This window comes from Adiantum capillus-veneris, chromosome 21, assembly GCF_014529385.1.
Source record: "Adiantum capillus-veneris isolate H3 chromosome 21, ASM1452938v2, whole genome shotgun sequence".
In the NCBI taxonomy this organism is placed as follows: Eukaryota; Viridiplantae; Streptophyta; class Polypodiopsida; order Polypodiales; family Pteridaceae; genus Adiantum; species Adiantum capillus-veneris.
In genome coordinates, this window is record NC_140951.1 from 122,723,602 (window position 1) to 122,795,690 (window position 72,089).

The 72,089-nt window shown below is 39.2% G+C and overlaps 1 protein-coding gene and 2 pseudogenes across 1 annotated transcript; 2 read left to right on the top strand and 1 right to left on the bottom strand.

Moving 5' to 3' along the window:
* Positions 1–3,376, bottom strand: part of LOC147431658 (codeine O-demethylase-like) — an 8,359-nt pseudogene extending 4,983 nt beyond the window's left edge.
* A 4,499-nt stretch (positions 3,377–7,875) lies between these two features.
* On the top strand, positions 7,876–57,249 carry LOC147431659 (fe(II)/2-oxoglutarate-dependent dioxygenase 4-like; annotated as a pseudogene).
* On the top strand, positions 19,959–20,960 carry LOC147431660 (uncharacterized). Its single transcript, XM_086494515.1, has one exon. It carries the CDS (start codon positions 19,959–19,961, stop codon positions 20,958–20,960), a length of 1,002 nt encoding a protein of 333 aa, XP_086350641.1.
* Positions 57,250–72,089: the final 14,840 nt, after the last annotated feature.

The window sequence follows — 72,089 nt, forward strand, 5'->3', positions numbered from 1 at the left end:
TCTGCGAATGATAAGTCAAAATTGGTGCAAAATTTTAAAAAACTTTCTTTTGCAAAGTTGTAGACCACATTGGTTTTGGTGCCATTAATTGGTAGTTTCTGCAAAATCGTTTTCAATTAAGAGAAAAAACAAAAACATAAAACGAAAGTTGCTTTTGAGGTATGTACGCAGTCCGCGAACGATAACTCAACATTGGTGCAAATTTTGAAAAAACTTTCTTTTGCAAAGTTGTAGACCACATCGATTTCAGTGCCTCCAATGAGTAGTTTCTGCAAAATCGTTTTTAATTAGCAGAAAAATAAAAAACAAAAAGTAAAAGTTGCTTTTCAGGTATGTACGCAGTCCACGAACGATAACTCAAAATCGGTGCAGAATTGAAAAAAAATTCTTCTGCAAAGTTGAAGACCACATCAATTCCGGTGCTTTTAGCGAGTAGTTTCAACAAAATCCTTTTCAATCAGGAGAAAAATCGAAAACAAAAACGTACTACTCTGATACCATGTTGAAAGAGGGAGAGAGAGAGAGAGCACAGAAATAGAACCCCAAAGTGTGTAGAATACACACATGAGATGATGTATATATAGAGAGGATTTGGGTGCCATATATAGAGAAGCCATATATTGAGTAGCTTCACATATAAGCTCAACATGGCATGCTCGAATGAGGTGCTACGGTAGTGTGGAGTTGTATAGGTGTGCCTCTGTTGGAGGGCGTTGCATGGAGATCTCAGGCCGAGAAGTCTCTGGGTGAGGTGTCCGGTAGGACTTCTTTCTCTATGTTTCTTTTTCTCGTCTGCCCCCATATTTTCTATCATAGGGGAGGTTTAGCCCCTCTTGCCTCCTTATTGAGAGGGTAAATGGGTGGCCTGGATATTGTTTCATCACGGATGCTCTCAGTTTGGCACTTCGGGTGTTCATTGCTAGGGCAAGGCTCCCTTCTAATAGCCCGTGGTCTCGGCTTCAAGGTGCATGTCGGCTCTGATCTTGGAGAAAGGTGGTGCTTCTGATTGGATGACTTGTGATTTTGGCCTTGGTTGTGGGTTAGGCTCGGTTATTCATGGTGGCCTTGACAGAGTACAAGCCCAAGGTGGTCCGCTTTACTTTGCGACGTTATAGGTGTTCTTGTTTGGATCTTTTTTAGCTGATGCCCCTAGAGGTGGCTTTCAATGGTCAAGCTATTATGTTGGCTCTATTCAGAAGTTTCCTTTGGGCAGACAGTTCGTACGTGGTAGAGGCATCATCTTGGTGGCAACTAGACATGCCTCTACTAGTGATGGGGATTGTGGGTCCCGCCCTCTCGGCATGCTATGTGGATCAATTTTTTGTTTGTTCTGGGTCAGCATCTCTTGTTTTGGCTAGTTGTTAAGGGTCGTCGATCTATGGTCATCTGGTGGTTATCAGAGTTGTTTGTGTATTTGTCGGTTAGGCCTCCGTGTAAAAGGTCATGATCTAGTTGTTTTTTTGTTGTGCTACTCTGATGCCATGGCTCATTTTGAGCATAGCTTTTTATGTAAATTTTTTTGCTACATAATATATATACTAGTCACTATTGTGAGTATTGAAAAAAAAAAATTGAATAGTCTTCATTTTACTCTCTCTCTCCCTCTCTCTCTCTCTCTCTCTCTCTCTCTCTCACACACACACACACACACACACACACACACAGATTGTATAGTAAAAAAAAACCCCTAATCAACGTTTTTTTTAATAACACAAGAGCTCTCTCATTGTATAGTAAAAAAAATCTCCCTACACGGACGGTTTTTTTTAATTAACACAAGGTCTTTAAAATAAGAAAAGCGTATTCACTTATACATTTACTACAAAGAGAGAGAGAGAGAGAGAGAGAGAGAGAGAAACAATCTCCCTAATCGAGGGTTTTTTTTTAATAACACAAGAGCTCTCTCATTGTATAGTTAAAAAAAACTCCCTACACCGATGGTTTTTTTTTTATAACACGAGCTTTAAAATAAGAAAAGCATATTCACTTATACATTTAGTACACACACACACACACAGAGTGGAAGCTAGACTGAACGATTTCATCTCTTGTCAATGAAAATTTGTGATGATTAGCAATTTTGATTCTCACCCTATCTTTCATCGATAGTGCCTCTCATTAACTCGCTCGGTTTTATCATCGCTCGAAAAAGTTCACTCAAAGTTTGGGATCCCTCATATTGCTTCACATAATTTGTGTGCAAGAACTTTCATCTTTTTATGGTTTAGCGTAGGTCCGCTGAAAGGAAAAAAAATATTTCATGTAAAAATCTTAGGGGTATACGTACAAAAAGGTGTTATAAAATCTCTTCAATTAATTATTAATTAAAAAAGTGTCCAAAAGGTATTATAGAAGCTCTTAAATTAATTATTAATCAAAGGAATTTTTCACAAAATTAGTAAAATTTTGATCAAATAGATCCCGTAATGCTGTTCTTTTTTAGATTTGTTTCAGATTTTGGATTAAATAGGAAAACCCAAACAAACCCCCCCCCCCCCCCCCCCCCCCCCCCCACCAAAAAAAAAAAAAAATCTAAAAAAAACTATTCTTGTGATCATTATTGACTATGGTTTTGCACAAATATACTAGAGTGAATATGGGAGTATCCCATAAGTTTGGGACTAGTGGCCAAACCATTGTAATGACAACATTGTAACTTTAATTTCTACGTGTGGTAGGCTAACTCAAAGCTCAATCAAGTGCATTTTCATAGTGTTTTTTGGCTCTCCTTTGGTTTTTGTCTACTCCGAATTCCTCTGGACATCATTGAAGGTTGTGGTAAAGCCTCTTCTAGTGGTGGCATCCAAGGTGTGTCGGCTTGTCAATTGTGTCTTTTTAGTTATGTTGATGTTTTGTGGTTTTGGGGGATTCATGTAGAACCCCTTGAACTCATATGCTCTTGTGTGATCATGGTGATTGTCCTTGGAATGGTTGATGCCTAAGCTCAATTGGAGCAGAGTTGTGATTGTAAATTTTTTGTGCTCTTATTTCAGTATAACACGCATTGTCTGTGAGTTTTGCAAAACAAACGAAGTTTAGAGCCATGCTCTCTTTCTCTCTCTCTCTCTCTCTCTCTCTCTCTCTCTCTCGCACTCGCACAGGTGCTTGTGAATGTAGACTAAGGTTGAAGCTACTCGGGCTCGTGACCTACAAGCAACAAAGCATGTACTCTCTCTCATATTGCACATGTGCTTGTGAATGTAGACTAAGATTGAAGTTACTTGAGCTCGTACCTGCAAGCAACAAAGCATGTACTGTAGATCATTGCAAGCGCTTTCTTGCTTGTCGAGCTCCACACAAAGAATTATAAAAAGACTTATTGACTATTTTTCTAACTCGCAGACATTGATCCACGTGCATGCAACACCTTCGACATGTGTCTTGCCACGTGTATCTCCCCACACCCCTGTTGTCGCGTGCCCTAGCCTAGCCTAGTCACCACCTTCTCTTTTCTTTGAACTACCTGGAAGCAACAAAGCATGTATTGTAGATCACTGCAAGCGTTTTCTTGCTTGTCGAGCTCCGCACAAAGAATTATAAAAATACTTACCTAACTATTTTTCTACCTCGCACACATTGCTCCACGCATGCAACCATATTGAAGAGTTTTGAAGGTCTAGAAGGTGTAAAGAATATGGAAGGTTGAAAGTAATTTGCAGTAGCATTCTTGTTGATCATGGGAGACTCGATCTAGAATGCTTGACAAGAAAAATTAATGCACCTAGTGGCGTTTTTCACCTTCTCTTGATGGAGAATATTTGCAATCTGCTGCACAAGCAAGACGCTTGCTTCACAGGGTCCACCGACGGCGGGTAGCTACACTAAAGTGAGCCATCGAACAAAAAATAAAATGTAAACAAAATTGGCTAGCTGATGCATCACACAAAAAGGAGGGTCCCCCATAGGATCTATCACTTGATATCACTTGAGGATACCATAGCGAGCTCCTTGGGGAGTTTCTAGAGAGCCACTTAAGAGGGCGACGTGAGAAACAAAAACACTTCTAGGTTAGTCGCATGAGGTAGTACTAGAGGATAGCCTATAGGTTGATTAATGGCTTCCAGAGCATTTTGTTGTTGTTGTTGCAAGAGACCCGCTGAACTACAACATTTGATTGGCTGAGTCACTTGCGAGAATGAGCCTGATGTGTTAGGAATGACAAGATGTTTTGGCATGAATATTGCACATAAATATAGTTCTTCGACGATGATGATGACGAGAGTGGCACAAACCATGCAAAGCTGCATAGCTGTGTAGAGTAGGCATTGCAAAATCTGGAAGGGGGTTGGGAATCTTTACCGCTTCTTAAAAACATTCAATGAATCTTTGAGTCTCTTGTGATTTTATTTCTTTTGAAGCCATTAGGAATACCATTTTAAATTATAAAAAGTGAATAGAGTCAACGCACCCTTGGGTTGTGCGGGAGCAAGGCCTCCTCCGTATAGCAGAGCTTGTGAGGCATCGAAGCTTGGGGTGTTGAGAGAGAGAGAGAGAGAGAGAGAGAGAGAGAGAGAGAGAGAGAGCACAGAAATAGAACCCCAAAGTGTGTAGAATAGGCATTGCAAAATCCGGAAGGGGGTTGGGAATCTATACCGCTTCTTAAAAACATTTAATGAATCTTTGAGTCTCTTGTGATTTTATTTCTTTTGAAGCCATTAGGAATACCATTTTAAATTATAAAAAGTGAATAGAGTCAATGGACCCTTGGGTTGTGCGGGAGCAAGGCCTCCTCCGTATAGCAGAGCTTGTGAGGCATCGAAGCTTGGGGTGTTGAGAGAGAGAGAGAGAGAGAGAGAGAGAGAGAGAGAGAGAGAGAGAGAGAGAGAGAGCACAGAAATAGAGCCCCAAAGTGTGTAGAATACACATATGAGATGATGTATATATAGAGGGGACCTGGGTGCCATATATAGAAAAGCCATATATTGAGTAGCTTCAAATATAAGCTCAACAGCCCCGCTCAAATAAGGGTCCCTAACTGTGGATGAAAAAACCCATGGGGGATCAAGGGAAAAATACACACCTCTATCTACACCCACCGTTATATTATAAAAATCATTGAATGTACAAATGTTCATGAGGAGCTACATCACTCCTTTTACAGTGAATATTTTATGAGAAGCTACATCACTCCTTTTACAATGAATGTTTTATGAGGAATTACATTACTCCTATCCTATCAAATACAATAATGAATACAAAGGTTCAATAAAGAGGTGGAAAGGCTATCGATTAGCTCATAATCAGAAGTGTCTCCGTGAATCTGTTGTGTAGCTTGTCATCAATATGGAATCACAAAACATGTCTTCATAAATCTTTTATTGTCAATAAGTTTGTCTTCATGAAATCAATTCTTTGATCAATCCTACATAGATCATAGACTCAAAAAACATAGTCATGAAAATTATTAGCATCGTTAGTGAAATAATTACATTCACAATGCCATAAGAGATGGTTCGCGACACCACTCTTTTGACGACATATATACGCACGACAATATATAAGGATGAACGTAAAATTACAAGATGCGTGATTACGTGATGCAAATGATATGTGTATATACTACATAAAACGACAATTATCAACGTAGTGATATCAATGAGTATCATCAAAGTATTAACAAAATATCATCATTGTATCAATAAAAATGAATAAATCATCATGTATCAACGAAAAGCATCATAGAATAATCATTGTATCAACGAAACAACGTCATGGTATCACCGAGAATAACCATGCTATCAACGAAACAACATCATGATATCACTGAGAATAATCATTGTACCAACGAAACAACATCATGGTATCACCGAGAATAACCATGGTATCAACGAAACAACATCATGGTATCATCGAGAATAATCATGGTGTCAACAAAACAACATCACGATATCACCGAGAATAATCATTGCATCAATGAAACAACATCATGGTATCACCGAGAATAACCATGGTATCAACGAAACAACATCATGGTATCACGGAGAATAACCATGGTATCAACGAAACAACATAATGGTATCACCGAGAATAACCATGGAATCCACGAAACATCATCATGGCATCACCAAGAATAACCATGGTATCAACGAAACAACATCATAGTATCACTGAGAATGACCATGGAATCAACAAAACATCATCATGGCATGACCGAGCATAACCATTGTATCAACGAAATATCATCATGGTATCAATGAAAATCACCATGACCAAAGTACTAACAAAACATCATCATGGTACCGTCAAAATCACTATGGTATCAAAACGAGAGATTATCAGTAAAACGATGTGAACTGTATCTCTAGAAGAATAATTATACAGGATTCAATGAACGAGTATATCATATAACAAAAGATCATGTACCAACAGTAGTTCGAGGGAATTTGGACAATCATCAAAGGGACAATATGTAACTGGCTTCTGCAGCAAAGTTACGTCAGTAACAAATATATGATTGATGAAGAGAAAATATAATTGAGAAGTTTTCAATTATGAGGAAAATCAAAAGCAGAAAGTAAAATTTGCTTTGCAAACATATTCGCAGTATGAGAACGATAACCCAAAATTGGTGCAAAATTTAGAGAAAGTTTCTTCTACAAAGTTGTAGACCACATCGATTCCGATGGCTCAAGCGAATAGTTTCTGCAAAATTGTTTTCAATTAGCAGAAAAATAAAAAAACCAAAAACGAAAGTTGCTTTTCAGGCATGTACGCAGTCCGTAAACGATAACCCAAAATCAGTGCAGAATTTAAAGAAAGTTCCTTGTAGACCACATCGATTCCGATGGCTCAAGCGAATAGTTTCTGCAAAATAGGAGAAAAATCAAAAAACAAAAAACGAAAGTTTCTTTTCAGGCATGTATGCAATTCACCAACGATAACTCAAAATCATGCAAAATTTGAAAAAAAAAACTTTCTTCTGCAAAGTTATAGACCACAACGATTTCAGTGCCTTCGCGGGCTGTTTCTACAAAATCGTTCACAATTAGGAAAAAAATCGAAAACAAAAAGCGAAAGTTGCTTTCCAGACATGTACGCAGTCCGCCAACGATAACTCAAAATCAGTGCAGAATTTGGGAAAATTTTCTTCTACAAAGTTGTATACCACATCGATTCCGATGCCTGTTAACGGATAGTTTCTGCAAAATTGTTTCCAATCAAAAGAAAAATAAAAAACAAAAAGCAAAATTGCTTTTCAGGCATGTACGCAGTCTGCGAACGATAAGTCAAAATTGGTGCAGAATTTTAAAAAACTTTCTTCTGCAAAGTTATAGACCACATCGATTTTGGTGCCATAGACCACATCGATTTAAGAAAAAAATCAAAAACATAAAATGAAAGGTGCTTTTGAGGTATGTACGCAGTCCACGAACGATAACTCAACATTGGTGCAGAATTTGAAAAAAATTTCTTCTGCAAAGTTGTAGACCACATTGATTTCGGTGCTTTGGGCGACCAGTTTCAACAAAATATTTTTCAATCAGGAGAAAACTCGAAAACGAAAACGTACTACTCTGATACCATGTTGAGAGAGGGAAAGAGAGAGCACAGAATTAGAACCCCAAAGTGTGTAGAATACACACATGAGATGATGTATATATATAGAGGACTTGGGTGCCATATATAGAGAAGCCATATATTGAGTAGCTTCACATATAAGCTCAACATGGGGTGCTTGAATGAGGTGCTACGGTAGTGTGGAGTTGTATAGGTGTGCCTCTGTTGGAGAGCGTTGCATGGAGATCTCAGGCCGGGAAGTCTCTAGGTGAGGTGTCCGGTAGGACTTCTTTCTCGCTATCTCTTTTCCTCGTCTGTCCCCATATTTTCTATCATAGGGGAGGTTTAGCCCCTCTTGCCTCCTTATTGAGAGAGTAAATGGGTGGCCTGGATACTGTTTCATCACGGATGCTCTCGGTTTGGCACTTCGGGTGTTCATTGCTAGGGCAAAGCTCCCTTCTAATAGCCTATGGTCTCGGCTTCAAGGTGCATGTCGGCTCTATCTTGAAGAAAGGTGGTGCTTCTGATTGGATGGCTTGTGATTTTGGCCTTGGTTGTGGGTTAGGCTCGATTATTCATGGTGGTCTTGACAGACTACAAGCCCAAGGTGGTCTGCTTTACTTTGCGACGTTATAGGTGTTCTTGTTTGGATCTTGTTTAGTTGATGCCCCTAGAGGTGGCTTTCAATGGTCAAGCTATTATGTTGGCTCTATTCAGAGGTTCCCTTTGGGCAGACAGTTCGTACGTGATAGAGGCATCATCTTGGTGGCAACTAGACATGCCTCTACTAGTGATGGGGATTGTGGGTCCCGCCCTCTCGGCATGCTATGTGGATCAATTTTTTGTTTGTTCTGGGTCAGCATCTCTTGTTTTGGCTAGTTTGTTAAGGGTCGTCTATGGTCACCTGGTGGTTATCAGAGTTGTTTGTGTATTTGTCGGTTAGGCCTCCTTGTAAAAGGTCATGATCTAGTTGTTTTTTTGTTGTGCTACTCTAATGCCATGGCTCATTTTGAGCATAGCTTTTTATGTAGATTTTTTTGCTACATAATATATATACTAGTCACTATTGTGAGTATTGAAAAAAAATGAATAGTCTTCATTTTACTCTCTCTCTCTCTCTCTCTCTCTCTCTCTCTCTCTCTCTCTCTCTCACACACACACACACACACACACACACACACACAAATTGTATAGTAAAAAAAAAACCTAATCGACATTTTTTTTAATAACACAAGAGCTCTCTCATTGTATAGTAAAAAAAATCTCCCTACACCGACGGTTTTTTTTAATTAACACAAGGTCTTTAAAATAAGAAAAGCGTATTCACTTATACATTCAGTACAGAGAGAGAGAGAGAGAGAGAGAGAGAGAGAGAGAGAGAGACTAGAGAGAAAGAAACAATCTCCCTAATCGAGGGTTTTTTTTTAATAACATTAGAGCTCTCTCATTGTATAGTAAAAAAAATCTCCCTACACCGACGGTTTTTTTTTAATAACACGAGCTTTAAAATAAGAAAAGCGTATTCACTTATACATTTAGTACACACACACACACACACACACACACACACACACACACACACACACACACACACACAGAGAGAGAGAGTGGAAGCTAGATTGAACGATTGCATCTCTTGTTAATGAAAATTTGTGATGATTAGCAATTTTGATTCTCACCCTATCTTTCATCAATAGTGCCTCTCATTACTCGCTCGGTTTTATCATCGCTTGAAAAAGTTTGCTCGAGGTTTGGGATCCCTCATATTGCCTCACACAATTTGTGTGCAAGAACTTTCATCTTTTTATGGTTTAGCGTAGGTCCGCTGCAAGGAGAAAAAATATTTCATGTAAAAATCTTAGGGGTATACATACAAAAAGGTGGCTAAAAGGTATTAAAAAGGTGTTATAAAATCTCTTCAATTAATTATTAATTAAAAAAGTGTCCAAAAGGTATTATAGAAGCTCTTAAATTAATTATTAATTAATAGAATTTTTCACAAAATTAGTAAAATTTTGATCAAATAGATCCTGTAATGCTGTTCTTTTTTAGATTTGTTTGAGATTTTGGATTAAAAAGGAAAAAAAACACACACACACACTCTCTCCTCCTCCTCCCCCCCCCCCCCCCCCCCCCCCCCCCCCCCCCCCCCCAAAAAAAAAAACTAAAAAAAACCTATTCTTGTGATCATTATTGACTATGGTTTTGCACATACTAGAGTGTTGGTGAATATGGGACTATCCCATAAGTTTGGGACTAGTGGCCAAACCATTGTAATGACAACATTGTAACTTTAATTTCGACGTGTGGTAGGCTAACTCAAAGCTCAATCAAGTGCATTTTCATAGTGTCTTTTTGGCTCTCCTTTGGTTTTTGTCTACTCCGAACTCCTTTGGCCATCATTGAAGGTTGTGGTAAAGCCTCTTCTAGTGGTGGCATCCAAGGTGCGTCGGCTTGTCAATTGTGTGTTTTTAGTTATCTTGATGTTTTGTGGTTTTGGGGGATTCATGTAGAACCCCTTGAACTCATATGCTCTTGTGTGATCATGGTGATTGTCCTTGGAATGGTTGATGCCTAAGCTCGATTGGAGTAGGGTTGTGATTGTAAATTTTTTGTGCTCTTATTTCGGTATAACACGCATTGTCTGTGAGTTTTGCAAAACAAACGAAGTTTAGAGCCATGTTTACCTAGTTTCACATGTTTTCTAGTTTTAATAATGAGAATTTGGAGACTACTCTTACTTAGTGGCCTCACAATGCCGAGACGTAGAGCCGTTTTGACATAAACTCTAGGAGAGCAACCTCTTATGGATTTTTGTATGGCAAGCCATCTTGAATTCTTTAGAATTTTTTGAGTTTTATGCACCTTTCTTTAGGTCTCTAACCACCGGTGCAGCGTAGTGATTTATTGAGGTGATTGCAATGCTCGCAAAGCTACTGCTGCTTCTTACTCCCAAAACTATCGCACAATTGCTCCTCCTCATGTGTGTGTGTGTGTGTGTGTGTGTGTGTGTGTGTGTGTGTGTGTGTGTGTGTGTGTGTGTGTGTGTGTGTGTGTGTGTGAGAGAGAGTAGATTTGCATTATTCTATCACGACCAATTTGCATTGCACCTTTTGTTTCTTAGGTCAGGTTTAGATAAGCCTAATGATAGTTTTCATGTTCTCCTTTTGCCCCACGAACTCCTCTCTTTAGACGAGACGGTGCGAGTGCATTTTCAACACCCTGTTTTTTGTAAATTTGTGCATATGGACATGACACACGATGTCCAAAGGGTGTGTGGGCTTTTTTTTTGTGGGAGCTTTGGCTTGCTTTAGCAAGCACATGTACATGCAGGGCAAGTCACTAGTATAGCGCTAGCTGTCGGGGTATTGCAAGTGCCAATGAGTAAGTTTTTTGAACTGAGACTTGTATATAACTAAAACTCATGTACAAACTCAAAAAAGTTCAGTCAAACTCCAAAAATTTGTAGTTTTTAGCTCGTTGTGCCTCCTTCATGGTTTCTGATGTAGTTTTTTGCCTCGCCTTGCCTGCTCTATGTGCAGTCGTGTCTAGAGAGCTCTCTATTCGCATCAATTTTTCATGTAGCAGCGTGCAGAATCAATTTTGATCATCTTGTAGAGGCTTATATTCATGGAGGTGCACATGTATGTGTTATTACTCAAGCTTGTGTATCAAAGTTGGGACTTAACATGGTGAAGAATTCAGGTTCTCAAGTCTTGCAATATATTTCTTTAGTTGACGGTTTGGTATTCCTAGGCCAGTGCCAAACTTTTCAATCAAATTCAGCCTCATATATTGGTGAAGGCACAAAGTTGAGCCCCTTGACAACTCTACTAATCAATAGTCGTTCAATCCCATGGAGATTGAATTGGAAGCTCAATTGCTCTATCTCTTTTCAACACACTTTGTCTTGTCCCAACATTGGGTTAGGTGGGTGAGACCTTTGTTATTGTCTTTCGTAGCAACTTCTCTCCAAAACGGAGTCTTCACTTCTCACTTTAAAGAGCCAAGGGACCAATGGGTTATAAAAGCTTTTTAAGTATCTGGCTGTCTCTCTCCATTCTACTGCCTATGAGGCTTTGGTGCATTTGCTATCAGCTCTCGCCTATGTTACCTCCTAGCTTAAGTTTTGCCCATTGTGGTGCCAACAATTTTTTGTGTACTCCGACCTCTTTCCACCTACCCCCCTGGTAGCTTCGCCCTGTTGATCATGTCCCATGCCATGATGGCATGTGCCTAGTCTTTTTTGGTACGTTTGACCATGAATTTGGCACATTGTGCTTTAGCGTGCACTACAGGATTGAGGATTCCAATAGCACCTTGCTCCTTGGGTCTAGCAACATATTCCCATTTATTCCATTGTTAGGGTGTTGTATCTTTGGTGTTGTTTTTCCATAGGTTTCATGAATTCTATCAAACTCTAGCTAGATTTTGAGCTTGCTCTGAAGAATTTCTACAAGTTATATAGTGTATATCAGCAAATGCTTCTACGTTTATCCTGAAGGTTTTAAGTGTGCCCTTTTCTTTGAAAAAAAAGTTTTTGGTAAGCCTTGACTATAACTAATTTTAAAAATGCGTATGAGATTTGTGGAACTTCCCACAATATCCTAAACTTCCACTCTTATTTGGCTAAAAGTTCCCAAAATGCCCTCAAATTTCCAATATAGTTAATTGCGCAAACATCTCTCAAGGCATTACGTTTTGCAACTCCTTATAAGAAGAGTGATCCTCTCGTGAAAGAACTAGGATTTTTTTTCCATATTGTGGACTCTCGGGGTCAAACAGTTTCTATATTTCTAGACACAAATCTCACTATGTTAATATTGTTTGAGACAATTCGGAAAATATTGTAATAAGGGCATTTTCGGAATTCCCAAAAAATACAAGAATATGTTGGTAATTTTCTCATAATAATAAACATAAACTCTCCTCTAGCTACATGTTTTAGCATGCCAAAAATACTTAAGTTTTCAAATCATATTGCTCAAAGCTAAACAAAAAAAATATTTGATAATTATAGGCTTAATTTTAAGTTTTATTTCACAAAACCAACTTTGGAGTGCAGGATACCATTTCTTCTCTTTGCCCACCAAGACAAAGCTAGAGCTCATATTGCAAGATCATTCTTGTCCTCTACTTTTCTTCACTGGTTTTCTCTTTCATGAAAAGGTGAAAGAGCGGAAAGATACACTTCGATTCAAGCCAAACGCTTCTATGAATCAAGAGCATCTGCCCTCTTTTTTTTTGAGGTATTTCTTCCTTTGGTGACATTGACCCCTTGGTATTGTGAAGTAGAGCTAGAATGCTTCTTGGAATACAATGGTAGCACTTTTACACATGTATATCATCAATTGCAAGCTCTTTTTGGCCTGCCCAAAGGGCAAAGGCTATAGAGATCACTTCTCTTTTTGCTGACTAAAATATTTTTTATTTTTTATGTTCATTTTGTGGTTTTTTATCAAGCACCGCTTTGTGGCATGATTAAAGTGGTGGAGAATGTGGCCAATATACGCACAAAATGGGTATCCTAAGTGGTTGGTAGAGGTAGGGATATGGATTGCCGATGTGTAGCATTTTTATTGGCTTATGATGATTTTTGGAGGGAGTGATAAGACACGCTGTTTAGGTTTTCAAGGAGATCATCATTTGGATGTTACGCGATGTTTCTTTCCCGTCTGCAGCCACAGCCGCAGAGGGATGGCGAGCTCGAGAGGGTTGCTTGGGTGCGCATGCTTGTGCAAACCCCTTCAAGGCAGTGAGGCCCATAGGGCCTGCCCTCACTCTATGTGTGGTCATCGTCTTGTGCATGTAGGGGTGCTGGCAGGTAAGGTGAGGCTGCCATCGCCGCCCATGCGTCCAATTGAGCTCTTACCTCTTTTCTGTGTACACCAGCGCATGCCTTCCCTGCTCATTGTCCCTGGAAGTCGAACAACCTCGGAATGCCTTTGCTGTGCAGGACTGATTTAGCCTTTGTGCAGCCGCCATACGCCCTCGCTCACACAGCAATCGAAGGTATCTTCCTCCCACTCTCTCTCTCTCTCTCTCTCTCTCTCTCTCTCTCTCTCTCTCTCTCTCTCTCTCTCTCTCTCTCTCTCTCTCTCTCTCTCTCTCTCTCTCTCTCTCTCTCTCTCTCTCTGCTTTGGCTTATCTGGTTTCTTCTTGTATCAGGTATGGGGCTTCAAGACGGATATGATGGGCCTGCACGGTGTCAGCCTTGGTGCCTTTCGCTTGACAGCTTCAGCGTGTGTAGAATCCGTTGTGCAGAAGCTGAGAACATCTCGGCATTGGAAGTCTTGGGCATCGAAATTCTCTGCTAGCCCTGAGATCATGTAGGATACTGATTTATCAGTTTTTCACATCCTTTGTATGGCTCTCTCGCTGTGCTTTGGCTTATCTTGTTTCCATTTTTATCAGGTATAGGGCTTCAAGACGGATATGATGGGCCTGCACGGTGTCAGCCCCGATGCCTTTCGCTTGACAGCTTCAACGTGTGTAGAATCCGCTGCAGAAGCTGAGAACATCTCGGCATTGGAAGTCTATCAAAATCCTTTGCTCGCCCATTGGGCCTTGCTTCCCGCCGCTTCTATAGGGCTGATGACTAATCCGTATTCATGAGCATGTGAAGAGCATCTCAAGAGCTTGTGTTTGAAGATGGGAATACTGTTATTGGCTGGGGCTGCTGCGCTTCTGCTGTAGTTGATGCGCATACTATTGCAGAGGTAGCTGCATTTATTTTTCCATTCATTTTCACTATGTCTATCTTGCCTTGCTTATGCATTTGTATTTTGTATCTGTAATTTTGCTTTAGAGTGCAGGGCAGTAGTAGCTATCCAGGTTTGTTTGCTGGGACGCGGCTGCTGAGAGGGGCTGGGACGCAGTGGAGCATTACCACTTGGATGTTAAGTTAACTAATTACTGCCTTCAGATAATGTTGAGGTTTCGGGTATTGACTGGGGCCGGATATCTTTGGCTTTGCTTCATGTCCTTTTCTATATTTATTTGGTGTGGATTGGAATGGATAACAGTTCTTCTTAGTGTTCAAACTGTTAAGAGTACATTCGGTTTTGTTTATTATTGTTATATATTATACCAACTGTCTGCTTTGACTCTACAGATCCGCTGCGGATGAAAGCTTTTCTGGAGTACCTACACACATACTGTCGATCTCAAGCCATTAGCTTGGCTATTTTTACAGCTCTAACACCATGTTCAATTCTGGTTTGTGGCTGCTGAAGAAGCTCAAGGCTTCTCCTTGTATGCACCAGTTTTGACATTCACTGATGAAGCTAATATCCAGGACTGTTTTCTCTTTAAGCTGAGTGACGAAAAGAAATTAAGTCTTCAAGAATTTTCTACTTTCATCTCCTCAGTTTCGCAAGGCAAATCTTGGAACAGTAAATGAATTTGCCTTTTAGACTTTCGTGATAGCATCTTTGATGCTTAAAATTGGTTATTTTTTTAATATTATTAAGTCTTTCATGGTGACGTGAGAATTAGCAGCCTTGTGAGCCTTTTATCTACGACTTGCTCTCAGTTTATCGGGGATTTGCTGTGATGTCTACTCATTTGCTATTCATCTCTAGATGAATAGAGATGAAATAAAAACAGACTGAGCATTAAAACGAATGGTACTCTTCTAGTAGATAAGCTGTGATGATGACTATATACCCAACTATGGATTCACATCCTTTATGTTGGGTATTCTGTTCTGAGCTTATGGGATAGGGAAAGACAAATGTCAAGGCGGAATTTAATTGCACTTGCGGATAATTTTGTCTAGTAATTTCTTATGAATTCTATTTTGTTGCTAATTTGTTTCCAAACTTGGAATCGAATCTGTGAGCAAAATAGTCTCTTTGGTATTATAACTTTTCGTTAAATATTTATCAAAACTAAGAAGATATTATTGTACACAAACTTAATTTTAATATTATAAAGCAGACAGGTTTATATTATTTTTGAGAAACATGTTCTATCCTTATTAAAAGGATTAGGGTTTTGAATAGAACTAGGTTTTTTTATTGCAGTCAAGACTTTTGAATATTTAATAAGTCTAAATTTAAATTTTTTAAAACTTTTGATAATATTAAAGGCTCCTGAAATAAACATGTCACCCATGATAAATGCACCATCCTAGTATATATTTGTTGACTATAATGTCATTTTATTCCGATTTATTGTGAAGTATTAACTTAGTCTTTTAAAAAGAATAAAATAATTACTGCTTACTTTCATTGCTACCAAGACAGGTTATAAAGTAGCCCTCAAAAAACGTGCTCTCTTACTTTAAAAACGGGAAATGATATCTTCTCATTTATGAAAAGATATTGCATCATCTTATTGCAATCTCTCTGCTTTGGTTTCTATGCTGAACGTGAGGCATTGGCTCTCATCATATAAACACATGCACTATTGCTCTCCACTGCTTCTCGTACAACTCCTATATAAACAACTATCTCTTGTACAATATACATATGCTATTCCTGAAGCCTAAGCTCTTCTTGCTCATAGTTGCTTGCAATTCTAGCTTTATATATCTAATACAATGGATACTCCCATGAATGGTGAGTACGTTAACAAGATTTTATTTGAGCTGTGATTACCTTGAGCATGTGATCTCGAGCATTGACATGAGCATATGTTTGTACATATTAGTTTTGATGATGCACTGTCTGAGCCCGAGCGTGTGGAAGCACCTTCGTTGCAAAGAGCGCTTCTTGAGAGTACGAAGTGTAACACTGTGTTGCTGATTTTTCACCTTTGTCTCGAAACCTCAATTAGTCCTCTGAATCTTCCCCGCATAGCAAAAAACTTAGCCCAAGAGGAAAGTTGAATAAAGCCTCTTCTTCAGCTATTAAAAAGGCATTGCTCGCAGTTAGAGGTAATGCTTGTTGTTTTCCCTATTGATTCGATAGAGTATATTGCTCACACCAATGGTTGTTTTTAGGTAAAGCGACTAGGTGCTTGGCAGATACCTCATTCTCGTCACCTCTGATAAAAAATATAGGTGAAGAGAAAGACGAGCCTAATGTTGAATCTTTCTCTTCACAGCTAGCCATAACCCCTGCCCTAAGAAACTTAGCTAACTTCTAGTTGTCAGAGACTGCAAATTTTAGATTTGCCTTGGAAGGCAAAGTGCTCAGTAAGTATGGTACTTATAAAATACCCAAGTCTAACTTTGGTAGATACATGCGTGCAGACCTCCTTGACAGAGAATCTCTCCATACTGTGACTTTTGTTGTGACTGAGATATACCTCTCAGACTTTATCGAGGCCTTTGCTGTCCATGATTACGTGTGCATTGAGGGGGCTTGTGTAAAAAGGGTTGTTGCAAAAGACAGTGGTACCTGCTTGTGGGCTTTGTATGCAGATGCAACTACTTTGGTTGTTAAGGCAGAGCCTTTCGAGTGTTGCCTCTACCTTTATCCAGAACAGAAGATCAAAGAGCTGTTGGCCCAAAGTTGTAATGCTAACGAGTTGGTGTCGACTGTTGTGTTCATTGTCGTCAAAATAGAGAATGCAACTAGAAGTGATGGCACTCCTACTTTTTGATTGACTATTGCTGATGGGCCGTCAACAAGCGATCGAGCTAGTGTAAGTGTTGGCCAACCTTTTGTTAGGCACACATTGCCATAACAAACAACCAATGCAGTTAACATACAGTACATATCAAACAAGAAGCATGAAACTATATACTTCAAACACCATACAATGCAGGAGAGAGCCAACTGCATCAACAGGCATAGACATAACTGCTTCTCGTCCTGAGAATTCACGAGACACACACTTACTTCCCCAAAATATAAAATACCCATGTTCACTTATCCCTAAGGTTCAAAGATAAAGGTTTTAGTTACAGTTCAAAAAGTAATAGCCTGAAAGCCCTGATAAATCAGGGGCTAACACCTGGCACACCTGGTGGGCAAGGTTTCTCAAACCTTGTGAGAACCCACAATATCCCTTGATCAAAAAATTCATCCACCAGATGATCCTTGAATTCAGTTTGTTGTTGGAAACAGTAACAGGTTGTTACAGTTATAGGTTGGAAACAGTAACAGGTTGTTGCAAACACCTTTAAAGATGAGTTTTATGATTACATTAGTGATGATGATTCCGAATGGTGTTTGCAACAACCTGTTACTGTTTCCAACCTAAAACAACCTCAAGTTGTTGGTTTTCAATTACCAACAGTTTTTCAGGCACCTACAATTTCAAAAACTGAAGTTTCAAAGCCTGAATTTGAATTTTCAGCACCTGAAGTATTTCAACCTGATTTTGATGTTCTTGAATTTGGGATCAAAGTTGTAGATACTCAGATTATTGAAGAGAAGAAGTTGATTCAGGAAGGAGAGTTTGTTCAATGCAAGGGAGATATAGTCCAAAAGATGATGAAGGAAGAAGGAGGAAGCCAGGAGCAACTCATGAGCCAAAGGAGCCAAGAGGATTGCCAGCTATCCCCAAACCTCACATCGAAGAGACTCACCTCTTTGCAGGAAGAGAAGGACAGTTGCCCAAAAGAAGAATTATTGGTTGAGAAGAAGGGAATACAAGTGGGAGTGAGCGAGAGACGCCACCAATATCCCATACAAACCCATATACCAACATTTGACATCAATCTTAAAGATGTTGAAATTCAGGGAGACATCAGATTTCAGCGTAATGCAATGGAAGAGCTGAAGATACATAAAGACATACTGTGTGCTACTGATGAGGATGATGTGATGAATCAGTTTTTGATGAATCTTGATGAGGAGTATTCAACAGCTGACAATTTGAAAGGTGTTTGCATTGATGGAGAAGAGTTTTTTGGAGTTTTGAATACTGAAAGCCAATTTTCGAGAGTGGATATGAATTATTCAGGTTGTGAAGACAAGGATCTTCAATTTCAGATCCCTAAATTACCAGTTTTGATACCAAAGGTTCTTGATTTGCAAAGTTTCAGAATTCAGGTCCCTGATCCGCAGATTCTTGATTTGCAAAGAAGTTATGTACCTGAACTTGCTGAATTTCAAAGTCTTTTTCTTTCTCAAGTGAAGATGATCAATAATCTCTCATTCGAGCTAGAGAATGAGAGGCATTCAAGTATGGTTGCGGCAAATGAAGCGCTTTCCAAAATCAATCAACTTCAAGAAGAGAAGACATCATTGATGGCGGAGATTTCTCAGGTTCAAACTGAAGTTGACTTGCATATTTCTTACTGTTATGAAGTTCATGATGCTCTTAAGCAAGTTGTTTTGGATAAGGATAATCAAATTGAGGACTTTCAGCTTCAACTTACTCAAATCAAGAATGTGGATTTTTCTTCAAATCTTGATGTTACAGAAGGTTTCTTGAATGATGATGTTGTTATCAATGATCTGTATGATGTTGGTTCTTTTACAAATTCAGTCAAGAATATTGGAAGTTCATCTGTTTTCAAGGAAGTTCACTTTCTTGATGATATTCTTGATGATTTATACCAAGTTTCTGATGTCAATGGTTTTGTTGATGCTGAGGAGATGGTTTTGACTTATGATTATGCAAGTATTTTGGAAGCACCTATCAAACACTCTAAGTGTCGTCGATGCTACAATCTTGTGTCCATTGCCTCCTTCATTGACTGATGTCTTTCAAGAATACTTGCATAAACAAGTCTCGAATTTAGGCTTTACACAGAAGGTAAATTTTTTGACTGCATATCAAATAAAAATCGCTATAATCCTCATTGTTAAATTTGAAATTGGTAGGTGTTTGGAACTTTGGAGATTGTGAGTGTGAACAGCTTGGATGTGGAGTTCTCTTGTGGCATGTGCAAAGGTTTGAATGTAAGCCGCCAAGCTAGCAACCCATTTTGCTACTCTTTTGGAAGACAATCTACAATCAATAAGCAACCAGTGTTACCTGCCAAATTATATCCTCAAGATGGAGAGGCTGTCGGTGTTATTTTACAAGGTGCTGTAGTCGACTCTGTGCTTGGATTCTCTCGTCCATTTTTGCATCTCTTTGAGCAAAACTTGGTGGAGTTAAAATCTTCGCTCTTGAACTTTAAGAAGGCTGGTTGGTTCACTATTGACAAGTCGGGTCAGGTCACTGCTTTCAAAGGTGCTTAGTTGTGTTTCTCTTTGTTTCATTATACTTTTTGTAAAATGGCAAGTGATCTCATTTTGTGGGCAGAAAGTAAAAGATTGTACCTTGATCCCATATTTATATGTAATTTTCCAAACAACAAAGATGTTTTGCTAAGCTTACTTCACCTTTTTAACTTGAGCCTCTCGTTGCAATCTCTTGAGTCCAAAGTTGTCGATGTTATTGTGGAGCAAATAGCATTAAGAAATGAAGACATTTTGAAAATTTGGGTGCAGCCTTGGAATATAAGTCTTTAATCGCCCTCTTTTGATCAAAGAGAATTTATAATATCTCTCTTGTCTAGTCGCCAATCCTCAATGATGTTGAGTGTACACTTGGTTGGTATAATGTGCATGATGTTTTTTGCTGTGTGTAAACTTTACTTTTGCCAAGGTGAGGCTATACGTGAAGCTCGCTCCTTTGCTGCGCATGACTGTCCATTTTCATCCACTTTGCCATCTTTGGTTGTGTTGAGTTTGCATGGTGAATTTTTATGGTTTCCTGGTGGTTTTGACCGTCCTAAATGTAGACGATGTGTATGGACTAAAGAGGCTAGTTTGTCTCTAGCTACTCTTGTCGACACCCATAATGTTGCTGCTCAGCAAGTTGCATCTATTTTCTTGAGTCTATACCCCAACACCTTTACCCTTAAGCAAGTCACAACCAAAATTTACAATATATCCAAGTCATCTCGAACACATCAAAGAATCTCTACAGTTTCATCTAGTAGAACTTCACAATATGCGAAGATCATCGAGGATACCCCTTCTTTTGATTGTGCTTCATGTGGTTCACTTATGTTTCATCAAAGTTTGCATGGCATGTCGAAGGTGGAGTTATTGCTTCTTAAAAAAATAAAATCAATCATGGTGGTTGACGATAAGGTGCTTCGAGTGTGTCACCCGTGCAAGGTCGCATTGAAGAAACAAGATGAACCACTATTTTGCATGAGAAGAGAGATGACTTTTAGTGTCAAAATATCTAGTGTAGAAAGGTTGAATTCAATAGAGAGTCGTCTTGTATCTTTGCGCATACCATTCGCACAAATTCGAGAACTCAACTTTGAAGGTCAATTTGGTTTACGCGAAAGCATTGTGAATGTAATAGCAGATTTGTCAAGAGTACAAAGAGTGTTGCCACGCTTCTCTAGGGATCAAGCTTCAATTCTAGTTGAGATTAAGCGCAAGCTTGATTATGATCATGCCTACTTGAGTGGCATTGTGCGGCCAAATTATGTACTTCAAGCTTTGGTTGACCTATTGAGAACCTCCTTGTACATTGAGCATGGTGTTTCTATCGATATGTCTTGGTCATCTAGTTTCACAATCCATGCAGATGTGTGTCTCAATCCACACTAAGAAGATCTTGAAGACGAGAATGATTCTACGGACACTTTGGTGCACGGTATCTACTCCGCTCAACAAGTTTTGGACCATAATTCACAAGTTGCAAGTATAGCACCTTGTGAGGGATTCAACCCTCTAAGCATTTTTTATGATCAATCTTGTGAGGAGTTGTCATTCCCAACATTTTTTTTTGGTCAAAGAAGAAAGTATGATGTGGTGGCGAAGAAAAAAAACCAAAAAGTAGCATAATGGGAGCTTAAAAATGTGGATAGATGATTTGCAAGCAACATTGAAAATTTGTTCTTCAAAACAATGAAAATTATTATTGCGAAAGTGCTTGGATCTATATGGGTGCGCTTACGCAAGGGAAAAATTTGTGGCAAGCAATTACAAGCAAAAGATAGTCAAGCTAGCACTAACATAGAGTAGCTGCTTTCATCCGAGCTAGGGTACCATGACTTCCAATCACTACGCACTTCAATCGATTACAAGGTGAGGCTTAAGCGAAACGTGTTTGCAATGATTCGTCAATTGGGCCAGCCGACTTTCTTTGTAACATTTTCATGTACTGAGCAAAGATGGGACCCTTTGAAAAAATGTTTGTGTGCATTGAATCCTCATATTAAAGGAACAGATTACCCAACCAAAGCCTCATTCATTCGTGCACTTGTACGTTCTGATCCTGTAACAACAGCGCGATACTACGTCCATAGATCTCAAGCAATGAAAACGGAATTGAAACGCAACAATGCCATCCTTGGTGAGTTGATGGATTACTTTTTTGTGATCGAGTTTCAAAATAGAGGAAGTCAGCATGATCATGGATTGCTATGGGTAAAACATGCACCTCTCTTTGGTGTACCGTCGAATAATGATACAATACATTTTATCGACACACATATTGCTACCGACAAGAATTTGTTAGAAGAGTCTCTCAGAAGCGTGCAAGCCCACTACCATCGTAAAACATGCAAAAAACGTAAAAGCTTTTGTCGGTTTGGTTTTTCGCGTCTACCCTCTTGAGAAACTATGATTCTATATCCAATCGCAGTGGCACAGACAGAGAAAGACGCATTGTTAGCTTGCAAAAACTGCATTGACGATCAATTGCTTGCTCTTGGGCATGATTCAGAAGTGTCGTATGATGAATGGTTGATCTCTTTGGGAATGACTGAAGAAGTGTACATTAAGTCCCTTTCGGTGAGCATCACAGAGCCAACACTACTCTTGAAAAGACATCCAAAGGACATTTACACAAACAATTTCAATAAAGAGTTGTGTAGTCTATGGGATGCAAACATTGAATGGTTGACCTCTTTGGGAATGACTGAAGAAGTGTACATTAAGTCCCTTTCGGTGAGCATCACAGAGCGAACACTACTCTTGAAAAGACATCCAAAGGACATTTACATAAACAATTTCAACAAAGAGTTGTGTAGTCTATGGGATGCAAACATTGACATTCAATTTATATTCAATGGCCATGGCATTGCTGCATATTGCACATCATACATGATTAAAAACGATTCGACCACAAGTAAAACAATCAAGCACATATTGCAAGATTGCAAGAAGACAAGTGTGTCAACGTTGGATCGGTTGAAAAAAATTGGCAGTGCTTTGATCAATACACAAGAAATGGCATCACAACAAGCCACATACATCTCTCTTTCATTGCCCTTACATAGTGCAAGCAGACCATTTGTGTTCGTCAATGCAGATTTCGAAAGCCAACGCACATTGTTGTTGAAAAGAAGAGCTGCATTGAATACTTTGAATCCTAATGATTCTAACATTTTCTTTGACGATATTGTCGCCAAGTACACCCATTGTCCAGAAAACCTTGCACACATATGTTTGGCTGATTATGCAAGCAACTACCGGTGCGTGCGTGACTCTACCTGCAAGTCTAAGAACCCTCGAGTCATACGATATGCTAACTTCATTCTGGAGAAAGATGCAGAGAGGCATTTTCATGAGCTTTGCTTATTGTTCCTTCCATTTACGGGCGATGAGAAAACCTTTGAGACAAGTGTTGATTGTTGGAAAGACAAATATACCACAAACTATGCAATTATAGATGACAATCGTCAAAAATATTGTAAACTAGAACTTTGTGCAGCAACCTCAAACACATTCTCATTGCCCTCATCCTCAAGATCTAAGCCTGGTGAGTCATACAAATATGAGTTGGCACTTGATATTCAACCAAGCAAACCTACTACAAGATCCTTACCAACATTTCAAAAATTGGCATTGTGCAATGAGGAGTATCACTCACTTGTGTCCAAGTTGAACATCGAGCAATGTTCCCTTTTTGACGACATTATGATTAGAAAGCGCTTGCAACCAACTCAACCAATCCATCTCTTTTTGACTGGTGGTGCAGGAACGGGGAAAAATTTCACTTTGCAAGCAATCGTGCAAGGCTTGATTCGTCACGACAATGCCTCCCTTGAATTAGATGTTCATCTTCCCTCAACACTACTAATGGCATATACAGGAAAAGCAGCTTTCAACCTTGGAGGAACAACAATTCACTCAGCATTGCGTTTGCCCCTTGTCTTCCAACCAAATGTTTCTCTTTCTTCTGAGAGCCTTCCGAGCTCTCGCAACTGTATAGAAACCTCAAGCTTGTTTTGTTTGATGAGGCATCTTTGATTGGGAATAGACTCTTGCGTATCATAGACACAAGGCTGCGATCAATTAAGCACAATCACGTAGAGCCATTCGGTGGTCTAGATGTCATCTTCTGCGGTGACCTGTGTCAAGCAAGCCCGATTCGAGATCGTTGGATATTTAGCAAGCCACAGGATTCTCTGCAACTGCTCTCCCCTTCATTCTGGCTCACCCATATAAAATGCCACGAGCTCACAAAAACAATGCGTCAATCAGATAATGACTTCATTGCCATTCTCAATAGAATACGCAAAGCAAAACACACAACCAAGGATTTGTTGCTCTTGAATACCGACCATACCAACAAGGTCTTTAACAAATTGACAACACCCCATTTATACTTCACCAATAACTTGAAGGACTCACATAATCGACTTGTTTTTTAGGAATTGCCTACTCACGCATACATAATCCATGTGAGAGACAACCACCATAAAACTTGCTCAAAAAACCTTGTTGTTATAAACAACCCACAAAACACAGCAGGCTTTTCCTCAACCTTGGAGCTTAAAGCAGGAATGATTGTCGAGCTTTGTGGTGGCAATATCGATATTTTCGACGGTCTTGTGAATGGCGCAAATGGAATTCTGAAGCTTGTGGAGAGTAGAGCTAACTGTCCTATTGCATAGATAGAGTTTTTTGATTCCTCAACAGGCTGCAAACAACGACATGTGAACCAGCACCTTAATACGATTCCCATTGGCCCTCAGTGGACACCAATTTTTTAAAAAACAAAAGAATTTTGAGTTGGTAAAAATGCATTAAACACTGTCTCTCGAACTCAGTTTCCAATACAAGCAGCGAATGCACGCACTATCCATAGGTCACAAGACTTGACAATGAGTATAGTAGCCTTTGATCCAATATCAATAAACTCACATGGATTGGTTTACATAGCTCTTTCCCGCATCAAAGATCCATCAAACCTCCACATTCTCAATCCGATTCATCTAGCTCAAATCAAAGTCGACAAAATTGTGCTTGATGAGCTTGACCGCCTCAACAATGATGCCAAATGGGAGTATTTGAAAAAATTTCCATTAGCATACAAACACACACATCATATCATTCAATCATTGAATATCGTTTCTAGTCACAAATATCTCAAACATATCAAAGACGATTTGAATTTTACAAGTTTTGACATTCTATGCCTCCAAGAAACAAAGCAAAAAAAATCCTTCCAATGATCTTGCACCAAAGTTTCATCATGTCCATCACCACAACAAAATAGGTGTTTCAATCTACTACAAGCCTAGCATCAAGCTCCACTCCAAAAACATTGCTAGCTCTAGGGATAGAAATCATTCAAGTTATATTAGCCATTCATGAACACCTTGATTGGGAAATCATATGCGTCTACAAATCACCAAACACATCTTCAACTGCATTGGTCACACAACTCTATACCTTGCTGCAACAATCCCATCCTACACGAATGAGTGTCATCATGGAAGACTTTAATGTAGACAATGAGCCCACAAACAATCAATATCATTACTTGGAGGAGAAGCTCCAAGCACATGGCTACACATAACAAATTCATGATGTGACCATTGTGTACAACTCAAAGCTCGATCATGTTTGGATTAAAAATCTCCCTGCATCATTCATCACAGGCACACGGTTTTGCTTCTAGTCCGATCATTCATCCACACATCTAATCATTCCTAAATTATTCTTATACCTCCCTCCCTCCCTCCCTTTTTCCCATTATCTCTCCCTTCCCTCATCCTCTCCACAAAAACAAACCATGTTTCCATATTCTATGCCTACCTTTATCCTAAGAAGACGCAATTTTGCTACTCTTCAACCCTTCATCAAGGTCAACATTCTGTAATGTAATCTGCAAAGCACTTTCTCGATCAATGTGACTTCCGTCCTTGTACCTTTGTGTTTCCCTTCCATGTTCTTAATTCATTTCATCTATTGGCAGGCCTTGTGATTTTATCACTTGTTTAACTCGTTCTGCTTAGCAAACTATAAAATCTTTCAATCTCTCTCTCTCTCTCTCTCTCTCTCTCTCTCTCTCTCTCTCTCTCTCTCTCTCTCTCTCTCTCTCTCTCTCTCTCTCTCTCTCTCTCTCTCTCTCTCTCTCTCTCTCTCTCTCTCTCTCTCTCTCTCTCTCTCTCTCTCTCTCTCTCTCTCTCCACACGTCCCCACAGCAAACAACCAAACGTGCATTGCAAGCTCCAGTGCGATGCGCATCTACTGACGTGCTTCTTCTAATGTGCATCTGACGACGAGCTACAGACCGACTACTACACAGTCGTGCAACCATTCACATAGGGCTACTTGCCAACCTGATGATGACAACATGGTCTACTCACCCACCCAAAGCGCATCGGAGGTCCTGCCTACTCGCCAACCCAAAGCCTGATTTTGAACCTGAGATGGCCTCTATTTTTGATGGGTTGTAACCCTAGGGACCATTCACACGAAAGCCCTGTTGGCCAATGCCAACTGTGTGTGCACACCGCATCCAGATCGTGTCTTCTCCTAGTACCCCAGCCCATAACCGCAATAGCTTTCTTGCGATGGCAGCTTCTCCAAGAAAAGACCCCTTTGCTCGTCAAGATGAACGGATGACAATCCTAGAGGCACAAACCCAAGAGCTAGTCAAGAAGAACGAGTTGCTTAAGCAACCCCTGCATTTTCTTAAAGAATCAAAGGAAACCGAGAGTCAAGATCTACTCGCAAAAGCCCACAAAGTCGAAGCTTCTCTCACAAAAATTGTCATGGCAGTACAAAAACAAATGCATGAGGTAGCGCACAAGAAGTTTGACACTCAAATACAAAAAGCACTACAAGAAAACCGACTCCAAGAGTCTCTTGGACTCTTGGAGGGCTCAACCCACGATGGTGCACCAGGGAAAACACACTCGAAGAAGCCATCACCAGGCTCAATGATATTCTCCAACCAATTCACATCAAGCCTGGTTCCATCTCTTGGATCAACGATACAAACAAACCAATGCCACCCCAACATGTATTCCTACATTCAAGGGCAAGGAAACGTGAACAAAACTACTACAACAATCTCGCCTCCTCAAGGGAAGAACACTTTGGATTGCTGAGGAATTGACCCCAAATCAACTCAAGCTCAAGGCAAGGGAGCTCAAGAAGATGCACGAAGCTCATAAACAAGGTAAATGGGCTATCTACTGAGGCAGTAAAGCCATCATCCAGGAATTTAGAACTCCTAAACCGATGCCTCTGTCTCTTGACCCCCCTTAGGATCTGCTGTTTTCTTTTTTCCTTGTTTTCCTTCCAATGGACCCTCAACCTATGTAACTCTCTGAAAACCTCGTTGTAATGATCTTTTTTTTTGGTCCCATGGGTCATATGTGACCTCCGAGGACGATAATTAATCTCTCTCTCTCTCTCTCTCTCTCTCTCTCTCTCTCTCTCTCTCTCTCTCTCTCTCTCTCTCTCTCTCTCTCTCTCTCTCTCTCTCTCTCTCTCTCTCTCTCTCTCTCTCTCTCTCTCTCACACACACACACACACACACACACACACACACATTCTAACTTGTAGTTTCCAAATTTACTTTTGTCTACATTAATTTTCCATGTAGTTTAAATATGGGACATGTGCCAAGAGAGCCCATAGGGGTATGTGGTTAAAGAACGAGGCCACCAAACAACTAGGTGGTGATAAAGACAACTCCTAGGTGGAGGAGGGGTGAGACTCAATGTGGTTGCCTTTTTCTCCACCCTTTATTCTCATTGAGATGCCTGCTTTGCATTCCTCCCATTGATCCCATAACCACAAGGTCTCAAAGGACCATGTGATTTGGTGCTCACTCCTCCCTCCAAGTAACAGGCGAGGCTCAATTCGCATGCTAAAATATACACCTAAAAAGGAATTCATGAGACACTTAAATGTTTGTTGGGTGGAAGAAGTTGTATCACCTTTTCTGCCACAATAGTAGCTACCACATTTAGACGGTTGAGATGGCAGTCCCTAACAAAGTGACCAAAATTAAAGCACGTTCTAGAAAAAGTGTTAAACACAAGAGAAATCACTTTTAACCATGTCCCAACATTTATGTACATACTGTCAGGAAGCAGCTTCTGCACGTCCCAGGATACACAAACTTTATTTGATGTGTTTTGAAGCTTTTTGATTGAAGTCTTAGACACAAATAGTGGGGTTCCTAGCGTATTTCCTAGATCTTTGAGATTGTTTCAAAATCATAGCGGCAAGGTCACAAGATCCACCCATAATGAGCACCAGTGCTTGAAAATAAAGGGATTTGAATGAGGGCTCCCATGGAATCACACAGATAGCGGATCATTTGAGGTAGACTGGGCTTGTTGGCATTACCTTTTCTACCATGGCATGGTTGGTGAACCATACGGTGAAGAATCCTTTTGCTAAATATTGAAAAACATTCATCTCTCCATCAACTTTAAGGATAGCATGGGTAACGAGCTCACTCTTAGAGGGCACACTGCTGATAAAGCTAGAAATTAATGAGGACTTTGCCAATGCTGCAAACTGCCTTTTGACTTGCACCAGGGGGATTGAGATTGTACATGCATTTTCAACTTCTAACATTTGAGGCAGTTTTTTCTTCAAGTTTTGGAAAGCTTTATGATTGAACGATACATGGAATAATCCACATTCACAATTTCCCTAAAATCTCTCTTGCTTTCTGTAGACCCTCCATTTGCTACCTTTCTTTGTATAACAGATAGCTATGGGCTTCCAGAAGGGTGTTACACTCATGTAACTCCAAGAACATTGATGCTTGTATGTCACTTCCTTGATGCTGACCACACTAGGGATCTTGGATTCCTTGGCTCTGTAACGTTTAATGCACTAGTAACTTGTGTGTAGCAGAAATTGATAGCATAGTGAGCATTTCATTAAAAACAAGTTCCTAATGAGCATAGAGAGAGTACTTAATTGAGAAAGCAACATAGCAATTTACACCTGCTAATTTGGCATTGACAATACTTGAAAAGAGAGATAAATAGAACAATTGACAACAGTTGAGGACCGGATTTACATGGAGCCGGTCCCCACTCCATAAAGGCTTTGTATTATAGCTTCTCCCATCAAAGGAGATTTTTGTACAATACAATCTTTGTGTTCCTTGATAAAACTAGTTGGTGTAATGAAGATGGAAGCTTCATACACCAAATTATGCTTGAAAAACACACCTAGTGTCCCTAGCCGCAATCCCAAGACCTCACACACCTTCAAAAATGGTGAGAGCTAGTAGGGAATGAGGATAGATTGAGAGGAATAAGATGTATCTTACAAGAAAGAAGTATTCTCCTCACATAATCACTCTAATAGCATAGCTTAGCTTAGTAATTAGCATGGTAGAGGAGATGAGCATGCCATTGAAGCTTGGCTCTTGGTTGGATTTGCATTCCATAGCCAAGAGCTATTGGTGTAGGCCTCTACTTCTCAATGCTTACAGAAGGAGATGGATTTCTTCTTGCACACATGAGTTGTGTGTGTGTGTGTAGCCATGAGTTAGAGTAAAATGCAACCTTCTGTCTCATCTTGGTTGACCCCTCTTGCTAATTGCTCATGCTGGCATCCCATTGGCCCCTGTAAAGCTTATCCAATCATAAATTAGAAGCATAATTGCTAGCCTTGTGACATGTGTCCCCCTTTCCCTTTTGTGAGAGATTTAGGTATTTAAATAATTTAATTAAACTCTCATTGGACCTCTTAGTCTTCTGGCCAATAGGAATCAGGAAAGCCATTGGGCTGTTGAATGCTCATTGGACCCCTTGGTAAAATGTCCAATAGTCTTCTAGGGATCTTAATTTCTATTGGTTCTTTTATCAAGTATTTTTAAATTGATTAGACTAAATTTACTCTAGCCTAATTCTCATTGGTCCACCTCTATGGCCATCCAATAGGATTTAAGGGGAGGTTGGGGGCAATTGGCCTAGGAGCTTGACATGTGTCCAGTATTCCCTTTGTGTAAAAGGGGAGCCTTTGAGAGTGTGTGTGTGTGTGTGTGTGTGTGTGTGTGTGTGTGTGTGTGTGTGTGTGTGTGTGTGTGTGTGTGTGTGTGTGTGTGTGTGTGTGTGTGTGTGTGTGTGTGTGTGTGTGTGTGTGTTTCTCTCATCCTCTACAATATGGGCTCTCCCTCCCCTTCCTAGGGATGTGGGAAGACTTTTTAGTCTTCCCATGACCATTCAATTTTCCCCTACATTGGCCTTTGGACAACATAATAAAAAATTAGAATCCTTAGCCTATGGAAGTCTTAATGGAGTTGAATATTAGGTCTTTTAAGCCCCATTGAAGCACATTGTTTCTTTGTAGACTATCTTCCTTTGGATCCCTATTTTTTCTCCTTTGGATCCCTGACAGAGACCGATCTGTCAACTTTACCAATATTCTAGCTTTTACTCCCCTTGTACTTCCCCATATTAAATGATCAGTTTAACATGAGAAAATTATTTGGGAGTATTAGATATTAGTTTCTATGGATAGGCTCCACCCTTGCTAGCTAGGCCCTTGTTGCCCTAAACGATCTCAACAAGCTTTAGCACTCAACGCCAACATTAGACTTGGCTGAGAGTGATTATCAAGGTTGAATGGGTTGTACCTCTTGTGGGAAGTTTTGACCTCACTACCCTTGTTCCTCATGACTACTTCCAAAGGGGGTAGCTTGCACGATGTGTCCATGCTCTTCTATGTGGATCAAGGTAGTCTTACTTATATATATACTCACAAAATGTGAGTTGAGATTATATTAGGAGAAACACAAAAAGAATTACATACCATAGGCCATGCTCAAAATGAGTCATGGCATCTTGAGCATGGTACCCATTGATCATACGGATAACAATTTGATACATTGCCTAATAGGGGAGTCACCCCATCACAACTAGCAAGGATATGAATACCAACTCTATGTTATTGAGGCATAGGGGAGTGGGAATAACAACTAAATCAACCATTAAAGCATTACATCATCACCTCGCAGAATCAAAACAGTTTCAGTACAAGAACAGGTTCAGAACAGAATCAAGGTACTGAAGGAAAACGGAAGACAGAATACACAGAGAAGCATAGAATGTTCATAGCCATAGCCTTGCATTTTTCATCCTTCTCTCATACAATGTGCTACCATCAGGTGCGAGGCCAACTACTAGGAAGAATGAAGAGGCACAAAACTCTTCCCTAATTACAAACTCAAAAGTTAACACTTTACTGAAGAATATGCAAGGCTAACACCTGGCACAGCCTAGTGACAAAAAGTTTTTGAAAACCAAAAAAAACTTTTGACTTGTTTCCCATAAATCCCTTGTTAATCAAAATCTAGTGCTCACAAGATAAACTAAAACAAAGTGCAGTGCCTGGAACCAAAGCCAAGGTACACAAATGTATTACTATACCCAATGAAACACTACCCTTTCCCACTTAGTGTTGAAAAACACTATTGAATATTTAAACATCAGTTTCCCCTGGCAACTCCCTATTGGGATCTTCCAGGGTTACTCTCTCCTGATTGAAATCCGCAGCAACTGTTGTACCTGCAATGCCTTTTTCCACTTTTTGCTCATCATCAAGCATTGCCTCCTCTTTATTGAAACGTGGAAATTCCTCATTGAATTCCTTCGTGCTCATGATCTCCTCCATGATTTCTTTCACTCGACCTGTCTCAGTTTGTTCAGATTGAAAATTCTGAAATGAGTCATTTTTACTTACAGGTATAGTATCTCCCACATGCATTGCCTCATGATGTTCCACAACACTAACCAAGGTATGAAAATCAGTACTGGCAACTGCATGACTTGTGACCATCTTTCCACTACTGCCTTGTTCAGTTTTACATCCCTGAGTAGCTTCAGAACTTTGATGCATCTTCAACTGCTCAAAATCTTTCTTCAAGTCATCAAATTGCTTTTGCAAAAGAACATAATCTTCATTCTGCTCCTCCTTTGCATAGCTTTGATAGGGAATATTCACTAGGAAAAAAAAATTCTTCTCAATTCTAACCACAGTTAGTCACCCTGCTTTTTGACTTCATTCTTCAAAATTTATACATCATGTGGTAAGAGGTACCAGCCATTCAGCTCTAGGTCCTCCTCAGACATATCCTTGATCTTTGCTTCTAGCTCTTGATAGGCTTGGACTCTACGCAAGAGTACACTATTCTCTGACTGCAGTTTGGAATAGTCATGAGCTAAGACTTCCAAATGAGTATTCAAACTGGACATCCATTGTTCTTTCCAAATCTAAATCTATTCTGAAGATTTCTCTTTTCTCTCCATGTGATCTGTAGAAGTCAACAGAGTGTTTAGCAAAAACTAAATCATCTCTGAGTTCATGAATGATTCCCTCTTGCTTCTCAATCAACTTGCTATCTTCACTCCTCTTTGAAACACTTTGTAACTGAACTACTTGAGTTTGTAACTGTAATTTTTCCCTCTCTAGTACTGAATTTTTGACTTGTGACTAAGATGCAAAGTTTCTCACCAGATCAAGAGCTTTATAAACATCAAAAATTCCAATTTGTTCACCAAATTTACCAAATTGTACTCCCTCTTGCAAGTTTGGTTTGACCTCTGCTACTGGGCTACTAAGCTTCTTTCTTTTGAGTTTCAAAGAAGACGTAGGGGAAAATATTGTAGTAGCATCAGCTTTTAATGCAAGCTTAGGAGTTTCAATGAAAGAATCCAGATCAGTTTCAAATTGATCACCCAAATTTCTCCATAGATCTTCCTCCTCCTGTTATGTTGGGGTAAACTTCATGTCTTGCTCATGAGAATCTTCTACCTTCTTCTTTCTGGTCTTTGCCGAGGACTGTCTACTTTATTGTCTTTGTTTCCCTCAAGATGACCTCCAAATACAAAAACTTTTGGAGATAATGCACCTAAGGTTGTCATACTCATTGCATGGATTTGTAAAGAAATCAAGAATGCTCCAATCTTGGTAGACCTATCCTTCCTCTTTTTTTTAAAAAAAAATTCTGAACTAAGCCTTTGAAAAAGTAAATCTTCCCAACCAATTGTCCTGCCACACTCTGCAGCATGCAAGAGTGCAAAATTCTCCTTTGAGATATACTCTAGCTTTACAAGAACACATACCTTCTCTAAAAACCATTTCAATTGTTGAAATCTGAAAGGATTCTGAAGTTTTCTCATGGGATAATATCCTCTCTCACCATGAGCCGGACTAAATTCTTTGTTCATCAGTGCCTCAAAAGCTCTACCAACTGAATTGTCTTCCTCCAAATGAGGATAAAAAACAGTAGAGATCAATTCAAGACTCAGCTAGTAATTATCAAAGATATTTCCCTTTGTGTTCTATACATGATTGAGCAAGTTCATAAGAGAATCATTGTTCTTCTAGTGTTTCCATGGAAGCTCGGAAAATTGAAGAAGGTTAATCTTCTTCAACCACTCTTGATGTGCCAACATAGACAAGTCAAGCTCTTGTCTCATCTCCAAGAAAGTGTAGTCGACTGGACCAGTGTCCATTGCCAATGGAGATGCGTCCACTGGTGTTGAGAGTTCTTCATCAATCACAACATCCTTAGTCACAATCGCCTAAGCTCTGTGCAAAGCCTTCCCTGTTGAACGCCATGTCCTTGGACCAGTGTGCTCTTCAAATTCTTGAGTAGGGATAGCAGAGGAGATGTCAACAGTGAGTGGCTTCTTCGGCATGGCTAGGAAGTTAAAGAAAAGGCAGCACAAGAGGTGCAAAAAACGCACGTAGGAGAAAGCTTTGGTGTGTTGCCAAGTATAAACGTCTAGGTAACGCTTAAAAGTAAATTTGGAACTCACCCAACATGACATTCCGACATCCACCTCACAAATCTCTATGGAAAATATTATGTGTGCTAAACCATGATTATTTTTACTCTCTAGGAGATGATTCACACCTACAAAGGGTTTTATCCCAAAGCCATTAATTGCCTTTGGGAAAATTATGCCCTACTCATCAGCCATCAAAAATGTTGAATCTCCTATCTCTTCTGCTCTCTGAAAAGGCCCCAAGTACCGTAACTTGAGCTTACCAGGTCTTTTGCCAAGTTTGTTGTTGTACATAAGTACCAATCACCTTCTGTAAAGGATTTGTACTTAATGTTCTTGTCCACCCAAGCTTGTCTTCTTCTTTGAATTGCTTCAGTGATATATGCTGCATGAATTCTGCTCTCCTCTAATTTCAGTAATTGTTCCTGCTTGCAAACTGAAGACTCATCTCTTGACAATTTATACTAAAGTGCAATTCTCAAACTTGGAACAACAAATTCCATAGGGACAATGACTTCCAGACCATACACCATCTTAAATGGTGTCATCCTTGTGCTAACTTTAAATGCTATCCTGAATGCCCACAATGCTAAATCTAGTTTGGTATCCCAATCCTTCTTGTTTTCTGAAACAATTCTCCTCAGGATCCTCACTAGAGTTTTGTTGGTAGACTCTGCCTGACCAAGAGCTTGTGGATAGTAAACTGTGGACTTCTTGTGGATAATCAAGTGATATTCAGTAAGCTTCTTGATCACTTTATTGATGAAATGTCCACCCTGATCTAAAACTAATTCAACTGGACATCCAAACCTGGTCATTATGTTTCTGTAAAGGAACTTGGCCACACTCTCTGCCTTGTTATCCTTCATTGCCTCTGCTTCTACCCACTTGGTACAGTAATCTGCTGCCACAAGAATATACTTATTACGTGAACATTTTGTTGTTGGCTTCACAAGGCCCACAAAGTCTAATCCCAACTTTTGAAATGGTTCAAGTGGTAGATAGGCTGTAAAGGCATCCTATCAGCATTGAGAGGTATATCATCCCTCTGACAAGTTAATCAGGACTTCACAAACTCATGGGAATCCCTAAAAACTGATGACCACACAAACCTGCTTGTAATATTTTCTTTGCAGTAATCTCTCATGAAAAGTGACCACCTGCATCACCTGAATGGGCTTCATTTAACACTGCTTATTGTTCCAACCGCTCCACACATCTCCTAAGTATCTGATCAATTCCCTTTTTGTACAAGACTCCCATAATCACTGTGAAGGACCTGCTTTGCCAGGCAAGTTTCTTCCTCTGAGTAACCACCATATGTCTGGGTAAAATACCATCAAGAATAAACTATAACATATCTACATACCATGAATCTTTATCTTAAATGACCTAAACTGGAAAGAGGTTTGCATCAGGTAATTCATCCATTTCCTGATTGGGAACTTCAACTGTAGCCAATTTGCTTAGGTAATCTACAATAACATGTTCTTGGCCTGGTTTATGAATGACTGAATAATCAAACTCCTGCATCAACATTATCCACCTAGCCAGTCTCCCTGAAAAATGAGGTTTATTTACTAAGTAGACCAAAGCTTGTTGATCTACATGAATTGTCACCTGATTAGCTAGCAAATAATGCCTGAACTTCTGAAGTCCAAAGATCATCCCGAGGCATTCCCTTTTTGTTATTGAATAGTTCCTCTCTGCAGAAGATAACACCTTGCTTGCATAATAGATTGGTTTAAACCAACTCCTCTCAACTTCCTCCATCAAGTCTGCACCAATAGCTGAATGAGAGGCATCCACAAACAAGTTGAATGGTTTTTTCCAGCCAGGAGGAATCAAGATAGGTGCAATTACTAGCATTTTCTTCAACAATGTAAAATCCCTTTCCTACTCTTCTTTCCATGCAAACTCCACATTCTTTTTTGTTAAGTATGTCAAGGGTAAACACATATGAGCCAGGTATCTGAGAAACCTGGTGTTCCATTTAACCTGTCCAATGAACCTCATCAGTTGCTTAAAACTTTTAGGAGCATGTGCTTTCAAAATAGCTTCCACTTTCTTGGGATCAATGGCAATGCCCTCTTTACTGATGATGTGTCCCAACAAAATACCCCTTTCTTGGGATCAATGGCAATGCCCTCTTTACTGATGATGTGTCCCAACAAAATACCCCTTTTCACTGCAAATGCACATTTTGCAGGGTTGAGTGACATCCTGACCTCCTACATTTCTGAAAACATAATCTCAAATGATGTAAATGTTCAATTTTACTTCCTAACACATTGAAATCATCCAGAAAAACCTTCATAAATGTTGTCAGGTAAGGAGCAAAAACCTCCATCACCCATTTCTGAAATGTTGGTGGTGCATTTTTAAGGCCAAAGTTCATAACTGTGGAAGCATAGACTCCCCATTCTATTATGAATTTTGTTTTATCCCTGTCTTCCAGAGCCATACCGACCTGAATGTTGTCCACTAAATCCATCCAAGAAGCTGTACATCTCCTTCCCTGCAACTACATCTAGCATTGTGTCACAATAAGGTAATGGGAATGGGTAAGTAATGGTGACAGCATTCAATTTCCTGTAATCCACAGAAATTCTAATCTTGCCATTCTTCTTTGGCACCACCACAATGGGTGACAACCAGGTTACTTTATCCACTGGATAAATGAAACCTACTTCTAGAAGTTTATCAATCTCCTCCTTCACCTGTTTTGAATAATTGGGGTTCATCCTATACCTCTGTTGCCTGAATGGAACAACATCAGTTTTCAAATTGATCCTATGTTGACACATTGTTGGGTCTGCTCCCTTCATATCACTGTAAGACTAAGAAAAAAATTCTTTACATTCCTTTAACAAGGTTTTCAATGACTCTTTGAAGTTCAAGTTCAATCAATGGAAACTTTAAATATACTGGGGGTCTCTGTCCCCTCCCAGATTCATGTCTTCCAAATCATCTTCCCTAACTCTTGAGCTCTTCACCATTTGCTCATCAAATATCTTCTATGCATGTTTAATTGCTTCTAATGCTTCCTGCTCCTCTTGTGGCTTTTTGGTGGAAGATGAAATCCCTGAAACATTTCTCTTGTTTGTTAGTTTTACATCAGGTGACTGGTCCTGATTCTAAACTGTGTCTACAATTTTTTGAACATCAACCTCAAAAATAGGAATAACTGTTTGATTCTTATTCCTCATCTTCTTCAACTACCTCCCCCATATTAATACCTTTTGCATACAAAGGTCTAAAACCTGGTGGGATTGTTTTCCTGGGTATCATCTACATCCTAACCTTCTTCTTGCCTTGTTTGATCACAATGTTGTCCAAAGTTGCTTGACTTTAGATGCCCTTAACCATGGTCTTCCCAGGATCATTGGGTAGGAACAGGTCGTTTTTTTGAGTCTGAGAATCACAAAGTTCACAATAAAACTTAACCCTGTGAGACTTATGGTTTGGTTTCTAAGAATCCCCAAAGGTTTCACTCTCCTCTGATCTGCCATTCTAACTTGAAATGGTGCAGGTGCCCAATTGGTTAATTTCAATTTCTTACACACTAATTCAGGAAGAATGTTAACTCCTGAATCTCCATCCACTAACACATCTGACAAGTACACCTTGGAAATGTTGATCACTGGAACTTTGTAATCTACATCCACTGGTGATACATCTCCATAATAAATATGTGCTAGATGGATATGTCCCATTTCTTCCTGTGGTAATTTATTTTCTTTAGCTTCATCTGTCAGTTTCATGAGGAACACCTGACTGAAGTCAGGGACCAGTTTCAAGAGCTATCCCACTTTGACTGAAATTGGAGCATCCATAAAGAGAACCCCTTGGTAGAAGATTGCACTGAATTATCTGGCTTCAGGGAATGCAATAGTGATGCAGAATCTGGCTGTTTACTGCCCATCTTCTCCCAAATATTCTGAACTGAATATGTGGGCCAAAAATTTGCTGCTTTGTCAGGTTTTTTATTAGATTGGATCTCTTGTAAGACTCCCCTCCTAATCTTTTCCTGATATTTCCAATCAATAGGGTCCTCAGCATCTTTTCCTTGCTCCTTTTCCTATGGTGGAAACTTTCCCTTTGATCTTGTGATGGCTAAAGTTTGCACTTCCTATGGTTTGTCAGACACTTCCTCAATTTGAATACAATGAGAGCAATCACACTGAGAAGTGAGTGTATGGTTTGGGTAACTTTCCTCCTGTTTTCTTAGTAAACAGTCTGTTGTCAGATTCTGATGGTTGACTGCCCTGTTTTTCATCTGAAGTGTCAATCTCTTCCAAAAACACTACATCTACATGAGCTAATGATTTCATTCTACCATCATTGGAAGAACTAGCACCTGCATTTGGGGAATTGAAATTCACAATAGGAATACCTCTCTCATTCCTATGCTTAGACCACAACTTACATACAAGTCCTTGCATGTGTCCCATTGTACCACAATAGTTACATGGTTGCATTGGATTGTTGGTTTGATGAAACCTTGGCCCATTTTGCCAACTCCCCTGCTGGAATGGCCTTTGTTGATTTGAATTCTGAAATCTACCCCTGAAGGGTTGTGGTGCAACCACATTAGCACCTGATTCCATCTTTGCTAAAATGTGTGCTGGTCTTCTTCGTCTACAATAGGGATTATAATAGCAATTATCATACTCATGTCCAGGTCTTTGGCATACCTGACAAAATGGTGATCTGGCAGATTAGAAAATGATTGTGGCTGCATCTCCTTCAATTTATCCAAAATCTGTTTCCTGATATCATTTGGTTCCTTACATTCAGACTTACCATTCTTGGCTTTGCCTTTGCTTTTGTGTTTCTTTGACTTTGATCCTTTCTTCTTGGACTTCTTCTTATTCTTATTCTTGGCACTCCATGTCTCCTTTTCTTCATCCTCATAATTTGTGTCATGATCAGAATCTGAATCTATTTCCTCATCACCATCTAAAATCTGAATTTGAATCCTTATTTTCTGAATCCGAGTCCTGTTAGGACTTCTTCTTCTTACTCTTCTTTTGTTCACTGGTGCCATATCTTCTTGCAGCTCTCATGGCTGCATCCACAATGTTTCCAAAATCTTGAGCTTGGGTAAGAGGAGCATGACCTGCAATGGCACTCTTCACTTGTTCCCTCAAACCTCTACAGAAATAGTCACCCAATTGTTCCCAAGAGGGTCTTTGATTGGCTTGCAACCTGTTCATCAAGTTCCTAAATTGTTGGGCATAGTCTTCCACCAACAAATCCTTTTGCTTTATATTTCTGATTTTCCTCAGAACATCTTTAGGGGTTTTCTCTACTCTGAACCTGGCCAGAAATCTGATCTTTAAGTTACCATAATCAGGAAATGCAGCAGTACCATACTGCATGAACCAAGACATGGATTTTTCATGTAATGTTGCTGCAAAATGCTCCTTCTTGATAGCATCATTATAAAGTACATCATACCCATACCATCTTGTCTCAAACTGTTCCACATGACTGTCAGCATCCTGGGAGTCTTTCCCACTGAATTTGGCTACCTCTACTTTGGGGTTGAGCGCTGGTTGTGCCATAATGGGTACATGTTTAATTTGTGGACCCCCCAAAGGGTTGAAGGTCAACAATGGTAAAAGTGGTTGTTTAGGAAACTACAGTTGCCTCCTCGCCCTCAAAAATTGATGAACTGCCTGAATGCCAACTAGCTGATGGATGACTCTTTCAAGAGTTGGGTTGCTTCCCTGCACTGTTGGCCGAGGTGAAGATGTTTCCCCTTCCTCTTGTTGTTGGTCTCCACTTGTGTTTCTGGTCTCTCCATGTCCTGTTCCTTCAAGAATTGGTGGCAAACTTGTAACTGCTCCTACTTCATGAATTTCTTCCCTTGCATGACCCCCTGATCTCTAAAGTTGAGATTCCGGCCATGATTCATATCTCCTTCTCTGAAACCTGGTGCCATAGGAGATTTTTGGTGGTTCATCCCCTGAATCACTCATACATGTCTCCTTCTACTTGTGATCTTGAGGAAAATTCTAAGTCGTCTACTAGTGCAGTTAACGAAAGTGATTGGACCATTACTAATCCAAAAGGCAAAAACTCTGCTTTGTAAAAGTGAAAAACCCTGGAAACAACCTGAAGCTTTAAATCACCAGGAAATTTGGGAAAATACTCCTGAAGGAAAATCAGGTTGTAATCTTCCCGTTCCTCCTCCTGTAACTTCCAATTAGAGAATGCTTGCAGGAAATCTTCAGGTTCACAATCCCATATGCCCCAACTAGACCCCATTTCCCATTAAGTCTTTGATCAAAATTTTCTCCACAATCAGCAGGATCGCCAAGTGTTATTGAGGCACAGGGATTGGGAATAACAACTATATCAACCATTAAAGCATTACATCATCACCTCACAGAATCATAACAGTTTCAGTACAAGAACAGGTTCAGAACAGAATCAAGGTACTGAAGGAAAACTGAAGACAGAATACACAGAGAAACATAGAATCCTCATAGCGAATCTTCATAGCCATAGCGTTGCATTTTTCATCCTTCTCTCATATAATGCGCTACCATCAGGTGCCAGGCCAGCTACTAGGAAGAATGAAGAGGTACAAAACTCTTCCCTAATTACAAACTGAAAAGTAAAACTACTAAGGTTCAACAACACTTTATTGAAATAATATGCAAGGCTAGCACTCTACAAGAAGTATTTATCGGATAAATAAGTGGTCACCGTCCATAATACAAAGCCAACACTGAAATCTTGCATGGCTACCACCACAGGAGGCAAGCCCTCTGCCATAGGGAAAGATCCCTATCGAGCACGACAAATAATAAAAAAAACATAGGATAAGATCATGAACCATCAAATCTTGTAGCTTTCCACACAATGAGGGGAGGTCAAACACTCCATCACCCGCCGCCCAAGAGCCCTCCACCAAAAATTTTAAAATCATGACCATCGGCATCAAGTGTTAGACAATTAACCATGACAACCTTAGAGCTTGGTCTAAGAAAGGAAGAGAAATGTGTAGGCTATTGTGGGGATCCATGCCCCATCATAGGTCCCCCACTCGCTCCCACTAAGAATCCAATGCCAACCACACATATGGGAAGCCTGCAAGCTAGGAATCATCTTGAACTGACCACCATGACAGTGAACCATGACAACCTTAGAGCTTGGTCTAAGAAAGGAAGAGAAACGTGTAGGCTATTGTGGGGATCCATGCCCCATCATAGGTCCCCCACTCGCTCCCACTAAGAATCCAATGCCAACCACACATATGGGAAGCCTGCAAGCTAGAAATCATCTTGAGCTGACCACCACTTCTTCTCCCAGGGGGGAGTGAGAGAGGTGGTCTCTCTTAGAAGCCAAAAATGGAGGGCTCGGTTAAAAAGGGCAAACTAACCCATCCACTCACATGAAAGAAGGTCGTTGCCAACCATCTCCCTATGGCAAACCCATGCATCTTCAAGTGAATGATGCTTTGAAGGTGCACTTCATGAACCATTTCTCTTAAGTATTCGTGCTTTTACCTAAGCAAAAGAGGCAACAAAAAGGATCTTAGTCATAGAGTTAGTACCGCAAGAAGCGACATGTGAGAGAGAAACTTAGCCAATAAGAAAATCTTAGTCAAAAGGTAAGAGGCAAAAACGGATCAAACCTTAGTCTTTATTCAAATGGGGCGGCTACAAAGAACAAGAAAGGGGCATACTTCCCTCCTGGAACACACAAATTGAGCTGAAAAAAGACCTACATTTTTGAGCCCGCCAAAAAATGGGCAAGGCCCCACTGAAGAGAAACACTTCCAGGCACTTTTTCAGTGCGAATTGCGGACTACGAGGGTAGAACTTACACTAGTGGACTTCAAGATAGCTATCTTATCATATGAGCTATGCTCATTGGATGCCTGATGCTCGATCATTTTTTTTAAAAAAAATCTTTTTCCATTGTTGGGCAAAAGAAAAAGTGGGACACCTCTATAGCTTTAAAGCCCAACAGCATTAAAACTTCAACCTCAACACCAAAAAGTATACCCCAACAACTCTTATTAAACCCCAACCAAAAGGCCTATGATCCCTTGGGAATTTACCTGCACACGCTGTCGTGCCGCTCTGCTTCCACGATGAAAAAAAGAGTAAAGAGAAGCAGAAAAAATCAATTTGAAGCTCACACATTTATTGAACAGTGACCAGGGCTTGAAAACAAGCAAGGAGATCCGTAAAGTGTATGCTTTATGTGGTTATGAAGGCCTAAGCGTAGAGATTTTATGCTTGAAGAAAAGGTTTTACATGTGAAAGGGCTCTTAGGACATATAAGGAAACTTGGGTAGAGGAAGACATGTGGTCAGTGGTAAAAAGAAAAGTGTGTGAGAGACTTCACATCTCTGCATGAGGGAGGCCGAAAAAGTCCTATTCTGGAAAAATTTTGTAAAACAGGTTTATGGACAAAACAGGTCATGTTGGTAGAAGGGAAAGAGTGTTTTAAACATTTTGCGTCTCATGCACAGAGGCTAATTCTACACGGATTAGGAGATATTCAAGTTTTCATACTCTACTGTATTAGCAGGGAGGAAGCCATAAGCTTTGAGCACTCTAATCCTAAGCTAAGCTTCCATAGCCCAATCTAATCCAAGCTTCCATAGCCAATCTAATTAAAGCTTCCATAGCCACTCTAATCCAAGCTTCCCTAGCCCACTCTAATCCAAGCTTCCATAGCCAATCTAATCAAAGCCACCATAGCCCACTCGAATCCTACCATCTCTCTCTCTCTTGAAGCAGCACGAGAAGAACAAAGGAGATGAATATTATCAAGGCAAGCTTGGCAGGCCAATTAAGGTAAAGGGGAAAGCATAACAACAACATCATCATCGATCTCAACACTATCATCATCAAGATAGTTGAAGTGTTATTTTCTCTATTATAATCTAAATTAAGGCAGGTTAAACGTATGTATGGAGCTTAAACTCCTCACTTAACATTTAATTAAAGCAGCGGTACTGTTAATGATAATCAAGCTTGAGGATCTTGTTCAAGCTGTTAATTTCAAGATTTGTTTATATTCATTGTGTCTGCTGTTGCAAGTGTCTTCCACACACCTCTCACAGCCAGAGGCCCTGCGTCTTCCCGGCTCACCTTTCGAACACAAATCCCCTGACAAGGCCCACCCAAAGGATCATAACACATAGGAGAAAAACCCTATCAAACCATAGATTTCTAGCACACGCCGACCAATGCATATGAAGTCAAGAGATTCCCCTTTCACAATTGAGCATCACAAATCCACAATTTCAACATCATTTCCATAATTCATAGATACATGTCCTCCCAATCTATCTACGTATAATTTGCCACTAGGCTGCCATACCCATAACCCTACAGAGAACTAGTCATGAAGAGCAAAACTCCAATTGGGGCACTTTAAAGCTTGAGAGAAATCTTGAAAAATGAATGGCGAGAAATCTTAAGATGATCAAAATTGATTCTGCATGTCGCTACATAAAAATCTGATGCGAATAGAGAGCTCTCCAGACACGACTACACGTAGAGGAGGCAAGGCAATGCAAAAAACTATACCAAAACCATCAAGAAGGCACAACAAGCTAAAAACTGAAAAATTTCTGGAGTCTGGCTGAACTTCTTTGAGTTTGTACATAAGTTTTAGTTGTATACAAGTCTCACTTCAAAAAACTTACTGACAGGCATTTGTTGCAGTAACCCAAGAGTTGGCGCTATACTAGTGACTTGCCCTACATGTACATGTTCTTGCTAAATCAAGCTCAAAAAACCACAAAAATAGAGTCCACACACCCTTTTGATATTGTGCATCATGTCCATATGTATAAATTAAAAATAAACGAGGTGTCAAAAATGCACCCAACATAGTTTACCACACCCCAACGTGCTAGATCATTCATGATCAGCAGCACAAAAGAGATCTTGTAAACCACATAAAAGAGTCTTCACTTCATTTTCATTCTTAGCCACATGATCAAAAAATTGTTCAAAAGAAGGCTCATCCTCAATTATAGTCATCAACCTTACAATATACTTCTTCAACCTGTAGCCATTCACACGTGCTTTATGTGGGGTACCATCCAAGTCAGCAAGTTGACAAGCGCCATTTGGAAACCTGTTTAAGACCAAGAAAGATCATGCCACTTCATTTGAAACTTCCTTCAAAAAGATCTATCAAGCTAACTATTGTAATGAAGCACCATGTCACCCTTCTTGACGTCTTTGTCCTTCACCTTCTCATTTGCTTTTGTTTGATTGTTCTTCAAGACCTGCTCATAATGCTCAAAATCCATCAACCTATTCAATTTTACACATTGCAAATAAAGCCTCTCCTTGAGTACATCATTAGGCTCTTCTTCAAGCTTTAGCATCAGCTTCAAAGCTGGTATCTCCACCTCAATAGGAAGTAAAGCTTCTTTGCCAAAAACTAGATGGAAGGGAGAGAAACCAATACCTGATTTGATGGCAGTCCTGTAAGCCCATAGAGCACAAGGTAGCTCTAAATCCCAAGTCTTCACATTGTTTCTTGTCATTTTTGTAAGCATCTTTATGAGTTCTTCATTAAACATTTCATTCATGCCATTGCATTGGGGATAATATTGAGTAGTAAAATTGCGATGCACAAGAAGCTTCTCACATAGACAATCCACAAGCTCTCCCTTGAAACCTAGACCCTTGTAAGAAAGTAACTCCAATGGAATTCCAAATTTTCAGCAAATATCTTCATATATAAATTGGGAAACATCTTTGCTTGTGGTTTTCTTAACAGCTTTGACTTTGGCCCACCTGGATAAATAGTCAACAGCAGTAAGTATGTAATATCCCACTTCTCAAACACATCATAAGACACAATGGTGCCTCTAATATATGATTTAAGAACCCTATTTTCCATGATTTGACACTCTTTACAAGACTTTCACCAATGATGAACATCACTTTGAATGCTTGGCCACACATACCCCTCCTGCAAGACTTTATGTAAAGTGATCTTTGAAGCAAAGTTTCCACCACAAGAACCCTCATGATTCTCCTCAAAACTTCTGTAAATTTTCTCTTTCCAAGGCACTTTTCTTATCACAAGATCACCCCCCTTCATATATAAGGCATCACCAAGAAGCACGTACCTTTTGGCACAATGTAGGAAGGCATACTTTTTTTACTTCTCCAACTCTGATGGAAGCATATCTCTTTGGAGAGACTCTTCCTCCCTATTTAACACTAGAATGGTAACCTAACAGGACATAAAAGTGTCCTTTCAGGTTTTTGGAAAAAAATTCCAAAACCATAGTAGATCCACTCATTTTGAAAAATCCTTTCATGAGCTTATAGTTCAATAACTACTACATATGGAAAAAATGAGAAACTTGTAATTTTTCTCATCCCTTGGTCACTACTAGCCTCCAAAGTTGATGGACCAATGCATTTTGCCCAAAACAACAATTTCTTACCGTTGATTGCATATAAATAAGAGTGGGGATTTTTGTAGGACATGAGATAAAATGCCGCGTTAACTTCAATGGGTTGGTGACCAAAAAATATGGTTGCTTTTATCTCACTATTTTTTTTTTGGGCAAAAGAAATAGGTACAAAAAAGTTACATTTTTGCCATTCTGCAGACCTATCATCAAAGTTTCTATAGTCACACTCAATACAAATACTATATACATGTTTTCTTAGTTCCCTTTGGGCCTTTGGGTTCAAAAGGAGCCATGGAGCATGTCAAAAGGATAATGGATCTCTTGCAATTGGAACCTTGGGGGCAATGATAAAGTGCTAAATACAGCAAACATGAAAAAACTGGGTTTAGCATTATGACCTCTAGAAACCCATAGAAACTACTCAATATCTAGCCAAGTTTGTAGTCTATGATTAGATATGGTTACTACCTACAAAATACACACAATTGCCCTAAGAAACTAGCAATATTGAGAAAGTTATACTTGCTACTCTAAAATGTATCGTATTCTTCAGCAATCAAAAAACTCAACCATCATCATATACTATGCTATATAGCATATTAGGTCGCCCAAAACTCAAGGAAGATTAGCTTTATGTTATACATTACACTTACACAATCAAAATTGAATTTGGATATCAAGAAAGCCACCAAAAAAATCATAAAAGTGCTAATTTTGGCCAAAAAATAGGATTATGCAATTCTTGTAAATTGGTCATAACTTTCAATTTTAACACTTAGCTCTCCCTACAAGCATCAAAACATGTTGAGAAGTATGAAGGCCTAACCTCTAGCCATGTAAACCTCACAAACATGAAGTTTAGAGTGGTATAGTTGCCAAAAATTTTTTAAAAAAGCCAAAAACAGGACCTGTTTTTTCACACAGTTGAGGTTCAAAAATGTTGTGCAAGAGTAAGGTTAATGGTGAGATCGATACTCCAAAAAAATGCTAAGTTTTTTTCAGCTCATAAGGCAACTTTGTGGGTATATAGCACCTAGAAATTCATTTTCATACTCTTCAAATAATTCAAGCAAAATGGTCACTTAACAGGACACAAAAGTGTCCTGTTACCATTCTAGTGTTAAAGCTTCCCTTTCCAAATAAAGAGGAGAATCAGCCCTTATCACATACAATTGGTGTAAGGTCCCTCCCTAAAACCTAGAGCCATTCATAACTTTTCTCAGCCTAAAAAGTAATTTAGAAAAAGCAAGACCAACAAAGAAGTCATGCGGACAACGAGACTTTACTCCAGAATTAAAAGACAAGAAAATTTTGGATAAGAAATTATTTCATCCCTATATTTTTCCAAAAAGATTAAGATTATTTTTATACTTCTTCGTCAAAATCCGTGTGGGAACCTAGATCAGGAATTGGGAAAGAAAGGGACTAGCTTGGTTGAAAGATAAAGTTAAGAGATAAAAACTAAGAAGAAAATTGGGGTCCAATAGGAATTAAGAAGAGAATTGGGGTCCAATAGCATTTGAGAAGAGAATTAAGGTCCAATAGTAATTAAGAAGAGAATTCGGGTCCAATAGCATCTGAGAAGAGAAAAGGGATCCAATAGCAATTGAGAGGAGAATTGGTGTCCAATAGGATTTGAGAAAAGAATACCCACCATTTCCTATATAAGCACCCTCTCTCCTTTGTAATTTTACACACACATATTGCTAAGCTACTTGCATACTTGCCATGCTCAAGATTATGCTTAAGTAAATCAAGGTTTCCACTAAACCTTGCTCTTGCTCTCTCCCTCTCTTGAAGGCCAAACCCTTGAGGGTTTTGTGAAGAAGTTCCTCTCTCCTTCTTCTTCATCCTAAATCCCTTTCCTTCCTCCTTGAGCCTCACATCTCTTCAAGAAGTACTTCAACCCCACTTCCCTTTTGTTTGGAGAAGGTAATCTTCATTTCTAGTAGGATTAATTAATCCACGTGTTTTAATACTAGGAAGATTTATGTGCATCATTTTAGGTTTGAGCTTTAATGGTAACATTGGAATTAGGGTTAAGTATTAATGGTAGTTATGCATCATTAAGCTAAGCTTCAAAGGTAGATTTGCACTCATAAGCTAAGCTTTAATAGTAGCTTTGCACTTAGATGTAAGTTTAGTAACTACCTTGCATTTTTAGGTTTAAGCTTTAATGGAAACCTCGCAATTAAGATTAAGTGATAAGAGTATCTATGCATCATTGAGTTAAGCTTAAAAGGTATATTTTCACTCATAAGCTAAGCTTTAATGGTAACTTTGCACTTAGATGTAAGCTTTAGTGACTACCTTTCATTTTTTGGTTTAAGCTTTAATGAAAACCTCGCAATTAGGGTCAAGTGATAAGAGTATCTATGCATCATAAAGTTAAGCTTCAAAGGTAAAATTGCTCTCGTAAGCTAAGCTTTAATGGTAACTTTGCACTTAGATGTAAGCTTTAGTGACTACCTTGTATTTTAGTTTTAAGCTTTAATGGAAACCTCGTAATTAGGATTAAGTGCTAAGAGTATCTATGCATCATTTATCTAAGCTTCCAATGTAGATTTTCACTCTTAAGCTAAGCTTTAATGGTAACTTTGCACTTAGGTGTAAGCTTTAGTGACTACCTTGTATTTTAGGTTTAAGCTTTAATGAAAACCTCGCAATTAGGGTTAAGTCCTAAAAGTATCTATGCATCATTAAGTTAAGTTTCAAAGGTAGATTTGCACTCTTAAGCTAAGCATTAATGGTAACTTTGCACTTAGGTGTAAGCTTTAGTGACTACCTTGTATTTTAGGTTTAAGCTTTAATGGAAAGCTCGAAGACTCATAAATTATAGGACAACCTTCTATCTTCCTAGAATGGAAAGTTAAGCACCATAAGAAAAGAGTAGTTGTTTAAACTCGATAGAAGTAGTTCAATTTTTGGTATTGAAGAGTATTTCTAAAGTTGTCGATTTCAAGTTTGTCGGGATGGGGGAGATAGGGGATAACTTCGCGGAATTGACCCCCATGTTGTTTTAAATCGAAAACTCTACAAGCTTCCATGGAGATGTCCCATGGATGGCAAAGGATTGCAAAAACCTGAGAATAGACAAAACCGGGATTGAACTTAAAAAGTTGGCATTTCTGAAGAGACATTAACTATCAAATGCCTATGGCAAAAACTCGCTTGTATTTTCTAAATAAACTTGGCTGGTAGATAATTAATGAATGTAGGAATTAAGGTTGATAAATGAATGAACCTGGAAAGTACAAACTAGGAGTTAAAAAGGAATCTCGAGAGGTGATACGGATAGCCCATTGAAAACATAGATTTAACTAGAAGTTTTGAAGATTGTCTGGAAATGACCGGAAACCAAGATGGATCTTCTTGATTCTCTTGGGGAACATGATGGAGATTGGCCCTTTTCGGCTAAGGCAGCGTAATCGGCAAGTTGTTATACCTAGGTCATTCATGCTCGAGGAATAAGGGATGAATGGGTTTGTTTTATTTTTGCCCGGCCGGGTGAAGTACCCGCAGTATCTTATTGGAAATCGGCCATAATTTGGGTATGGCCTGATGCCAATAGTTGGATGAGAAGGTCATACTCAGGGAGGATGATGTGAATTTAATTAAGGAAATTTGTTCGACTTGGTTGCTTAAAAAGGAACTCGAAAGGCTAGGAATATAGGGGCTATCATGTGCATGTGTCACCAGATGGTGCTATACCTCTCAAAATAAAATACTTAGGAAGGAATGATTAAATTACTTGATAAGCATTTCCAAACACTTAATTCTCGGAAATATTGTGAAGGTGTTTCCATTTTGATGGCTTGTAACCGATTATCTTGGCCTGAATGGGGAGGCAAGATGAATTGGTTGAAACTAAATGTGTTGCCTGATTAGTTAGGAAACTAGTTACAAGCTAATTATAGCAGATAAAGGAAATGAAATGAATTAAAAGTTTCTAAATAAAGATCTAGTGGAAACAACCAGATGAATTTCCCTAAACGAGGGTATGCAATAGATTGCATGTTGCTTGTTGTTTGATGATGTCTAATAGACTGCTGTCTTCCTGATTTTGTAGTAGTTAAGTACTACCTCGGGAAGGGATTTTCATGAAATGGTTTGGTGGGTGGGCGGATCCGGAGGGTCATATGGTCGGATGTTGATTTAAATTTTTTATGTTAAACGCTAGGACTACGTGGGATAAAAATGGGTAACCGGGGACGAGCGAGACCAAGTAGGATTGCAAGATCCCTCTTCTTAGGGTAAAGTGATAACTGCCATGCCTGCTTGTCAAGAAAAAGGAGTTATCTCCATGAACCAAGGGAGAAAAAGAAAGCAAGAGCAAATCCTCAAGTTAAAGATCAAGCGAATCAAGACTAAGGACCACGATTTTGGGTGTAGAAAGCTGTCAAGGACATATTGATTATGAGAAGCGGATAGAATCATTGAATGAAGGGATGTACCCCCTTGGGTTGGCATTCGAGATAGGCTGGAGTCTTGTCTGAGTGTCGGTCCCAAGTGGGAGGGATACCTGCAGATAGATCTACGTCATTCCCTAGAACGTTCTAGAGGACTGAAGGAGCTGAGTAGGGTCGAGTCTGGGTATGGCCCTCACAATTGGCCAATTGAAGCTTGTGCTGCACCATGTGCTTCTTCATTTTGAGACCTATCCACATGCCTTAAACTCCAAGCTTCAAAATGCTTAAGCAAATCCTTCGCTTGAAAACACATATTTTGTAGCCTTGGATTCTTGCTTTGCCACACCCCAAGTTTAACCACCAAAAGAGCATCACCTCTTACCCTCACAAGATGGATGCCCAGCTCAAGGAAAAGATTGATCCCTTTCTCCAAATTAGCATATTTGGCTTCATTTTTGCTTTGTGCCGTAAGCTTCAAACTCCTTTACCAAAGAACCTTGAGGATCATAAATTACAACACCTCCTGAAGCTTCACCATGCGCTTTCCTATAAGAGCCATCAAAAACCAACAGATAGGTATTGTCTATGTCGGGAGCTTCCATGTGTTGCTTCTTCACCGTGTCCTCATTAAGAAGAATTGGATTTTCCTTATAAGTAAGCAGATCATCCAATGTAGTCCTCGCACTCTCCTCAACAAGAAAAGAAAATCGGAAGTTCTGTAGCTCCACAATCCACTTCATGAGCCTCTTTGACAAAGCAGGTCTATTCACCAATTGAAGTAGAAGAGTGTAGCTAGTGAGTAATGCGAATGGTTTAGGGAGAAGGTAGTGCCTAAACCTTCTACATGCATAAATCACACTCACCATGATGAGTTCCACCTCATTATAGCCTCTTTCCACCTTTATCTTCGCCCTGCTAGCACAATGTATAGGCTTCATGTAGTGGGAGTCGCTACCTTGTTGAAGAATCATAGCTCCAATAGTATCCTCACCTACTACTGATGGATTAACATAAAACTCCTTATCCCAATTAGGAGCTTGCATAGCAGGAAGAGAACTAAGAACCTCTTTGATACCTTGAAAAGCTCTTCACATTCATTTGTCCATTGTAGAGGATCGAACCTTGCTACTTGTTGTAGAGGATAAAGAAGTTGAGAGGACAAGGGAATGAACCTTGACACATACTTCACCTTTTAAATGAAAGTAGCAAGTTTCTTTCTATCCTTAGGTGATGGGAGAAGCACCAAAGCATTCACTTTGTAAGGATCAATCACATTCTCTTGGTTGAGCAAGATGACACTTCTTTGGGTTAAGTTGATCTCCACTTTAATCATATTGCTTCAATGTCATCCCAAGATTTGCACAATGATCCTTTCTAGAGATATAAACACAAAATTCATCAATAAGATCCTTCACAAACTTGCCAAGAAAGGGAGAGAACACCTTATTGCATGCTTTTGGTACCACACACAGCCATTCATAAGACCAAAAGGAAACACACAATAACGAAATCATCCCCATGGTGTGACAAATCTGGTCTTTGTTTGATCTTTTAAAGCCAAGGTGTGCTGAAAATATTCAGAGAATCCATCACATACACTATACTTCTCATGCCCTGCAATAGAATCAAGTATGTCATCTATGAAAGGAAGAGGGTATAGGATCCCTCTTCATAGCTGCATTTAGAGGCTTAGAATCACCACATATCCTCCACTTTTCATCCTTCTTGGGTGTGACAACAACAGGACTCATCCATTTTGCAGTACTCACAAGACATATGAAACCTACTTTGAGAAGCTTATCTACTTCTTCCTTTAAAGCATTAAGTTGTACATGTCCTATTCTCCTTAGCTTTTGGTGTATGGACTGAACTCCTTCCTTGATTAGAATGTGAATTTCCTCTCCCTTGAAGCCTCTAATTTCCTCATAATAAGTGATAAATAAATGGGGAAATTGATGCATCATATGTAAGTACTCACCCTTCCCATGACTAGTCAAGGCGGGAGACAACATACCTTGTATCAGCTTCTGTTTTCCATTAAGTTGAACTTTGGGTTGCATCAACTCTTCAATTTGCTCATAAGGTCCATATATATCCTCATTCTCCATTCTCCATATGGCCAAGAAATCTTTGTTTCTCATCATGCTCTTCTTCTCAAGAAACAAGGAGACAACATCTAGATCACTATTGCTGCTATTTTCCACTTCACTATCATCATCCCCATTGTCTTCTTCTTCACTTGAGTACTCTGCTTCATCACTTTTCTCATCAAAATCAGCATCCAAAGATTTCTTTCTAGCCATGTCAAACCTCTTCTTATCACCCCTTCTACTGTAGAGAGTGATAGTATCATGTCCCCAATCATGTACAACTTTGGTTGCCTGTAACCATGGTCTTCCAAGGATGAGAGGGAAAGCACCAATACCCTTGGACATAACATGGAAATTGACCACCACTTTAAAATCAAATACATCCACCTCCCAAGTCCTTTATAACTCCCAAGCATTTCACCCTTGATTGGTTGGCAAGCTTTATGCAAAAACTTGAATTCTTCACCATGCTGAGTCCCAACTTTGATACACAAGCTTGAGTAATAACACATACATGTGCACCTCCATCAATATAAGCCTCTACAAAATAATCAAAATTGATTCTACATGTTGCTACATGAAAAATTGATTCTAGACACCGTTGAAGATTATCAAAATTGATTATACATGTAACACACCGCTACATGAAAAATTGACGTGAACAGAGAGCTCTCCAGAGTCAACTACATGTAGAGCAGGCAAGGTGAGGAAAAAAACTACATAAAAAACCATCAAGGAGGCACGATGAGCTAAAACCTGCAAGTTTTTGGAGTTTGGTTGAACTTTTTTGAGTTTGTACATGAGTTTTAGTTATATGCAAATCTCACTTCAAAAAAATTACTCAGAAGCACTTGCAATAACCCGACAGCTGGCGCTATACTAGTGACTTTCCCTACATGTACATGTGCTTGCTAAAGCAAGCTAAAAACCACACAAATAGAAAGCCCACACACCCTTTTGACATCGTGCGTCATGTCGATATGTACAAATTTACAAAAAACGGGGTGTCAAAAATGCGTCCAACACCGTCTCGTCTAAAGAGAGGAACTGGTGGAAAAAGGAGAACATGAAAGCTACCATTAGGCTCATTGAAACCTGGCCGCAGAAACAAAAGGTGCAATGCAGATTGGCCCGTGATAGAATAATGTAGATCTACTCAGAGACACTCCCACACCCCACATGAGGAGGAGCAATTGTGCGATAGTTTTGGGAGTGAGAAGAAGTAGCAGCTTTGTGAGCATTGCAAGCACCTCAATAAATCACCATGTTGCACCGGTGGTTAAAGACCTAAAGCAAGATGCATGAAGCTCACAAAATTCTAAAGAATTCAAGGTGGCTTGACATAGGAAAATCCATAAGAGGCTGCTCTCCTAGAGTTTGTGTCAAAGCGGCTCTATGTTTCGGCATTGTGAGGCCACTAAGTAAGAGTAGTCTCCAAATTCTCATTATTAAAACTAGAAAACATGTGAAACTAGGTAAACATGGCTCTAAACTTGGTTTGTTTTGTAAAACTCACAGACAATGAGTGTTATATTGAAATAAGAGCACAAAAAATTTACAATCATAGCCCTGCTCCAATCGAGCCTAGGCATCAACCATTTCAAGGACAATCACCATGATCACACAAGAGCATATGAGTTCAAAGGGCTCTACAAAAATCCCCCAGAACCACAAAACATCAGCATAACTAAAAACACACTATCGACAAGCCGACACACCTTGGATGCCACCACCAGAAGAGGCTTTACCACCACAGCCTTCAACAATGTCCAAAGGAGTTCGGAGTAGACAAAAACACACTATCGACAAGCCGACACACCTTGGATGCCACCACTAGAAGAGGCTTTACCACCACAGCCTTCAACAATGTCCAAAGGAGTTCGGAGTAGACAAAACCCGAAGAAGAACCAAAAAACACTATGAAAATGCACTTGATTGAGCTTTGAGTTAGCCTACCACACGTAGAAGTTAAAGTTACAATGTTGTCGTTACAATGGTTTGGTGACTAGTCCCAAACTTATGGGATATTTACATATTCACCAACATTATAGTATGTGCAAAACCATAGTCAATAATGATCACAAGAATAGTTAATTTTTGTTTAAGTTTTTTTTTTTTTTTTGGGGGGCGGTGGGGGGGGTCTTTTTAATCCAAAATCTGAAACTTATCAAAAAGAGAACAGCATCACAGGATCTATTTGATCAAAATTTCACTAATTTTGTGATAAATTCTATTAATTAATAATTAATTGAAGAGATTTTACAACACCTTTTTAATACCTTTCAACCACCTTTTTGTATGTATACCACTAAGATTTTCACATGAAATATTTTTTTTCCTTGGAGCGGACCTATGCTAAACTTTCATAAAAAGATGAAAGTTCTTACACACAAATTATGTGAAGCAATATGCACCACTCTTGCATTCAATTGCAAAGGGTTTTGTGATTCTCAGCTATCAAGAGAAACAATCGGATTCAATTACTACCCAGCATGCCCAGACCCGGACTTCAAATTTGGTTTGAGCTCACACTCACACTTTGGATTTCTCACAATCATAATGCAAGATGAAGTTCAGGGCCTTTAAGCATAAAAAGGAGATGCATGGATTGATGTGGTACCTATACCAAACTCATTTATTGTCCTCTTGGGTGATCAAGTTGAGGTAAATATTAATTATGATTGTAAAACAATACAAATTGTATGCCAAAATGTTTCAATAAAACTTTCTATCGAGCTTAATAGTCAATCTTTCATGTCTGCAAAGACTGACACCATTCTTTCTTGCTTTAAATATTGACAAATGGATACTACAAGAGTGTTGAACATCCAATCATGACAAATATACTAAAACCATGAATGTGTTGAGAGAGAAAGAGAGAGCACAGAAATAGAACCCCAAAGTGTGTAGAATACACACATGAGATGATTCATATATAGAGGGGACCTGGGTGCCATATATAGAGAAGCCATATATTGAGTAGCTTCACATATAAGCTCAACACCCCCGCTCAAATAAGGGTCCCTAATTGTGGATGAAAAAACCCTTGGGGGATCAAGGGAAAAACCCACAGCTCTATATACACCCACCGTTATATTATAAAAATCATTGAATATACAAATGTTCATGAGGAGCTACATCACTCCTTTTACAATGAATATTTTATGAGGAGCTACATCACTCCTTTTACAATGAATGTTTTATGAGGAGCTACATCACTCCTTTTACAATGAATGTTATATGAGGAGTTACATTACTCCTATCCTATCAAATAAAATAATGAATACAGACGTTCAATAAAGAGATGTAAAGGCTATCGATTCGCTTATAATCAGAAGTGTCTCCGTGAATCTGCTGTGTAGCTTTTCATCAATATCGTATCACCAAACATGTCTTCATGTTGTCATCAATACGGCATCACCAAACATGTCTTCATAAATCTTTTATCATCACCAAGTTTGTCTTCATAAAATCAATTCTTTGATCAATCCTACATAGATCATAGACTCAAAAAACATAGTCATGAAAATTATTAGCATTGTTAATGAAATAATTACGTTCACAATGCCATAAGAGATGGTTCGTGATGCCACTCTTTTGACGACATATATATGCACAACAATATATGATACATAAAGTATGAACCTAAAAGTACAAGATGCGTGATTATGTGAGGCATATGACATATGTATATAATACATAAAACGACATTTATCAACGTAGTGATATCAATGAGTATCATCAAAGTATTAACAAAATATCATCATTGTATCAATAAAAATGAATAAATCATCATGGTATCAACGAAAAGCATCATAGAATAATCATTGTATCAACGAAACAACATCATGGTATCACCAAGAATAACCATGGTATCAACGAAACAACATCATGATATCATCGAGAATAATCATTGTATCACTGAAACAACATCATGGTATCACCGAGAATAACCATGGTATCAACGAAACAACATCATGGTATCACCGAGAATAACCATGGTATTAACGAAACAACATCATGATATCACCAAGAATAATCATTGTATCAACGAAACAACATCATGACATCACCGAGAATAACCATGGTATCAACGAAACAACATCATGGTATCATCGAGAATAACCATGGTATCAACGAAACATCATCATGGTATCAACGAAAATCACCATGGAATCAACAAAATATCATCATGGCATCACCGACAATAACCATGGTATCAACGAAATATCATCATGACACCGAGAATAACCATGGTATCAATGAAATATCATCATGGTATCAACGAAATATCATCATGACACCGAGAATAACCATGGTATCAATGAAATATCATCATGGTATCAACAAAAATCACCATGACCAAAGTACTAACAAAACATCATCATGGTACCATCAAAATCACTATGGTATCAGCGAGAAATTATCAATAAAACGATGTAAACTATATCTCTAGAAGAATAATTATACGAGAATCAATGAACGAGTATATCATATAACAAAAGATCATATACCAACAATAGCCCGATAGAATTTGGAGGATCATCAATGGCTCGACCGAATCGGAACGATGTGTAACTAGCTTCTGCAGCAAAGTTACGTCTGTAACAAATATATGATTGATGAAGAGAAAATATAATTGAGAAGTTTTTAATTATGAGAAAAATCAAAAGCAAAAAGTAAAATTTTTCTTTTCAAACATATTCGCAGTCCGAGACAATAAGCTAAAATTGGTGCAGAATTTAGAGAAACTTTCTTTTGCAAAGTTGTAGACCACATCGATTCCGATGGCTCAAGCGAATAGTTTCTCCAAAATCGTTCTCAATTAGGAGAAAAATCAAAAAACAAAAAATGAAAGCTGCTTTTCAGGCATGTACGCAATCCGCCAACGATAACTCAAAATCATTGCAGAATTTGAAAAAAAAAACTTTCTTCTGCAAAGTTATAGACCACATCGATTTCAGTGCCTTCGCGGGCTGTTTCTGCAAAATCGTTTAGTTTGCAGTCTGCGAATGATAAGTCAAAATTGGTGCAGAATTTTAAAAAACTTTCTATTGCAAAGTTGTAGACCACATCGATTCCGGTGCCCACGTAGAGTAGTTTTTGCAAAATCGTTTTCAATCAATGGAAAAATCAAAAACAAAAAGAGAAATTGCTTTTCAGGCATGTTTGCAGTCCGCGAATGATAAGTCAAAATTGGTGTAGAATTTGAAAAAACTTGCCTTCTGCAAAGTTGTAGACAACATCGATTTTGGTGCCTTCAGCGGGTAGTTTCTGCAAAATCATTTTCAATCAGGAGAAAAATCAAAAACAAAAAGCAAAGTTGCTTTTCACCATGTATGCAGCCCACGAACGATAACTCAAAATCGGTGTAGAATTTGAAAAAACTTTCTTCTACAAAGTTGTAGCCCACATCAAATCCGGTGCCTGGCGTTGGTAGTTTCTACAAAATCATTTTGAATCAGTAGAAAAATCAAAAACAAAAAGCGAAATTGCTTTTCAGACATGTACGCAGTCCAGGAAAGATAACTCAAAATCGGTGCATAATTTCAAAAAACTTTCTTCTGCAAAGTTTTTAATGAGGAGAAAAATGGAAAACAAGAACGTTCTGCTCTAATAGCATGTTGAGAGAGAAAGAGAGAGCACATAAATAGAACCCCAAAGTGTGTAGAATACACACATGAGATGATGTATATATAAAGGGGACCTGGGTGCCATATATAGAGAAGCCATATATTGAGTAGCTTCACATATAAGCTCAACAGAATTTCCATTGCTTGTTTTTATGGTCCGAATAAGCATGAACATGTCAAACCCCTCAATCAATTTGTGACTCCAAGGCATCCCACCATGTACAAGGAAACGCAATTTGGTAACTATCTTAAGCATGGATTCAATCGAGGGCTAAATGGCAAGTCGAATCTAGAATCTAGTAGTGGAAGACTTATTACATTTTCTTAGCTCCTTGGTTAAATAGTTGTATAAATATGGAGCTATTACATATAGATGTAATAAATCACTTTGCGGTAAAAAGAAGTTACAAGGCTTATTTCTCTTTACAAATCCTTCAAGCCACCCTATTATATGACAAGTCCAAGATTTCAATGAAACACCTAGAAGACTTAGAAGAACCATGCACAAGAGATTCCTCTCAAGCTATCCTATAGGAATGTTTATTGGTTTTTCAAAGCACTATGTGGATTGGGTAAATTTTTGTTGTATGTTCAATTCATGATGATTTTTTCCTTAAGATTAATGAAGAAAATGATGATTGATTTGGTGTGCCTAAAATGGCCTCTCTTGTTTTTTGATGCATGCTACAACTTATGTGTGAATTATTTAAAGCATTCATGATGAAAACTTTTTTGGTCTATCGAAGGAAGTTTCTTTTTTTCTTTTTTTTTGGGAAGGCGGGGGGGGGGGGGCGCGCGCACTGATCATGAGGTTTTGATGTGAGGTGTTTACTTAACTAATGCATTTGATATGAGTTTTATTGGTTTCTTTGAGAGCCACTTTGGGTTCCCAAAGAAACCATTTGATATGAGTTTTAGTGTTTTTCTTTTGTTTCCAAACGAGGTGAAGGATCTTGATGGCCTACTAAAGAAGTGCTATGAAGTAAGAGAACGGAAGGGGTGGGCTAGATGAGTGCTCATATGGTGTAATTTGTATTTGGAGGAAAGGTTTTAGCTATTAGAAGCAGGAAGCATATGGTGAAAAAGTGTCACAAGTTTCTCTAAAAGTGGTGGGGAGGGTGTTTGTTTTTTGGATGTGGTCAAAATATATTCATTCAATTGACCTTGCATTGTCGGTAGCGGGATTTGATGGAACATTGCTCTAGCTCTCTCAAAAAGCATGCAAGCATTCTCAAATCTCCAATGGTCACACAAGCCAGATATTTCATAGGCATCGAGCAGGAAAAGGTCAATAATGATCACAATAATGGTTAATCTTTTGTTATGATAGCATCAAAGTACTTATTACAGTTAGAAGTTTTCACAAATAACCATATTAGTTTTGAACCAAAGGTAATTAGTTTTGGTAAATGACCAAAAAACAAATTTGCTTCATTGATCTTGACGACGTTTGATATGGACCTTGGCAGCTGTAGTCATAACTATGTTGATGTAGAATTGAATTTCTTGTTTGGGAGGGGGGTTACTTTCTATGTAAATTTTGAAACAAATAAAAAAAAAGAAGAGCATTACTAGGATCTGTTTTAACAAAAATTCAATAATTTTGTGCAAAATTATATTAAAAATTATTGCTTGAAGAGATTTTATAATACCTCTTGGACACCTTTGGTTGTGTCCTCCTCAAGAGATATATTACAATACCTTTCAACCACCTTTTGAATGTATACCCCTAATATTTTCACATGCTAAACTTTCATAAAAATATTAAAGTTCTTGCATGCAAATGATGTGAAGCAATATGCACCACTCTTGCATTGGATTGCAAAATGTTTTGTGATTGTCACTTAATAAGAGAAACAATGGGATCAATTATTACCCAACTGCCCAAACTCGGACTTGACATCTGGTTTGACAAAAGGCCAAGTTTATAAGCCAAAAAGGCATGGCCCTAATGGGAATATAGCACATGGGTTAGGCTAGCCTTTAAAGGGGTTGGGGCAAGTTATGGGAGCAGACGGTCTTCCATTACCCTTTGGGCCTTAAATTGGTACTAAAGCTTCATTTGCAAAGCTACATTGGGCGTGTTTGTGCATGCATGCAAAAGAAGGCCATGAAGAGGATGGTGCATCAAGCTCCATACGAGAAGGGATGCTTTCATACACACACGCCCTCCCTTTGACTTGCAAGAAACTCATCATGCTTGGGCTTGTTGAATACACACAGAGGAGAGTAGCAATTTACATTTCATCACAATGGTGAACCAAGTTGTACACCTCCCTCTCTCTCTCTCTCTCTCTCTCTCTCTCTCTCTCTCTCTCTCTCTCTCTCTCTCTCTCTCTCTCTTGTTTCTACTGCATAGGTGCTTTCCACTACCATTTCCATGTTCAAAGAAGATTTTCCTTTATTAGATTCACACCATGACCATTATTCCACCTCATTTGGGCATTTGGGGTGGCCAAGGGCCCATTCCCTTATTAGCAGTCTTCCTCGTAGTCTTTTGACAAGGTCTAGAGCCACCGGTTGACACATGGCTTGGGGGTTTGAAGCCCCTTCAATGCATTAAAAAATATGCAAATAATTTTATATTTGTTGAGAATTACCAGTACGGATTTTTTCAAAACTCGTGAAATCTTAAAGCTTTCTTTTTTTTCTTGAGCGACATTTGGATGGGTTCTTCCCTTGTTAATTAAGAAGAGGATCAAAGTGTGGGTGTTTGAGATTATTCAACGAGGATTTTAGAGAGCTGACAGTTTCTACAATCTAGTCCACCAACGATAATTTGGGGTTGGTCCATTTAGTTTCTGCAAACTCGTCTAGTCCTAGTTCTTTTGTGTCCTTGGGTTTTGTTTGAGTTTTAGACTTTTGAGTTTACACATGTTTGTCACCAAGATGTTTGATTTGGTGGAACAATATCTGCATCAACAAGCCAAGGGCCTTGTAAATGAGCATTTTGGGGGGTCCACCAAACACTGTGTTTGTAAATCCTGCCCCTAGAATTCTCTGTCACGGATCCAAACTGGATTTGTTGTCGAATTTTCCCCAAAAAGAAGTAGATGAATTATTATAAAAAACAAAACCACCATCCTTTCATGGGGAGGAAGAAGAACACAACAAGGATGCAGCAAATATCTTCCTAACTGAATGGGATGGTATTCATGATCTACATCAGACTCCGAATGTATCAGTCAAGGCACTATAAACTAGTTTCACACTTGAAGGTAAAGAATAAAAGTGGTGGATGTCACTCAAGGAGAAGGGCATTACACTATTTTTATGGGATGCCTTCAAGGATGTATCTAGAAAAGAATTTTTGTGCCCACTAATGGGGACAAAAACTAGACTGCATGGGATAAGTGCTCCATGTGTCAGCATAAGATACTACTTGAGTACATTTTTTACTATAGAGATTTCAGTATAAGATACTACTTGGGTACATTTTGCACTATAGAGATGTTATTCTCAAGCTGGAGGATTTAAATGCCTTCAAACAGGTGGGAGGATTGATTTGTGGGTCAAATCTGGAGCATAAGAATCACGTTAAAACACAAGATCCCATAATTCTTGAGGAAGCAATAGTGCACACTCATATCCATTATGATTCATATGAAAAAGGAATTAATAGCATGCACATTCATGAAACTAAAAATCCACACACATCCCACAACTATAATAATGTAAAATTTACGGTAGTCTCATCTAATGCGTTATAAAATCCCAAGGGTCGTCATGACATTTGTCAACTGAGGATTTTGAAAAAACTTAAAAAGATTTCTTGGGAAGTGGGCATGGAAAAAATGATTTTCCCAAGAAAAAATCTGTTGCCAAAGGCATGCTGCAATTACTTCCTCTAGAGTTCTCTTCTCACTACTCCAAGATGGAAGTAACACATAGTGAAGCAATGCATGAGTGTTGTATCACAACCTCTATGTGGCAACCCACTTTTGGTCCATAAGAGCTTGGGCAAATGCATGGGTCTATCAAGGGTAACAAGGCTAGAATCCTGGTGGATGACATTGCATCATTCTTTTGGTTTTCTTAAAAAATTGGAAACCCTGCCTGGTTTTGTATATGGGGCTTCATGTTTACTGAGGTGCATATCAAGAGTTTAAAAATATCTCCCAGTAATTGTTGAAAAGTTAGGGATGATGATGGTCTCTCGTGCCTGGATTGGTTTATGTCGTTGTTGATATTGTACATGTTGGTTGACACCGAACTGGTTTTTCTTTCTTTCGGGTTAAAAAATATATACTTAAATTGTTTTGGCCTTGAGTGGTTAATGGTGGCTTAAAGCTGAAACTATTTTTCTCTTTCTGGTTAAAAAATGTAAATCCATTCCATGTGAAAGTTAATGTTTCGTCTAGCCGACAGTGTTGTTAAGCTAGTAGTGCGGTCAAAAACATTTAGCTTTCTTTGAGTTGATTTCTATCCAATTGCTCAAGGGTTCATTGAAACTATTTTTCCTTTCGTTTTAATATCTTTGATAATCTTCAGGAGTTAAGCCTCGTTATCTTTCACTATGGTAGTTTGTGAGGGCCATGCCAAGGACCACCGGTTGCATCATCTCCAAATGAATACACCATGATTCCTAACATCCCTCCCGCTTGAGACGGACACCAAGACAAGACTCCTCCTGCTCTTTGATGCCGACTCAAGGGGGTGAAAACATTCACTTTCTCATATGGAATCCTTAACCCGAAAACACCTTATCTTATCGGTTCAAAACTTTCCAAACAAATCCATCAGACTAAATTTGAACTCTACCTTCCAGTTGAGAGTTCTCTAACTCACCCTTGGTTCAAGGTCATTGACGATTTTTCCGGTTTATGAACGAGCAGCTGTCATTGTGTTCCCCTAAGATGACTGTATTTACTAAATACATGAGTCCCTTGTTTGCAAATTTGATCTCCACTCCGTAGTAGGTCAGAAATCCGTTTTTCTGTTAAGGACTAAATCTAATGGACAACATAAAATTGGGTTCAACTTTCCAGCCAACAAATTAACCCTCCAAAATCCACCCTCCTAGTGAACTGTTTGGTAAATGCACCCTTTTAAGGTAGTTCTATGACACTAGAAAACAATATTCCAATCTTGTTGGACCTAGAATACATTTCAAGCATTTAAAAGAAGAATTTCATTCGTTGCATACCCTTGTAAGTGTCCATTTATCAGGCAGTTACCACCTTTTTTCTTTTTAAACTATTTTACTTCCTTTTTCCTTTAGTATTCTTAAAGTTATCTAGTTATCTTTCAAGCCATCCCATATACTTCTCCAGGCATATCCCTATCCTCATCCAAGGACTCGGTTATCCTGTCTTCTCTGCCAAGTGTGGAGGCGTCGCCTTTACATAACTTCCAATTCTTATTTTTCTTTACATTGTTTGGGAAAGGCTTACAATTAATCTACCTTAAGTTCCTTTCAAGTAAATATTTTAGAAGTAAAGCAAAGGTCCGAATGATGAGACAATTGCGGAATAGCCCATTTAGGTTCCTAGCCTTTCCAAGGTTCTTTTTTCACCAAACAATTAGAAGGGTTCCTTAATTAAATCACATCCTCCTCCCTTATCCAATCCCTTCTTGAAATCCATTTTCCTTTCTTCTTTTCCCATTGGCATGAGGCCTATTGAGACTAGGACAATTTCCAAATGCATCTGCGAGTCTCACCACTCGACCGGGACTCACTCCCATCCAATCCCAATTCTAGGGCCTTGAATAAACCCGAGCTCATAATATAGATCAACGGTTATCAATCCTACCCAAAAAGGACCGTCCCTCATTTCATCCCATAGCTAAACACCTACATCGACCTCTTTCTTCCAAACATGTAAGACAAGTTTCACACTTAAAACTTCTATGTCATGCTAGGGGTATCCACATCAAATCTTCTTAGTAAAGTTTTTAGTCCTAGTTGAAATTTAGAGTGAGTTACTTGAGTTATAATACCTTAGTTCTTATTTTCTTACAATGTCTACTCAAACAAAACATTAAGAAAACAACGAGTCTATTGAGAGTTAAGGTTTTGTCTTGATGTAAGTTTCAAGTTAAACCCATCTTTGACAAATCCCCATTTGTTTTTCTTGCATCATTTTCCATCCATGGAAGTGATAGGAGTTTTATGTTCAAGCAAAGAAACACGGTCATCACTTTAGTGAATATATCCCCTTGCTCCCCCCATATCGCAATAGCAAAACAAATTTGAAAAGAATACAAACTTGAAAAGAGCAATGCATATGCTCGTTATGATGATCTTTGCTTTAGTGTGGGCCATGAATTGCAAACATAGAATTTTAGAGTCAATGCTTGATTGTATAAGAATAGAACCATTCAATAAATAACACTATAAAAGTAAAATGCAAAATTCCTAAGAGTGGGTATTCTAGTGTAGTGAAAATGCTCATGCAATTGAGTATGAATGGTTCACAAATCCTTCTTTGAGATGAAATTCAAGCATACCTGGCTACTGTGGAGAGATTCCATTCGTAGTTAGGAGTGGTTTAAGGATTTGGTATTTTCCAATTGACAAGAGGGGGGAAGGATAACCCTACATGCAAGAGTCAATGCTTAATTGTATAAGAGTAAAACCATTCACTGAATGATAGTATAAAAGTAAAATGCAACGTTCCTAAGAGTGGTTATGCTAGTGTAATGAAAATGCTCATGCAATTGAGTATGAATGGTTAACAAATCCTTCTTTGAGATAGGATTTAGGCATACCTGGCTACTATGGAGAGGATTAATTCCGTAGCTAGGAATGGTTAACTCGATTCGGGATTTTCCAATTTACAAGAGGGGAGAAGGATAACCCTACTTGGAATCAGATCCTTCTTCCAAATAAAAATCCTTTGATTATGATAAAATTACCCTTCAAATCTCAACTTCCTCTTGAGAGAATTAAGTACTAAGCCCAAAAAGAATCTCATACACATACTATGTAGAGAGGGAAGATGAATGCATAAATGAGGCATTGTGAGTCTCTCATGAGAGTGTTACAATGTGTCTCTTAGAAAAACAAGGGTAGTTCCAAAAAGAATTCCAATACTTAGTTGCCTTTGATTTATGGCATTTACCTTTACAAGAGTAATTTAGGTAAGAGAATAAAAGTAGCATAGAAAAAAAGGTTTATGCAGGAGATTAAGAGATAATTATAGATATTCAACACCATTCATCATGCATACTAATTAGGTAAATATGATTTCCAGTCACGTATGATTAAGGAGAGTGCTTTCTACTCTCTTTATGCCATATTAGTCTGGTAATCTAAGAAACTTGAAATAAGGAAATTTGAAATAACATCGTGGTTAGTTGTTAGTAACGTGGCTAGTTATTACTGGTAATGAACCACAGTTAGAAAGAAAAAACAAAATTAAAAAGTCGTTCTTCTTCCCAAGCAATAAAAGGGAAAGGCTTGCTTATGAAAACATGAGAGCTTAAGCATGAATTTAAGTAAGCATGAAAGGTAAATCACTTTCAAGTAAGCATGAATTTAAGTAAGCATGAAAGGTAAATCACTTTCAAGCAAGTGCAATAGCATAAAAAGAACAAGAAAACATTATCTTAGTGTGTGTGCATGGTATAGTCTTCTCCTTGATTTGGATGTAGTTGGCTCTCTCCTTCTTCAGGTTCACTTGAACATGACCACCATGTCTCCCATTAAGAGAGACTTGGTACAATAAAATCTTTGTGTTCCTTGTGACCTAGGTGATGCAATGAAGATGGAAATCTTCATGCATCACGAGCATAACATAAACTTTGTAAAAATAATTAACTATCCCAAGGCCTCAAACACCTTTGAAGGTGGAGAGAGCTAGCAGGGAATGAGGAAGAAGAAACATTCCATAGGAGAAATAAGTAGTTCCTCACTTATCATCACTCTTCTTGCTAGCATACATAATAGCATAGTAATGAAGATGGATAAGATGGCAAGCTTAAGCATTAAATCATGTCTCTTGGTTGGAGTTGCATTCCATAGCCAAGAGTGTTGGTGTAGGCTCTCAACTTCCCTACTAGCTTGGAGAAGGAGATGGAGCTCTTGCACTTTGCCTTTTTCACAATGAGAGTTTGTGTGAGTGTCTGTGGGAGAGTATACCCTCCAAGCTAGCCTCCTTCTTTCTTTAGTCAACCCCCTCTTCTAGCTCATGAAAGAAGCTTATTGGACCCTTGCAAGCCTGGCCAATCACATGCAAAATGCATAACAAGCAACAAGGGTAGCCTTGGGACAAGTGTCCCCCTTTCCCCTTTGAGAGAGAGGACTTGATCAATGCAAAAACAATTAATCAAATTAACTAATTTATCATTGGACCCCATGGGAGGCCAACCAATAGCCTTTAAGCACACCATGAGGGCAACATGGGTAGGGGATTGACATGTGTCCTTGCCACCTCTTGAGGCTTGGGTTTTCCTTGTGTGTGTGTGTGTGTGTGTGTGTGTGTGTGTGTGTGTGTGTGTGTGTGTGTGTGTGTGTGTGTGTGTGTGTGTGTGTGTGTGTGTGTGTGTGTGTCTGTGTGTTCTCTCATCTCCCTAGCTTTAGGGCTCACCCCTTGTTGAGTAGGGATTGGATTTGACTTTTTAAACACCTTACCCTCAAGCTCCTTAGTCAGCAAGCCTAACAAAGCACCTCAAGCTTGGGTAGTGTTCCCACAAGCACCTCAAGCTCCCTAGTTGGCAAGGAGCACGACAAGAAGCATCTTAGTCAGCAAGCACAACAAGCACCTCAAGCACCTTAGTCATCAAGCACGACAAACACCTCAAGCTTGGACCGGGTTCCCAACTCAAGGTCAGCCCTAGCTTTACCTAAGGTCAAAACACTAATTTTTGGAGGTCTTTAATGCAGCTAACCCTAAGGTATTTTAAGCTCCATTGGCTAGCCTTTCTCTTTGATAGACCATCTCTCACTTGGACCCCTTTTCCATTGGCCCCGTGTCGAGATAGAACCATAAACACATGTCTATATTCTAACCCTTGTTCTTGTCTACTCTCCCACATTAAATGATCAATTTAATATGAGAAAATCATTTCGATTGGTTAGATATTGGATTTTATGAAATTACCTATCTCTTGAAATCATAATCGTCCACGATTATGAGGTAGAAGAGATAAAGCCTTAGTCATTATTCAATCTTGCTTAGCCGATAGAGGATCCCCTTTTTACCCTACGGTATCTTTCCAAGATGGATGACTAATCGATCTAGTGCTTGGGAGACATAGTTGCCGCAAGCATGTCTGCTTTTTAGTCCATTTCATTCTCCTTAATAGAGTGACAAATTATACTTGGTGTTTGAGAGACGTCGTCATCGCAAACATGATTCTAAGCATGCATACTATTTAAATTTGTGCACACTAAAAAGAGGACTAGTCTAATAAGACAAAAACATTGGTCATGCAAAAGAAGTTTTTACGTTTGCTTACTCTAACGTAGCATTGACAAGGTTCATACTATCCTTAAGCTGTATTCCTTGCATCCATCTAGCATCTTCAAAAGGATAATTTTTTAGCTTAATAAGATACCATCAAATAATCTTACCATGTCATCATGCCGAAGGATAGCTTTGGGTTGTAGCACCTCTTCTTGGTCTTTGATTTTGGGAGGGTCTTCAATAATGGGTTCACTTGGTGGATCTCCTTTGTAGGGCTTAAGTAGGCTCACATGAAAGCATTGTGTATGACCCAATGGTTGGGCAAGTTGAGTTGATAAGCCATCTTCATTGATTGGCTTCAAGATTTGAAAAGGAGCATAGTACCTTTTTGCTAATTTAGCATAATACTTTTGATGGCCAATAGGATTCTTTCCCGTTCTTTGCCTCAATTGAGCTTTAGGAAACTGAAGTAAGACCCAATCAATTTCTTTGAATGTTAAGGCCCTTCTCTGCTTGTCAGCGGTAACTTTTTGCCTTTGTTGAGAGATGGATATAGTCTCCTTAATCTTTTGAAAAGATTCTTGTAGGTCACGACTATACTCATCTTGGCAGCGAGATCTTCCCAGGTACTTTAAGTAGCAAGGGACTTTTAGGTCTTTCCTCAATGATTTCAAAAGGTTCTTTTCCCATAGAAGTATATACAGTATTATTGTATGCATACTCTACAAGAGGTAAGTAATTTTCCTATTGTGAGCGTTGATCTACTTTGGTAACATAAGTCTTTAGTAGATTGAGTATCATAAGATTGGCTATCTCACTTTGACCATCCATTTGTGGGTGATAGGACAAAGATAAATTCAATTTTGTACCTAGATTTTCAAAGAGATCTCTCCAAAAATTACTGGTCATTCTAGGTTCTCTATCTGACACAATAGATGTTGGTAATCCATGGTGTTTGAAAATGTGTGATATGAAGAGAGTTTCCATTTGGTGTGCCTTGATAGATTTTCACAGAAATATCTCCAAAAACTACTGGTCATTCTAGGATCTCTATCTAGCACAATGGATGTCGATAATCCATGGTGTTTGAAAATCTGTGATATGAAGAGAGTTGCCATTTGGTGTACCTTAATAGTCTTTTTGACAGGAATAAAGTGTGCTTGCTTGCTAAACCTATCGATGACTATTGGTCATGTTCTTGTATTCCCATGGATAGACTTGGGTAATCCAAAGATAAAATCCATGGATATACTCTCCCATTGTGAATTTGGAATAGGCAATGGCTGGAGTAATCCAAGTTTCTTCCCTCTATCATACTTGTTCTTTTGGCATACCACATATTTTAAAACATAATGTTGTATTTCCAATTTCATGGTAGGCCAATAGAAATATTTTTCTACTCCTCAGAGAGTAGGCCCCGCATAAGGAGGAGCATGGGATTCATACATGGCTTTCTTAACGAAGGGAGTCGGTAATACATAGCCTTTTTCCGTGGAGAAGATAACCATCTTGCAAGGCTAATGGTTCCCTTTCTTCCCCAAAGAAAGGGTGTTACGAGATTGGGCACCCTCCTATTGCATGTGGTTAACTACAATTGGGCTAGCTGGCTTAATGGTTAATTATGTGTTGTCTATTTGAATTTTACTAACACAATGACTGCATGATGGTTTGTAGATTGGAACTCTAGGAGTTGGCAAGGAGGCATTGTCAAATAACAATTCTCTCAATCATTTTATCATAGCACAATATTTTAGAAATAACCCACTATGGCTCCTTTGTAAGTAGGATAGTGAGAACCCACCCTAAGAGGGTTATGCAATAACTAGTGTGTACCACTTATTACTTAAGTGGAACTAAAGTGAAAAAGAGGGGGCTCCAATTTTGGCACCAATAATAAATCAAATATCAAATATCAACTCCACAAGAGAGGTGCCGTGGAGTTTGGGGCTATGATTTTAGGCCTTTCTTGTGTAGATGCTCTCAATTTTTCATCTCTCCTCTCTTAACCTAATCTGTGTTTGCTGTCTGTACTCCTTAATTAATTCTACATCTTCTCTTCCATGCTCTTACACCTTCTTACAACTTGTCTCTATCAATTTTATGGTTTAGTGTGTGTGTGTGTGTGTGTGTGTGTGTGTGTGTGTGTGTGTGTGTGTGTGTGTGTGTGTGTGTGTGTGTGTGTGCGTGTGTGTGTGCGTGTGCGTGTGCGTGTGCGTGTGCGTGTGCGTGTGCGTGTGCGTGTGCGCTTGGAAATTGGGGAAAGAGGTTGACAGGTTGATGGTAATGTTTGTGAGAAATTATTGAAGTGTTCTAAGCAATCGGTCTCCTACCTTTCTCCCAACAATGGTATCAGAGCAAGAACACAAAGAGAATTTAACACGTGTATTTGAATTGCTTGCACACAACCACTTGTATCTGAATCTTGTCATTTTTCCAATCTGAAATTCAATACTTGGGACACATTGTATCTTGTAAGGGAATCCATGTAGACCCTAAGAAAAAATCTTCTTCCTCATCATCCTCAACCTCCTCTTCCATATGTTCCTCCTCCCCAACACAGGGATTGTAATCACCTTTTTTCCTTTCTTCAGAACAACCTTATTCTCAACCCAATCCTACTTGACTTTAGCTAATCTGAACCAACGCCTCCCAAATAACATTTCATAGGAAGTATCACCTTGATCCATCTTCAAAACAATAAAGTTGATGTGAAATTTTATACCTGCAATCTAAATGGATTGATGCCTTAGAATTCTTGATAGTTGAACTCTTCTCTGATCTACCATCTTCACCTGAAATTGTGCTAGTTCTAGTTTCCCAGCTTCATTGTGATATATTGACTCATCTTATATATATACTCCAAATCCTTCATCGAATTGTACCTTCTCAAACAAATTTCCTTGAAAAAACACCTTTATGACAGGGACTATAAAATCCAAATCTGTTGGATCAATGTTGTTCACTACTGGCTCAACTATGTGGTTTGCCTGAATTGGATATTCCCTATGTAACAATCTATTCAACAAACTTTCTTTGAAATCTATAATCGTAAGAACAAATAATCTAATGAAAATTGTAATGAAGAGGTAAAAAATACCTCTAACCAGTTCTTATCATCCCTTCGCATTGGAGGTCTTTCATACTAGTGCTTCAAATGATCATCCTGACTTCTTGAAGTTATGTCATCCAAAATCTAATTTATTTGTTCCTTCTGAACCTATTTTTAAACCTGATCTCTGATTCCTTTTTTCTCTCTCCAATCAATAAGTCCCTTATCTTTAGACCTAGTGGGATAGGCAGTACATCCATAGCCTGACTTTCCAAACATTGGTTACAATCACATGCCCACTCATCACAATGCTCTGAGAAGATGCTCTTGATTTTCTTCATATATCTCCTCTAGTGCTTGTTGCTTAGTTATATCAATCATTATCACATTTACTTGTCATAAAATATAATATCTAACTTTACCAAATGATTTTCTCATAATAAAATGATCATTTAATATGGGAAGATAAAAGGGAAACAAGAGTTAGGATATAGATGTGTGCTTCTAGACCTATCTCAGCAGGGGACCAAAAGGAGAAATGGTTGCATCTCAATAGGGGTCCAAAAGCAGATGGTCTAGATAGGAAAACAAGAGTTAGGATATAGATATGTGCTTCTAGACATATCTCAGTAGGGAAACAAAAGGAGAAATGGTTGCATCTCAATAGGGATCCAAAAGGATACGGTCTACCAAATTAAGAGCAATGTGCAATAAGTGCTTCTAGACTTATCTCAGTAGGGGGACCAAGAGGAGAGATGGTTACATCTCAATAGGGGTCCAAAAGGAGGTAGTCTATCAAAGAGAAACTTGCATCTAATGGAGCTTAAAAGACTTAGGGTTAGCTTCATTAAAGAAATCCAAAGGTTAGTGTTAAAATTCCTTAGACCTATGACCTTAGGCAAGCTAGGACTGAGCTTGAGGTGGGAACCCGACCCAAGCCTGAGGTGCTTGTCATGCTTGCTGACTAAGGTGCTTGAGGAGTTTGTCATGCTTGATGAGTAAGGTGCTCGAGGTACTTGTCGTGCTTGCTGACTAAGGTGCTTGAGATGCTTGCCATGCTTGATGAGTAAGGTGCTTGAGAAGCTTCCGATGCGTGCAGGGGGGGCGAGGGGGGGGGGGGGGGGGGGGGGGGGGGGGTAAGGTGCTTGAGGGTCTTGAGTCAAAAAGAGACCCTACAAAGGAGGGGGAAAGCCCCAAAGTTAGGGGAATCTTTGACTTAACCTCCCACTCACCCAAAGGGCACCCCCTTTCTCAAGGGGCACATGGACACATCTCAGGCTCTCCCTATGCCTAGCCACATGGTGTGCTTGAATCCTATTGGTTGAAGGGAATCGGGGAGCACCACAGACAGAGAGTGAGAGAGAGATAAGGAGAGACACACACGATGTGGGTGGTGCTCCCCGATCCCCTTCAATTGGTATCAGAGCTATGGTGACCGCGGAGAGCACGACGGCTTTGAGAGCTTCGAGGCGATAGCTCGCTGGCTCTCGACGGTGGAGTTCGATCGCAGAGTTTCACGGAGAGCGATTTTAGCTTGAGGAGCATTTTCTTTGGAGCTTAAGAGCTTGGTGTGGTCAAGCTTGGTCGAGGAGGCGGTTGCGGCTTCCTTGGTGAGAGGAGCTTTTGAGCTCAGTGGAGCTCGTTAGAGAAGTGCTCGGCGGAGGAGAGCTTGACATTCGAGTGCTTGGATGTTGTTGTGGCAGAGCTCTTGCGTTGGAGCTTGCATTGAGAGGACATTGCATCACGCAGAGTGTAGCAAGAGCAGGTTCAAGACTGTGTGCAGCTCGTTTTTGCAATTTTCGGGCTCTAAAACGCAATTTTTTGCGTAGCTCCGTCATACAAAGTCAGATCTACATGATCCAGGAGTCTAGGTCAGGGTTTTGGCACGCTCCAGACACGATGGTGATGTCTATTTGCTGAAATTATGCTTTGAATTACAGCAGGTACAGCAGCAGGTTTATTTGTGCACTTTCGGGTCCCAAAAACACTGTTTTTGGTATATCTCACACACACGGAGTATTTTCTGCAGCAACCAGCAAATTCATAGGTGTACACAGGTTTTTGGATATGCATTTGTCCAGAGAGCCACTCATGCGAGAGTGAGCTATGTTTCCATGGTCTTGGCAGTTTATGTATGCCATATATGGATTTGTGTATTTGTTTATGGCTGAGATTATTTGAGATTTGGCTCAATTTATAGAAGAAACTCTGTTGGATTTTATCCAGGTTCTCGCCATAGCTTCTACGTATCCGTAGGTTGCTCTTTGACAGTTTAGTGGTTGAGTTTACTCCCACTTTGACAGGTGATTTTCAGTCATCATTTGGTTGGAGTTTGGAGTCACTTGTGTATGCCCTTGTGTGTCGTATTTCGCATTGCGCATAGCAACAGATCTTGCAAGGTTTTGCGAAATGTTGCTATAGTTATCTGGCAGACATTTGGTCATCGATTGAAAGGTATTTTGGCAGCAATCATCACTCACATGTATGTCATTTGAGGTGCCGTTGAGTGGTACTCCGGCAAGAGCGGGTATGCTCATATGTATGACTTTGTGAGGTGATTCCGGTCGAGTTTATTCCCGGATTGGCCATTGTGTTATATATTATTGTCTCTTTGAGGTTTACTGTTGAGATTTTGCTCCAGTTACAAAGGGTGACTCTGCCAAAATTTTGTCAGATATTTATGCGCGATTGAGTCATATTGACTTTTGATTTTGTGCAAGGTTTTGCATGGTTATTGGTGCAAATTTGCATCAGGTTTTGAGCCATATT

Coding starts and splice junctions, on each gene's coding strand:
- LOC147431660 (XM_086494515.1), top strand. CDS start 19,959: ATGTTTTTTGCTGTGTGTAAACTTTACTTTTGCCAAGGTGAGGCTATA.